Source organism: Sapajus apella, unplaced genomic scaffold (assembly GCF_009761245.1).
Source record: "Sapajus apella isolate SASKATOON/1434 unplaced genomic scaffold, GSC_monkey_1.0 scaffold100, whole genome shotgun sequence".
Lineage (NCBI taxonomy): Eukaryota > Metazoa > Chordata > Mammalia > Primates > Cebidae > Sapajus > Sapajus apella.
Genome location: NW_022437040.1, coordinates 2309496 through 2381584, shown reverse-complemented (window position 1 = coordinate 2381584; position 72089 = coordinate 2309496).

Genomic DNA, 72089 nt, shown 5'->3' with positions numbered 1-72089 from the left:
ATCCCAGCATTTATATTTTAAAATATAGTAATTTTGATAGAGGTATTTGTGAGCCAATAGAATTTAAAATCTGTCAAATTGAAATCAGGTATTTGGGGAAACTGAGTATATTACCTACAAAAATATGTACATCAAGTCATACTTAGTATTAACAAGGTAAGAAATCAGGATTGGGAGAAATAAGCTTTTAATTATATAAAACAAAGTACAGGTCAGGTATGGTGGCTCATGCCTATAGTCCCAGCTCCTTGGGAGGCTGAGGCAAGTGAATCACTTGAGGCCAGGAGTTTGAGACCAGCCTCTACAAAAAATACAAAAATTAGCTAGGCGTGGTGGTGCACACCTGTAATCCCAGCTACTTGGGAGGCTGAGGCAGGAGAAACCCTTGATCCTGGGAAGCAGAGGTCGCAGTGAGCCAAGACAATACCACTGCACTCCAGCCTGGGTGACAGAGTGAGACCATGTCTTCAAGCAGACAACAACAACCAAAGTACATAGAAAAAATGTGCTACTTATTTTGAATAATTTTGTCTGATCAATTTGTTTCTGTATCTTCTGTCAGAAGAGAGGAGTACACATGTTCTCATGCCTTTAAAAACATGTGTCCTTTTTTCTTTTTTTAATTCAGAAGGGATCCCAGAAAAGGCATAAGAACTTTAACAAAATCTCTTAGTGTCATTCTTTTGGGAATACAATTACTACAATATACGGCATGATATTTTGCACAGAAGTGCTTAGTAAATATTTATTGAATATACATTCTTTCCTTAAATTAGCATGATCTTTGCCTTAAGAATGTAAACTCGTTAATGATTCTTTAATAATCATAAGCACCTGGATTGTGTTCCTACTAATTTTTTCAATTCCTCAAAAGCCAGTGAATTTTAGAAATGGTACTATGTTTCAAAATTAGTTAATTAAAATAATCTGAGATACCATAGTATTTTAGGAGTTAGTTTATTAGGGGAGGAAGGATATTATATAGACAGGACCAGTCCTTCTTTTTTAAAGTTACCCCACCCTGAGCCTAAACATTCTAGTTTTTCCTTTACTTTATCTTCAAAAGAAGCATGATGACATTTAAGTATCATTATAAAGACAAAATTTCATAAAATTTTTCAATAATTTTACACTCTATAATTACTGCCTTCCTAATAAACTGTTTTCTTTTTTTTTTTTTTTCAATAGATAGACTGCAGGACAAATTTCATCCTGATGGCTCAAGCAAGTATGCTGAATAGGATGAATTAAACAGATAAACACAGTAAGGGTAACAGAAGTTAGGTTTCTTACTGTCAGTAGAGGGAGCTGCAAACATGGAGCAGAGAAAAATTACATTTTGTGAGGTTGGAAAGGAATTGGAATATCAATGTGATCTCGCATGTTTTACTCTATATAGATATGTAAATAAATATAGATTTAAACATATATAATACATATGTTTGCAGAATGTGGAGAAAAGATGTAGTAATAAATTAGCTATTAGTATGTTTGAGGGATAAATGTCTTTTTCACACTCAAAACTTTGAACCATCTTTGAAGGACAAGAGTGTTGGGCAAATGGTATCTATATGTCATCCCTGTTACTGATAAAGCTGTAGAAGAACATGGCTTATCTGTGTGGCAAAATTGGGCTTCCAGCTCTGGTAGCACAGCAAGAGATGACTGTCCCATTCAGCCATAAACCAAGCTAGAAGCCCTACAACTTCCCACCTCCCCACTGCTGAGTAACAGGGCCGCACCAACTGTGCGTTCTGAGAGTGGGCAGATTCCAAAGAGAAAAGGACAAAGGGGACAAGTTACAACTCACACATCAGGTAAGTCACTTCTTCACAGGAGAGGCCTCAGGAAGCCTGACTGTTCACCTGACAGATGACAAACCATGGTATAAACACAGGAAGAGGAAAGGCGGTGATGATATGTAAAGTATACTAGCTTCACTGGAAATGAAATGGCAAGGGGGTTCTCTTTGCTGGTGTTGGGGAGAAACTGAAGGTGGGTAAGTTGGTACTGACTCACTATTCAAGCAGCAGTGAGAGAAACGTAATCAATGACATGGGTTTCTGTTGCAGCTCACAATGTGTTTGGAATCTTGAATCCTGGACATATGAATTAGAGACACTTAAGAGATTCTTGATGTAATAAAGATTTAAACGTACGTAACATACATGAACCTGGGAGGCAGAGGTTGTGGTGAGCTGAGATTATGACATTGCACTCCAGTCTGGGAAACAAGAGTGAAACTCTGTCTCAAAAAAAGAAATCAGGATTGAGAGAAATAAGCTTTTAATCATATAAAACAAAGTACAGGCCAGGTGCAGTGGCTCATGTCTATAATCCCAGCACTTTGTCAGGGCTGAGGCAAGCAGATCACTTGAGGCCAGGGGTGAGACCAGCCTGGCCAACACAGAGAAACTGTGTCTCTACAAAAAATACAAAAATTACCGAGGCATGGTGTGTGCACCTGTAATCCCAGCTACTCAGGAGGCTGAGGCAAGGGGTTGCTCTTTGATTATATTGGTCACTTTGGAGCTATTTGTTACCTTACTGTTTGATGAGTGGGCTCCTGTTTTTTGTCAGGATGTAGAAGGATATGCTGCATCATTTCAAGAGAAACTATAGCAACTCTTGACCTTGGGTTGTGAACAATGGTTTACTGTCTTTACTTGGCCACTGCTGTCATTAGAAGCACATTCTATCTTTTGAGTAAAAAGACAGTTCTGTTCATCTTGATGTATATTTATTTGTCCAGAAGATGTTAACTTTTATTATAACACCAAAATTGAGAGGAGAGGATAAACCTGAGGAAATAGAAGCAGAATTTAAAATAAAATTTCTTAAATTCAAAAAAAAAAGAAAAAAAAAAAAGAATCCCTGGAACCCAGGAGGACATAAGCAGAGAAGAAATACAGCTAGGCTTAAAGAGAAGGACAACCCACTGTAGTTAGCATTTTCATCTTTTAATTTCCTTAGACTAAACATGTTGTATTGACTAAACTGTGTTATAAAAATCTTGCTTATTTAAAATTCACGCAATTAAAGTAGTCATTCTATAATTTTAAGGGGAGCATAGATTGACTGATATTTTGAGGACCATCTGGCCCATCATCTCCTAAAAATTCCTGAAGTGGCACCATGTCCCTAGCAGCAGTTATATGAATTTTAAGCAAACTGCCTAGTAATGATGAGAACATTCCAACAAAGCTTGCCTTTTGAACATAACATATGTTAATTGAAGTAAAAATGTAGCCACTGTGAATATATGGATTAGTCTACAATGAGTAAATAAGGAATTTAGATAACAAATGAAAAAAATCTAAATGAAAAACTTCCTATCAACTTAATATTTCATTTAATGTGCCTAATGGGACAAAAATTTTACTTGAAAATTTAAAAAAAAGTCTTTTTGGTTCATTTACCACCCTAATATTCTTTCTGGTGCTTTAGCAGAATTGACTGTATGTAACCAAGAGCATATTCTTGATTGAAAAGGTCTCTGGCTTTCTTTTGAGTCCAACTAAAAGAATTTGCATGTGAATCGTTCAGAGGCACAAATGCAATCCTGCAGAAGATTTTTTTGTAACTGTATCTTTCCTTGACTTCTATGGAACAAAGAAAGTTATAAAAATCATATTCCAAGGAAATCAGTAAATTTTTTTTCAAGCAAGTATTCACCACTGAAAAGATCTTCTTTTTAGTGGAAACTTAACAATCATTCTTTTGGATTCCCTTTCTTGCTTTTCCTATGAGTCTATGCATTTCAATTGTTGGGCATAACTGAGGTTAGGAGAGAAAAAAAGAAACTACTAGCAATAAATCTTGGTTACCTCAAATGCTTCCATTCTTCTTTCTTAAAATCTACAAAATGCCTTGTCAAAAAAAAAAAGGGAGTTTTGGATTTTCCCCTTACATTTATATAAATTGTTTAAACATAATTCTTTACTTAGAATAAACATTTCTTCCTATTCTGGGACATGAGTGCATCTATATGTTCATTGTATGCCATTTAATCTCAAATCAGTGTGTATATTTTATTTTACATGACATAGACTATATTAATACTCTCTCTTAAAAAAATATTGTTCTTGGGTGTCTAAATCTAAGTAAAACCACTTGTTTTAAAATGCTTATTGTTCCATGAGCAATACTGTAAAACTGAGTAGATTAGATAACTTCTGTGCCTTAATTTATTAAACAGTGGACTATTTTGTGTTCAGTCTCTCCTAAACAATACAGACATTCTCGCCAGGGCTTCCTTACTCTCAAATCTTTGCATATTACATTCTTCATTTAAATGCAGTGTCTGTCTTTTAATAAAAAATCGTGTGCTGGCTATTTGTACTCTCATATCCTTTTCACAATAAGAAGAAATAAACGAAACTGGCACCTAGCCTTCTCTTGCTCTGGACCCCATTCAAACCTGTCAATCTTAACAAATGGATGGGTCAGAACCCCATTCCATTTGTGAGATATCCTACCTCCAAAATATATAGAGATTCACAAAGTGCTGTGTAATTTTCTTAGTGGCAGGAGATGTGAATTGCTGTTATTGTCCTTTACCTTAGAGGTGATACCCTGGCATACACCAATCCACTGGCCTCTTATGAACCTCATTAATTGACAGGCCTCCTCCTGGTATGCACATGCTACACCAAAGCTTCTTGGGTCCTCACCACTCTCTATTCACCAAGTCCACTTGCAAGATGTCCTGGGCAGGGTGGGCCAGTGTAATACTCTCAGGAATGTTAAGCTGCCCCAAGTTTCTCATATTTCAGCATTACAGAGAGTCCAAGAGTTAAAATGGTCTACAAGGAAGAGAGTTAATGCATGCTTCTCTGTAAATTACAATGTTTGATCTTTTCTGCACATGGAAATAACTCATTCTTCAGATCAATAGTATATGAAGTGATATTGGCTGTATTGATCAGCAATAGTAGCCAGGTGCAATGAGGGAAACTATCTGGATTATTTCACAGTAGTACACCATCATTTACTACGTTCCAACTGTTGGTTTTTGAGGTTTACATGGGGGTATGTTGAATGAGGTTATAGTGAGGTTCACCACCCAAGCATTTATCCATACTTCCATGGTAGTTCTTATCTCTGGTTTACATCTGCATTAGTCTATTCTCATGCTGCTATAAAGAGCTAACTGAGGCCAGGCATGGTGGCTCACACCTGTAATTACAGCACTTTGGGAGGCCGAGGCAGGTGGATCACAAGGTCAAGAGATCGAGGTCATCCTGGCTAACATGGTGAAACCCCGTCTCTACTAAAAATATGAAAAATTATCTGGGCGTGGTGGCGTGTGCCTGTAGTCCCAGCTACTCAGGAGGCTGAGGCAGGAGAATCGCTCAAACCCAGGAGGCGGAGGTTGCAGTGAGCTGAGATCATGCCACTGCACTCCAGCCTGGCACCTGGCAACAGAGACAGACTCTGTCTCAAAAAAAAAAAAAAAAAAAAAAAAAAAGAGAGAAAAGAAAAAAAGAACTAACTTAGACTGGGTCATTTGTAAAGGAAAGAGGTTTAATGGACTCACAGTTCTACATGGCTGGGGAGGCTTCCAAAAACTTACAATCGTGGCAGGAGAGAGAAGTGCCGAGCCAAGGGGAAAAGCCCCTTATTAAACCATTAGATCTCATGAGAACTCACTCACTATCACTAAATGCACCCATGATTCAATTACCTCCCACTGGATCCCTCCACAACACAAGGATTATGGGAACTACCATTAAAGATGAGATTTGGGTGCAGAAACAGCCAAACTACATAAATATCCCTAGATTTTCTGAGGGGTATTGTTGCTTCTAATTTACAACTTTGACTGGAGTAGGAGAGGATTTTCTTCATGGACTTCCACTGAGCCCTATTAAAATAATGTATCTTACTGTTGCAGGTCACAGAACCAGAACATTTGGATCAGAAGAAAGCAGTCACAGGTGGGTCTATAGTCACAGGTGAGTCTATAGGTCCATTTTGAGACAGACTTTGGTTTAAACTCTCCTTATGACCTCTATAAACCTGCCTCACCCCTTCAAAAAAAAAATCTTGATTATATGTATCCAGCTCATATGCCATATTTAATATTCCTCAAGAGTCTGAGAAATATTCTCATTTCCCTTGGTTATTCTGTAAATAACTCAGACCCTATTAGTGAAAGATCAGAGAGATATTTAAAGAAGGTATTTGCAGTGACCTTCAATGTAGCAACTGACCTACTTTTTAATTAAAGGGCTTCAGGTCTGTGAGTGGAATTAGACACGGATACTGATAGAAAGATGGCAATATTCCATTGTGGCCAATGATATAAGCCTTCTACTCCCCAGATATTGATTTTTTAAATATACAAATTAAGTGACATCCTAGCTTATTGTCCATTTGTCTCATGCCTAAAAATGCAATGATGTATTAGCTAACACCACAGATCTTCCACAGGTAAGGACACCTTGGCTGCCAATCACATCTGACTGTTACCCTGGTATGCACAGCTACTTTGCCTCTGACAGTCCACTGTTGCCATCTGGTTTCTTGTCATGGTAGTAGCCTGTCATCCTCACTGATATAATAGAGCCCAGTTCCATGCAGCATTTTCCATCATGAACTCTAGCCACAGAGATTTATCACCTCTTAAAGATGGTTAAAGGAATGTGCCCTGGGTCTCCTGAAGAAACGCAGCTGCATAGTGTGTTCAAAGGGCTTAGTCGATCAACTGTCCTAACTAATCCACTTCTCAGAACCCTTCCTCAATGCTACGCTGAGGTAGTTGTGGCATTGAGGCCATCGCCATGTCCAACATTCAAGAAACCGTCATTGCACAGCCAGCTTTGAACTGTCTCAGCTGTCTTGTCAGAACCTCTAATCTCAACCCATGACTGAACAAATCATCATCAAAGAATTCCCGTATGATTCTGCAAGGTGTCCTAACAAAACAGAATCTGAGGTCACTTATGCCAAGACTTTATGAATTGTGCCACTCTAGAGAAGCAGGAGCGTGAGGAGGAGAATAGATGGTCATATGTTACTGAGCTAGCCACAGCTTTGTAATAAGCCAACTGCTTGAACTTGCAGGATGTCTTTAGAAATGCCATCTAAAACTACCCCTCTGAATCTTCTGTCTGGGGTGGAGGGAGGAAGGGAAGGTTTATCTCCAAGCTGTTACTTCCCATTGCTCAAAGTTTGCACTGTAAGATTTTAACTTCCCTGTATGTGTGGGTTAAACATGCATGGTCACCAGGTGGGTGTCAAAGTAAGTGGAGAGAGATGCATGGCATGGGTGAGGCAAATGCTGTTTAGTCTGCCTGTGAGTGACATGAAGAGCCCTTTGCAGCCTAAGTGAGATCATAGAGCCCAGTTCCATGGGCTAGTCACTGACCGGCGCCCATGACCATGAGGACCACATAAACTTTTAAAGATAATATTGACCAGAGACATAGCAAGTGTATAGATCTGGGGTGACACATAAAGTAAATCCCATAAGATATCTAAAGCTGCCTTGTTTTTGTTTTTGATATTAACGACCTCTGACTATGTTTTAGTTACGTATTTTTCTACTTTGCCTTTCCCAACACTCTAGAAAGAAGGCATGAATTTTATCAACTTTAGCAATTTTACCTCCTGTGGTGCCCCCAGCATCTAGAACAGGCAAGCCACTCATTAGGAATTGAGTAAAACTGTACTAAGTAAAGGAACAGCATTTTTTAAACTGCTGAAGAAAAGTTTTTCTCAACATAGATTTGAGAACAACCCAAGCTGTTATTCAAGAAAAGGGTCATGGTGAAACATTTTAAACAAAAAATAAAATAGAGTTTCTGATCAATGGGACTTCATGAAAGGAACTTCAAAAGAATATTCGGCAAGGCAGACAATAATCCCAGAACAAGAGTCTGATAGGTTAGTTGGAATGATGAAAAAAAGACAATAGTAAATAGTTAGTAAACCATGATAAATAGATTAAATGATGCATTAGTAATATTTTCTAAGTTAAAGTAAATAAATATGGTTGAATTGACACAAAGTAGAACCAAATTTTTTTTTAATAATATATAACTTAGAAGGAAGCCACTGGCTTTATAAAGATTTAATGTCCTGAAATTTTCTGAAAAATTGTAAAGATAATGAGTAATATTATATTTAATACAAATATAACTGTTACAACTTAAGGGAAATTCAAATATAAAAGATGCAGCATGCATAGCTTCAAAACATAGGAGAGAATAAATGAGCTAAAAAAGTCCAATCCATGACAAGGTAAAGAGAAGAAAAAAAACAGGAAGCTTGGGAAAACAGGAAAAAGAGAAAAAATGAAGATAGTAGGATAAATATATAAATAACTTTAATATCTAGGAACAGAATAAACTAGTTAATTACAAGTAATAAATATTTAAGTTGGATTTAAAAATTCAAATACAATAGGATATTATGTAGCAACTAAAAGGAATTAAATAATGACACCTGTTATGACAAAGATGAACGACCAAAACATTGTGTTAAGTGAAAGAAGCTGGCTACAAAAGCCTGTAGCATATTGTACAATTTCTTTATTATTATTGTTTTTAAGACAGCGTCTCAGTCTGTTGCCCAGGCTGGAGTGTAATGGCACAATCTCAGCTCACTGCAACCTTCACCTCCTGTGTTCAAGCATTTCTCTTGCCTTAGCTTCCCTAGTACCTGGGATTACAAGCACCTGCCACCATGCCCTGCTTATTTTTGTATGTTTAGTAGATACAGGGTTTCACCATGTTGGTCAGGCTGGTTTGAACTCCTGACCTCAGTTGACCCTCTCGCCTCAATCTCCTGAGGTGCTGGGATTACAGGTATGAGCCATTGCACCCAGCCTGTATGGTTTCATTTATACGAAGTGTCCAGAACAGGGAAATCTATAAAGAAAGAAAGGGGATTTGTTGTTGCCAGGAGCTTGAGAAGGGTGTGTCAATGAGGTATGGCCACTAGTAACTAGGCGTCATTGTGGGATGAAAAAAATGTTCAAAAAAATTAAGTTGGTTGGAAAACCCCTAATATATACAAAAAAATCATTAAACTGTACACTTTAAATAAGTAAACTCTATGTCGTGTACATTATATATCAATAAAATACATTAAAATTTTAACTAAATGCCATTTTTAAGATTCTGCCAAGCCAAAGAAACATACTAAGTAAAAGAATGCATTATTCAAAATAAACTTTTTATCAAAAAGAATTGTTAGGGCTATAAACTGTCACTAAATTTAAAATAATGATCCATTCTCCAGGACTAAAGACCCACTCTCAATATATGCACCTATTAGGAGACCCTTCAAATAACTATACATAAAATTGACAGAAATTCAAGAAAGAATTGACAAATTCACCAGCAAGTGGGAAATTTTAACAGAATATCTTACTAATTGAAAGATATAATGACAATAATTGATTATCATATGTGAGATTTTAAACAGAATTACGAAGCTTAAACGAAGAAAGGAAGCAATGAATATGTATATATATACATACATGCACATATACTATATATCATATATAGACATATATAATATATATGCAGATACACGTGTATATTAATCATACATATAATACACATAGGATATGTGTGTGTATTGTACATACCATAAGTGATAATAGGAAAAATCTAGGAGTACTCTAAGGTACTGTACTAAACACGAAGCAGTATAGTGGTATCTGAGTGGATTCAGATAAGCTGAAAACTAGTTACCTATACCCGTAACCATTTATAGCTACATCTATAGTTAATATATCTACTGATTAAAATACACACATACATTAACTTATTCAGTGATCTTACAGAGCCTAGAGGTAATGACAGCCTGTAGCAATATGCATATCTGTCCCCAAGGCATTGGTTCCTAATAATAATAAAAGTGGATTTTGGTGATATTGTTACAACACTATATATTTACTAAAAATCATTGCTTGTACACTTATCATGGCCAAAGTTTATGGCATGTACATTTTACTTAATAAAGCATTTTAAAAAAAAAAGAGGTATTCTGTTTAATAGTGCTCTAAACATTTATGGCCTGGCTAAGATTGGATTTTTAATTAAGCAGAGTGAACATCAGCATAAAACAATAACAAATTAATCAGAAAGCTTAGACTAAGGGAGTTAGGATTTAGTAAACACACAGTTTAAGGTCATCCTTAATGGAGAATTCAGAACCCAGAAGAAATGCAGAAATTCATAGTAAAAATTGGAGGAAAACATCACAGCTGAAAAAACTCGTGAGCACATTACATGTTTAAACATCTATAATCTATGTATAAGCAGATTCAATAAATGTAAACAGAAACATACTAAGTAAAATTGTTCAAAACAGGCTTTGAATCAGAAAGAATTGTTACGCAAATAACACAAACCAACTAACCACAAGTAACAGTGATGTTGCCTCGTGATGTCTTGCATGTGGGAATAGATGAAACTCAGGGTCTGGAGGCAGAAACACCACTCAGCTTGCCGGAAGGCTGACCCTCAGGGGACAAGACTACATGCACATCAATGCTCAGAGCAGACCTGCGCCCATGACAGTACACCAAAAACACATTCCTGACCAAAAGGTGGGATGCATGGATAATAGCCCAGAACCAGGTGGCAAGTCAGGGCTGCAATTTTCAAAGTAGAATCTCAGAAATCTTGATACACTGTGGAAGCCAAGGCAAATGTTAAGAACATAAGCATTTTGGGGAGAGGATATGTGTGTATGGTGGAGAGGAAGTAGAATATGAATTTCAGAATGTGTGACGATGCCCTTGAGTGTAAGTATCACAGATGAGTTATCTGAAACCTACACTAAGATGCTCTATTGTCCTATTGTTTCTTCAATAAAAGGACAGAATTTTCCCATTAAGAATAAAGCTTTATACAGAAGACATGTTTTCATTCCCATAATCATTGACGTCCTGTTTTACATGACACATGCAGACAATAGTCAGCTTAACCACTTTTTTTTCTATTAGGAAGAATACAATCTCTTCTTGAATATAATCAAGAGAACGAAAATAATATTGTCAGAGTGTTTGGATATACCTCGTTCACTTCATTCCAACAGAGGCATTTGACAAGTCAGAGAGAAATCCTATTAAGAAATAAAAAGACAGTCCACCTGTTATAGGATAGCAGCTATATGTGCTTATTAAGCAGCATTTTGCAAACGTAATAATCTGACAGTTCCCTAATATCACAAAATTTCCCATACATTTCCTCATTTCTCTGTATTTATCAGAAAACAGAGTAACTAAAAAACCCTTTCCTTCCCCCCTTCCCCTCTTCTTTCCCCCTCCCTTCCTCCCTCCCTTCCTTCCTTCCCTCCCTCCCTCCCTCCTTCTTTTCTTTCTTCTCCTTTGTTAGCAAGTGAGTTTGTGCTGGTGATTCGGCTCAGGAACCCATGGTATGAAAGCAAACAGTTACTTAGAAGATTTTATAAATCAAATCTCTTTGTACTTTGGAGAATATATGATTGCGGTCACTTAGAAAGCAAGCTATTAATAAAATACAAAGAAAAATAACACTGTCCTCTACAAGTACAGCTTGACTGAGCATCCTATTTTCTGCTGTGAACCACACAGATCTAGGAGCACCGACTTGGAAATAGCGAATCTTCACAAAGAGAAGCACCCAGCAGCAGCGACTCTTTTATTATGTTGGCCTGGGTTCCAAGCGCATGGTTTCAAAGAATGCACACAGAGTAGTTCTTCCCCTGGTACAGTGGAGAAGAGTAGCTAATATTCAATGAAAACAGTTTTCAGAGGATCTTAAAGACATGAATGTTTATGTTTACAGTGTTGTTCCAATATAATAAATAGGAAAGTCAGTGTTAAAGTGATATTGATGGTGTTGGACCACTGGTGGTACTTTAAAGGCCTGTGATGGGGTCCCCACCAAATAATCTCCCTTATGTAACTACAGTATGCTGCTTTCATATGTGAATAAATTAAGTCTTTTGTTCTTTTTCAGTGTGTTTTTCTGACTATACACTATTTGGAAGTGGTCACCTAGAATAACAATTCATTTAATCTATTTTAATTTTTCTGTTCTTCAACGTGGGAACTTTGTCTGATTCCTGAGTAATTATGCAGAATTTTTTCAAATAATATTGTCTTATCAAATTAAAGCAATGGGCCTCTGCCCTTAATACAATGTAACATAGGTAATAACTGCTCTGAGACACTGGATGGGCTGTGATCATGCACGTGCAGTGCAGATGGAAAACAGTAGTCACCTGCTGTTTATGAAGAAGATGGTGTTATAAATTAATTTTTGAGCCCAAATAATCTAGCCCTTTATTTATTATTTTCTATGGTGTCTTTTTATCTATAAAATAAGAAAACATCAATAAACCTTGAAAATAATTGGAAATTATTTTTGTCTTCTTTCTAATGAGCAAGAAATAATAAAATAATCAAACCTCAGAGTCTACTTTCTTTTTCCTATTATATTATTATTTTAAAACCCCAACTGCTTGTATTGTTTGCTGAATTACTCAATATGGATTTCTCTTTGTGACTGGTATTTCCTTGTTGTGAAAGCTTTGGACTAAATCAATGAAATAAATGATTTTACATGCTTGTTTAGTATTTCCGTAGAGATGGGGGTGGGATATAACTCTTAAGAACTAACACATATTAAATATAGGGAATTAGATTATTGTTTCTCTAAAGGAAGGAAAAGGTGAGTTTCAAAACCTAAATTTCAAAGTTAATGAGAAATACATCATTTACAAGCTCCCTAATAAGATTTTCATAGATTTTTGGCGTGGGCTTGTCTGAAACAATAACTCATCATTCAGCTTAGAGAAAATCTTGCAAACCGCTATTTCATGAATCTGGAAAACATCATTCTCAGCAAACTGACACAAGAACAGAAAATCAAACATTGCATGTTCTCACTCATAGGCAGGTCAGTTGGAAGGGGGGTTAGGGGAGGAACAGCAGGGGGTGGGGAGGGATAATGTGGGGAGAAATGCCAGATATAGATGATGGGGGGATGGAGACAGCAAACCACCTTGCCATGTATGTACCTATGCAACAACCCTGCATGATTTGTACATGTACCCCAGAACCTAAAGTACAATTTTAAAAAAAAGAATTTATGAAAGAGAAAATTTTTAAGTAAACTGTGGAAAAAGATGTCAGAATAAATACACATTTTAAATAATGAAGTCTATAATAAAGTATTGATCAATAACTGAAGCTTAAAGAGTATGTTGTTTTACTACTAAATGTTTTAAAGAACAGATGAAAGCAAAGGCAAATAGGGAAATACTTGCTTATGCATTCAACAGCCAAGCTTCTAAGAACACTGTTTATGAAGTCCTAGATTAGGCAGCTAGAGAACAAGAGGCTGAGGCTTCTCAAGGATTAGTGATGAGGTGCAACTGACTGAGGATAGTCCATGGCACCAGTCTCCTAGGAGTTGTTGCACGAAGCTCTCTACTCCCAAATCACTTTCCAGATGAGCTTAAATCTCAACATATTCCTCAAGGTCAGCTTGAGTCTCCTCTGCATGGTTGGTAAATCCGAACTTACCCAATTAGCTTGAACAGAATGTAGACCCTTTTATCTCTAAATTATAGTTCAGATTACCCTGGAAGTGGATCATGACATTGATTAACACCTTCATGAACGTTCTGTTCTCACTTGATCTGCCTCTGTCTCAGGATCAGGAAAGCTGTATCCCAACACAACAGGCTGGGCTGGTGTCTTCCTTACTGTTAGGTAATTTTTTTTTTTTTTTTTTTGAGACAGCATCTCACTCTGTCACCCAGGCTGAAGTGCAATGGCACAATCCTTGGCTCTCTACAACCTCCGACTCCTGGGTTCAAGCGATTCTCCTGCCTCAGCCTCCCAAGTAGCTGGAACTACAGATGTGTGCCACCACATCCGGCTAGTTTTTGTATTTTTTTTTTTTTTTTTTAGTAGAGATGTGGTTTCACCATACTGGTCAGGCTGGTCTTGAACTCCTGACCTTGTGATCTACCTGCCTCGGCCTCCCAAAGTGCTGGGATTGCAGGTATGAGCCACCTTGCTCAGTGGTACCAGGTAGTTCTACATCACTGATAAAGGTCTATTCCTGTTTCTTAACATTCTGTTATTTTCTGTAAGATCTCATTTCTTGGTCTTCTGTAAATTACTGTAACAGTTAAGACTTGTTTCTCACTTTCTAAACTTTAAACAGAGTTTTTGAATAATTTTAAGCATATAAAATTATTATAAAGATAATGAATGCCCATGTATCCTTTATTGAACTCAGAAATCACTAACAATTTGCCACATTCTAATTCTCTCTAGCCCCCCCATACATGCATACACATATTGTATATAATCATAAATATATACATGCACACACACACAAATATGGACATATACTTTTTCTGAAATATATTTAGAAGCATGCTGCAGACATTAAGCTGCCTCCCTCAGAGTACAGCTCTTCAGTGCTTAAGAATAATAACATTCTTCTCCACACCCACTACAGCATTAATCTGCTCAGGAAAATGAATAATAATTCAATACTGACTTAATAATACATTTGATACTCAATTTTTTTCCAACTATCAAAATGTCTTTGATATATTTTTTTAATCCAGATTCAATTAAGATTCATACATCACCTTTGGTTTTTAAGTTTCTTTAGTTCCTTTTAATCTAGAAAAGTCCCCTGGGCTACACTCTGAACTTTCTTGATGCATCTGAATGATTAAATTCAGACTAAATATATTATTGCAAAAACATTAAATAGGTGATATATACTTCTTGTAACATCACATCGGGAAGCAAATAATGACAGGTTGTCTCATGGTAGGTGATGTTAAATGTGATTTGGTTAATGCACTGTTCACAAAACTGTTTCAGCATAAAGGTGGATTTTTTCCCTAGTATTTGTGTACTTGGTACCTGGTACTTATTCCAGAGCATAAGTACTTTATGGAAAAATATTTGAGATAATGATGTTAACATATTCTCCATTTTCTTTTTTACCTAATTGTTGTAAAATCCATTGGTGTTTGAATTTGGGATAAAAGGAAATAATCCCCAAATGTTTATCTGAGGTGGCAAAAATCCGTTTGTGTTGGGATATGGCTATCCTGAGCCCAAGACAGAAGCAGATCAGTGAGAATGGAAGCATTCATGAAGGTGTTGATCAATGTCATGACCCACTTGCAGGGTCATCTGAACCAGAATTTAGAGATAAAAAGGCCCACGTTCTGTTTAAAGACATTTCAAACTAATTTGTTTAATTAAGATTTATCAGCCATGCAAAGAAGAAATAGAGTTAGATGATTGTCTAACTTCATTTTTTGATGTTTTTCAATGAAGAATAAAAACTCATTTGTACTCTTTCGCTGGCTTTCTCTCTCTTTCTCACTTCTATTTGATATCATCCAAGATTCAATCATTATTATCATTATACATACAAATGATGCTTTTGATTTCCAGCTTCAATAATTGAGGAGTCCAGGATTGAAACTGGCTTTAGTTACTTCATTAGATGGCCCTATGTGAAGTAACACGGGTAAGGCACAGTTAGAACAATGGAAACATTCCATATCAGCAGAATTTATTGTTTCTTTTTCCATGGAGCTACTCTCTCCTGTGTTGCCATGATTTCCATGCTTTCAAACAGATTTCAGTCATTCTAGCTTATCCCACCCTATCAGCAACCTGCTGAAGAAAGTTTCCCCTTTAACAAAATAACAATGCCAAGTCCTGGCATGGAGTCTCTTTGGCTCTGATTGGCCTGACTTGGTTATGTGACCATTCAACTAAAACTGACTTAAGCAAACTAAAAATAATGTTGGTACTGCAGATAATAATAATGTAAAAAAAAAAAAATAACTGTGTGTGTGCGTGTGTGTGTGTGTGTGTGTGTGCGCGCGCACGCGTGTGCGTGCGCAATTTATTACTTATTGGGTCACACATTTAAAAAATCAAGGGGAAAATCTGGTTTCAGAGAAGGCATCATGCACCCTGTCTCTCTGCACGTGATTTATTGGTGTCAACTGCAATTTTCCAGGAGTCTGTACCTGCACAAATATAAGGTCAACAGTGAGTTGATCTCTCTTGATTTTCGCATATTACAACATTTTCATAACCTAAACTGTTATCATATTTATGTTGTATATAACATTTTACCTTGAATTGTATGCCATGAGGTTTTCCTATTCTCAGTTCCTCTCTTTTTGTAACTTTTGTATGATATCTTTGTTACTTTGTTCACATTTAATATTCTAGCAAATACTTTATTATAGAAATATAATATAGCTGGACTTATGCAATATGAGAATATTTTTCTTAACATAGAAATTTGACCATTCACAAGTATTTTGAATACTTACATGTTTGCATTTGCTCTTGTCAATTTATTGTATTGCTTTCTATTTATCATGATTTATAGTCCTTCGTATACAGAACGGGATACTAACAGTAAATATTTTACTAAATGAGCAGAAGTGGGAACATGAAAAAAACATATAATTGTCAAGTTAAAAAAACAAGGTTTTTTTTTTTTTTTTTTTTTTTTTTTTTTTTTTTTTTTTTTACTTTTCTTCTAGTGGTTGGAGGTACTAAATCTTGTTTTTATTTTTAGAATGCTCACAGAACTTAACCATAGTTTAAGAGTTTCAAGATCTTAATAAAATAATGAGTATATGTAACTCTCTACGTTGAACAAGCCCGTAATATTTGAATATCATTCTACTGCAACTTTTATTAATCATGTTTTGGTTAAACATATGAGCTTCTGGCTACAGACAATTCATGTTTTGGATCAGAAAGCAATCCTATTTGGATAATTTCAGTAATCGTCACACCTATTTGTAGATACTTTTTAAGATTTAATAATTGGGTTGACTATTTATTGACTCTCCTGTCTCTTAAATCCCAGTTCTTCTGATTTTCTGTTTCATTTTTCTCCAGTGCATTTTTTATAATAAACTTTGTTGGTGACAACAATTTTGAGTCCTTTCATGCTTTATGATAAATGATACCTTTGCCCTCAACTTAAATGATAATTTTGATGGACAAAATGTCTCACTCCTAATATTTTTTTTCCACAGAATTAGAAAATAAGTCAATCTCTTTTGTTAGCAGCTGTATTTTTACCTGACAAATTTGGGCTTAACAGCTCTGATTTTCTTTTTGTACATCCTTTGATTTCAGAAGCTTAAGAAACAAGTGTCTTTACATTTTTTTAATTGCTGCTCAAAGGGCCACTTCAATCTCAAGATCTGTGCTATTTCTCAGTTCATAGAAATTATTTAACAAATTATTAATTTAGTCACAATGATCACTTCTTGTTTCATAATTTAATAACCACATTATATATACGTGTATATATGTTTGTATATACACATATATAATAATTATATATGATAATTTTTTTCCTTATTTTTACTAAGACCTTTGCTAATGATTACTGGGTCTGCTCAATGTGCTCTCCGGGGCTCCTAACTTTTTTCTCACTTGTTGGTTCCCCTTTTTTTCTATGTTCTGGGAGATTCCTTGGCTCTTTCTTGCACAATGCTGCTAAGTCTGTCTTCAATCATGCCCTTTGAAAGAGAACTGGCTGCTGACCGCAGCTCATGGTCTGAGGAGCTCAACAAGGAGGTTTCCCCTGACAATGTTTGGGTGAGGAGAGGGAAAGGAAGGTGGAGAGGTACGTAATTGCCAATAGAGGAGACATTTACATTTGTTGTAGAGAATTTTGGTGTGTTTCATTCATAATCAGGGTTGCCTTCCTTTTCCCCCTCTTCATACTATTTCAGAGTTTTAGAATGTTTTTATCTGTTGTCCTTCTTAATCTCCCACTCCCAGACCCCCGTTTCAAAATGCCTGCTTCTCCTACAGGAATCTTATTGTGCTTAAAGAGATATCTTCAGTGCCTTAGTCTGAGGCCAAACTCTACATCCCACCATTCTGTATGCACAGTAAGGAGGAGCATGGCTGACCCAGCTGCTTGGCCAAGAGTCCTCTGCATAATCATCCCTGTAGCTACCCTCTGGTCAACACACTTTCCTTGCACTTTTAACCATCCTTGTAGTTCCTCAAAGGCTTGTGAGTGCTTCATAAAGAATGTCCCCTATCTCTGCAATGGTTTTCTCTTGGTTGGTATTGGCCTATTGTTTTCATAGCTCGATTCTGCCTCAGCCAATCTCATCCACTCCTGGTCGTCAATCAGTCCTTCCAAACATGCTAGTAAACCTTTTCTTCTTCTTCTTATAGATCTGCTACTGATTCACACGTTTTCTTATACTTTTCCTGTTTTACTTTTTGTTTTCACCAAAATCTTTGAAGGGGAGGTAAACAGTTACACCCAGTCTGCCACATTGAAGACTGAGGTTAGCATCGCTTTCTGGATTAGCTGAATCAACTTTCAGTTACAACCTCATCTGCCATCTCTTTCTACTATTGACATTCTCAAGTCTAAAAAACTGCTATTTTTGTCTCCTTTGCAGTTAGAAGTGGCTATGGGACTCAGTTCTGGACAAGGACATATGAGCAGAAATCTTCACAGGAGGGTGTTTGATCATGAATTAAGAATGAATGCCTTTGGCCTTTTTTGTTCCCCTTCCTCCTTTGCATTTTTCCTTTCTCCTTTTACCTGGTAACCTTCAGAGAACAAGCACAGGACCTAAACCTTAGAACTCATTGACACATTTAAATACAAACAATGCTCAAATTCAAGCAACCCAGGACTTTTTAGTAAAATGTGAATATGAGCTTGGGGAAGAAGCCACTTTATTACTTCTTTTTATAAGCTGAGCTCTTTCTTGCCACATCATGTTGTCCACATGATATTTCTAGTTGCAAAAAAGTTACCATTGGAAGGTAACTTTCTGAATGGGAGCTCTTCATAAAAGTTAACATGTTAACATTGTAACACAACATGCAGGAAATAACAGTGTAAAGAACACTGCTTGCTGGGCATGGTGACTCATGCCTCTAATTCCAGCCCTTTGGGAGGGGATCACCTGAGATCAGGAGTTCGAGACCAGCCTGGCCAACATGGCAAAATCCTGTCTCCACTAAAAATACAAAAATTAGCTGGGTGCAATGGTGGGCACCTGTGATCCCAGCTACTTGGGAGGCCGAGGAAGGAGAATCACTTGAATCTGGGAGGAGGAGGTTGCGGTGAGGCAAGATTGCGTCACTGAACTCCAGCCTAGGTGACAAGAGCAAAACTCTACTAAAAAACAAACAAACAAAAAAACACTGATGAACATGAACCTTGATGTCAAGATCCACCTTGGGTGGTAATTGGAGTGTTGCTAGATGGCTTTCAGATTTTTCAAAATCTTAATAAAACAGGCACAGTAACAGAGTGCTACAGTAAGTATTCCAGGCAGAGTAAAAACTATGTGGAAAGTTTAATTTGAAATATGTTAAAATATAAGCTACTTTTAAGGTGTCTGCTATTTAGGCATGTTAAATATAAGAATCACTAAAAAAACATAGTCTGAATACAGGACACAAGCATTATGGTACATTTATCCAGAATGGTTATTAATTTTAGCAGAGCTTCTGGAAATGAGGATGCCGAGCTCCAATGGATGCACAGTTCTGGACATGTTGCACCTGCAGGGTATCTGAGAGGTCTCTCTTCTATTGAATTGGGAGGATGGGTGTCTAAACTTGACCTCAATTAGGCTAAATAGTTCTTGTTAGGGTCAAAAGGAATGGTTTCACATAGGTAGAGGATTGATATGGTTTGGATATTTTTATTCTCCAAATCCTATGTTGAAAAGTGATTCTGAAGGTTGAAAGTGAGGCCTGGAGGGAGGTATTTGGGTGATGGGGGAAAATTCCTCATGTACATCTTCGTGTCTTCTCCATAGTAATAAGCAAGTTCTCTTTTAGTTCATACTAGAGCTAGTCTTTAAAGGAGACTGGCTTCTTCTGCTCCCTCTCTCACCATGTGATGTGCCTTCTCCCCCTTCACCATCAGCCGTGATTAGAAATTTCCTGGGGCCTCCCCAAGGGGTACGGCAGATGTCACCACCATGCTTCCCATACAGCCTGCAGAACCATGAGTCTTTATATATTACCCAGTCTCAGGTATTCCTTTGCAGAGATGCAAATAGGCTAAGAAAAGGGCATACAGGAAAATTCAAGGTGGCAACTGAGGGTTAGAACGTACTATTACGATCATACAAGTAGTATTTGTTGATGGGTGGATGGATACCAAGATAAAGGTTTGTAGGTAGATATCACCTCTTAGTATAACAACCCTGAAATTTATTTTAGAAAACCAAATAGGTAAAAAAAAATGGTGTTACTATCATTCTAGGGCAGTGTGGTTTGGTGGGAACAGACTTGTCACTGGAGAGCTGTGGGTGTGCACCTGCTTCCAGCCTCGATCATGTTCATGCAGAAAGGTCATCATTTTGTTTCCCTGTTGTATTTGAAGGAATTGTTTCATTGCAAGCTATGAAACCCAATTGTTAGATTCCCAAGGGGAAAGCAGTAGTGCATGGCCCAGGCACCATGCTCCAAGAAGAATAAGGATAGTGCTTGTCCGAAGAATGACACTAGGATCCTGAAACGGGATTCTATGAGTGCCAGTACGCTGCCTTTCTTCAGTGATTTTCTCTGCAGAGTGGCTTTATTCTCTACTTCACTATGTAGGAGAACACATGACTATGAGACACTCTGGATTAATGCCCTTACAGCTTATGATCAAAGAAAAAAGGGTCGTCTTTTAATCACCTATATTTGAAAATCTCCAGACACCTTCTGAGTAGATCAGCTTGGGTCATGTGCCCATCCCACAAGCTCCTGCTCCTGCCGGTCATATGGGGCTGCGGGATCAGGCCAGTTTGGGTCTTAAGGTCATCCCTGGCCAGAAAGTAAGTGTTCTGTGATTATGGTGGGGACAGGAGAAGGGAAGACACTGAGGAAACAAAACAATGCATAGATTATATATATATTACTTTTTACTGTAGGTCTAATAATAATATGAAGTACATAGCACTGTTGAGAAAGCTGAGTAAGGGAGACTATGTGAAGGGCCTTTGAAATCTATAATTCATCACATTGCTGAGATGGTTATTCTAATGGTTATTACTTAAAATAGAGCTGTCATTTTTACTACCAGTAGATGGCAGTCAAGTATAATTAGCCTATCAAAATGCTGACTACGCAGTTCCGAAAAATATGTCTAGAATGAAAACCCTTGGCCTTGAATCAGCCAGAAGGTGAAATGCAAAGCAGTTTAAAGAAAAGTCTTCTCATATCTGGAAAACAATATGGTGTTTCTTGGCTTCAACTGTTTCCTCAAATGCGTTCATTGACTCATTCAAGAAACCTGTGTGCTAAATGGCCACTTTTCTCTTGTTTACTTTTTTAAAAACAGCATTATTGACATATAATTTACACATCCTGAAGTTCACCCATTTCAAATATACAATTCTATAGTTTTTCATATATAGACAGTTGTACAACCATCACCATAACTGAATTTTAGAACATTTTTCTCCCCCCTAAAATAATCCTTGATCTTGTGGACAGGCACCTCTCCATCCCAGCTCTAGGACACCAGCAGTCAATTTTCTTTCTCTAGAGATTTTTTTCAGTTCTAGGCAGGTGTCTCATTTTTAACCAGAGAATCTAGAGTTTGCATTTTCTGTTAGACAAATCAAGACACAGCTGGCATTTCTCACAGAGTAATGTGGTTAATGTATACATGTTCTCACCTGATCATTCACTTATTCACTCACTTGCTCATTTTGTGCACCTGTAATATGTACTATGGTGCTGATTCTTTGCCAAAGTAGTAAAGTCTGTGCCTTACTGGAAGCTCAGCATGGGTTCCTTGGAGTTGCATGGAGAAGGAATAAAAAGGCTGGTTTCCGGATACTCATTGGTTATATGTTCCAGACACATGGGATCTAGCAAAAATCTGTGCTTTGAAAACTGCACTAATAATGGTTAGCTTGTATGGAAACATACTGTGACATACTTGGCAATGTTCTAAGAGCTTATAGTATTGTGTTTAACCATATTTTTAAAGCATATTACATATTAATATCAATCTCAGAAAGCTGCTTGAATCAGATTAAAAAAAGGCATGAGTTTTGAAAGCTCTGATAAACCATGATGTATTAGACAATTACTCTAAATTAATTATACATGTTCCATCTCTGTAACTTTAGAGATGATGAAACTGAGGTGCAGGTTTACACAGCTAAGAAATTGAAGGTCTCTAATCCCTAAGCATAACAATAGAAACTCATGAAAACTCATGTAGTTTATGGAGTCTATGTTTTACACTTGTTTTCTCAGGTCTGTCATACTAACTAAAACGTGATAAGTACTAAATACCGATTTTTAGAATAATTGCACATTTTTGTTCTATAAACATTCCGCTTTGAAGAATATTGTTCTTTACCTAGTTTTTATCTTTTGTTTCTTACAGCACGTTTTAAAGGAATCTTTGGCTGCTAGGTAAAGAAAGTGTGCTCCAAGTGACAATGAATCCTTGTGCCTCAGCATCCCAAGTAACAGGGTCTAAAGGTGTGCACCACCACACCTGGCTAATTTTTGTAATTTTAGTAAAGATAGGATTTCACCATGTTGGCCAGGCTGGTCTCAAACTCTTGGCCCACCCACCAATCACAAGGGTGATTCGCCTACGTCAGCCTCCCAAAGTGCTGGGATTACTGGCATCAGCCACTGTGCCCGGTCTTTAAATGAAAAATTTCGGAAAAGCTATCTCATGTTAAAATTTTTTCAGAAATCAAAACTAGACTCTTTAATATGAAAAATTAGTAATTTGAAAAAATGGACTGTTTAACAAGTGGCTGTCAACAATATAGTAACTTCTGAAATGTTTGAGATGTACATGAAAGCACAGAGTCTACAGAGAGAAGCAGGCCAGTAAACAGACAGCTAAGACACAGCAGGACAACTCAAGTTGTTTGTGAAGTATAGAGAGGGAAGATCTATGTGGGGTTGAATGTGAATTAGAAATATGAATTGGAAAAGTGTTCCTGGAAAACATGGCCACTGATCAAAGTTTTGATGGGCAAATAGAAGTTAGTTAAAGGACTGAGGGAGATTTGAAACTCATTCAGTTAGAAATAGAATGTTCATGAAGGTTCAAGTGTGGGGAGGCATCAGGCCTGCTGGGGAGTGAGGTGTAGAGATGGAAGTAAGGTTGGAAGGCAAGAGAATTCAGGTCCTGGAGCGCTTCTTACACTGTGCTTTTAAAAACAAAGAGAAACCACTAAAAAATTTCAAACAGCAGTGAGATAGAATCATATGTATTTTTCAGAAAGGCAAAGTTATGGACTGAATATGCCTCCTCATCCCATTTCATATGTTGAAATCAAACCCCCAATGTGATGATATTAGGAGGTGGGATATTTGGGAGGTGATTAGGTCATAAAGATGGAGTCCACATGAATGGGACTACTGCTCTCATAAAAAGAGGCCAGAGCCAGATCACAAGGTCAAGAGATCAAGACCATCCTGGCCAACATGGTGAAACCCCATCTCTACTAAAAATACAAAAATTAGCTGGGCATGATGGCACATGCCTGTAGTCCCAGCTACTTGGGAGGCTGAGGCAGAAGAATTGCTTGAACCTGGGAGGCAGAAGTTGCAGTGAGCTGAGATCATGCCACTGCACTCCAGCCTGGGTGACACAGTGAGATTCCATCTCAAAAAAAAAAAAAAAGAAGAAAAAGAAGAAGAGACCAGAGCTAGCTCACTCTCTTTCCACCACACAAAGACCGCAAGGACACAGGAGATCTGGCAGTCTGCAACCTGGAGCAACGCTCACACCAGAACCCAACCATTCCAGCACACTACTCTCTGACTTACAGCCTCCCGAACTGTGAGAAATAAATTGTTGCTGTTGATAATCCACTCCGTTTATGACATTTTATTACAGTCACCCAAGATGATGAAGACAGCTCTAGTGAACACTAGAACAAAATTGAAGAGGCCCAGTTAAGGTAGGGTAGCCAATTAAGATACTCTTATGACATTTTTAGTGAGAAAGTGTGCTTACTCAAATCAAAACAGACTTATGGAATAAAAATTGCATGACTTAGAACAGATAACACAAGTCAGATTGGCTAAACTTTGTGACTCCTTGAACATGGGGCATGAGAGAAAAGAGGGATTCCAAGCTAATAGCCAAGAGTTTTGCTTGTTCTACTGGGCAGAAGTTTACACCGTTAATCAATACAGGAAATTTATGAGAACAAAACAGGTTGTAGAAGGGCTAGGTAGAGATGACACTAGGTGGGATAAATTTACATTTCCACTAGAATATCCAAATGGAAATACGCTGCTAAAAATTTGATATGAAAACATTAAGGTAGGAGATAAATTCTGGCTGAAGATAAACTTTTCAGAGATATGCGCATATCAACAATACTTGAAGTAATAACAGTAGATAAAGCCTATTTGAATACCTTTCCCTATTCATCTTCCTGGCAAACTCCTTGTCATACGACTTGGTTCTGCTGCACCTCTTCTGTAAAGTCTTTCCTGCCTCATTAACTAGGCATAGCTCTGTGAGTGTGCATGGTGCCCATGCATTTGATATGGTCCAGCAGAGCAGTCATCACCTTGAATTGAAACTGTTTGCTCACATGTCTGTGAGTCTACTGAACTGTGAGCAAAGGAAACATAGCTTTTTATATTTTTTATTCCCAAGTTTCTTCAAGCCTAGCAGAGTTTCTGGCACATAATAGGCATTCTGAAATATATTTAGAATAAATGTTACTCACTAACCTCACACCTGTTAGAACAGCTATTATCAAAAAGACAAAAGTAACAAATGTGGGCGAGGATATAGAGAAAAGAAAACCATTGTACACTCTTGGTGGGAATGTAAATTAGCACAGCTATTATGGAAAACAGTATGGAGGTTCCTCAAACATTAAAAATAGAACTACCATATGATCCAGCAATTCCACTTCTGGGTTCATTTCCAAAGAAAATGAAGTCAGTATGTCAAAGAGAGTTCTGCATGCTCATGTTTCCTGCAGCCTTATTCACAGTAGGCAAGATATAGAAATATGGAATCAACCTAAGTACACATCATCTATCAATGGATGAATGGATAAACTGTGATACATATTATATAATATATATATAATATATATCACATCTATATCATATGTCAGCAGACCCCAGCTTTTTTGGAATCTGGGACTGGTTTCATGGAAGATAATTATTCCATGAATCACGGGGTTGGGTGGGACATGGTTTTAGGATGATTCAGGTGCATTACATTGATTGTGCACTGTATTTCTATCATTATTACATTGTAACATATAATGAAATAACTATACAATTCACCATAATGTAGAATCAGTGGGAGCCCTGAGCTTGTTTTCCTGCAACTAGATGGTACCATGTGGGGGTAATGGGAGACAGTGACAGATCATCAGGCATGAGATTCTCATAAGAAGCACACAGCCTAGATCCCCGGCCTGTGCAATTTACAACAGGGTTTGCACTCCTATGAGAATCTAATGCTGCTGCTGATCTGACGGGAAGTGGACCTCAGGCAGGAATGTGAGCCATGGAGAGAGGCTGTAAATGCAGATGAAGCCTCACTTGCTCATTCGCTGCTTACCTCCTGCTGTGAGGCCCAGTTCCTAACAGGGCATAGACTGGTACCAGTCCATGGCCCAGGGTGTTGGGAACCCCTGTCATATATGATACATGTGTGACATACATATATCATATATGTAGTGTTTTGTGTATGTGAATGCACATAAAATGGAGCACTAGCCATCCTCAAAATAGAAGGAATTCCTCACTTCGGGAGGCCAAGGTGGGAAGATCACAAGGTCAGGTGTTTGAGATCAGCCTGGCCAACATAGTGAAACCCCATCTTTACTAAAAATACAAAACATTAGCTGGGCGTGGTGGTGGACCCTGTAATCCCAGCTACTCAGGAAGCTGAGGCAGGAGAATTTCTTGAACCTGGGAGGCGGTGGTTGCAGTGAGCCAAAATCGTGTCACTGCACTCCAGCCCAGGTGACAAGGTAAGACTCAGTCTCAAAAAAAAAAAAAAAATAGAGAAGAAACTCTTACCATTTATGAAAACATGTATGAACCTAGACTAGAAGGCATTATGCTAGTGAAATAAGCCATGCACAGAAAAATACTGCGTGACCTCACTTCTATGTGAAATTTTTCTCATAGAAACAGAGAGGAAAATGGTGGTTGTCAGTGGAGGAGGGGTGAGAAATTGGGGAGATGTTGGTAAAAGGGAGCAAAGTTTCAGGTATGAAGGAGAAATACTTTCTGGAGATCTATTGTATAGCCTAGTTACAACAGTTAATAATAACATATGTTTGAAAATTTCTGAGAGTAGATCTTAAGTGTATTCACACACAAAAAAGTAACTACGTGAGGTGATGGATGTGTTCAATAATTTGATCGGGGTAATCATTGAATGAGGTATATGTATACCAAATATCATGTCATACACTTTAAATATATTCAATATTGTTTGTCTGTTATTGCTCAGCTTTATATTTGAATAAAGCTGAAAAAGGAGAAATGTGCCTAAACTAAACTTTCTGAACCCAAATCTAACCATTGTTAGAATATAAAATGTGACACTGTGAAAGACAGTCTATATTCTAGGCTTTGACACATGTATTTTATGACACCATATATTTTGGTGTAAAAGATCTTGTTTTAAAGTCAGTAGGTGCTTAAAATCCTCAGACTTCTAAATCATCAAAGGAAATTAGATGCTTTAAATGGTTAATGAAGATGTTTATGTACAACTGTTGTGATTTGCTCCCTCGACCTTTTACATTTGTTTTATTGTGGATCATTAAAAGGATCTCAAGCAATGCTTTCAGAAACTCTAAGCACTGTTAGCATAATGACTCAGATCATTACTTATGATTTTTATCTTTCCATTGAGAAATCTTTGTAATAAACCAAGTTCTTAAAATATTGCTAGTTTGTCTAGAAATACAGCGCTTAGGATGCCTCGTGATACATTAACTGCTTTTCCTTAGTTCCGTTGCTGGCAAGAGTGCAGGATGAACTAGATGCAATTTTAATAAGGAACTGAGAAACTTGATCATTTTTATTCATGGTATTAAGAAAGACTAATGATTATAAATTAAACTGACAACTATGATATTTAACATAACAGATATAAGAAGAATGATTTTAAAATGCCCTCAAAACACAAGGCAGCCTCTGTAGTTACATAAGGAGCCTGCTTTGAAGACCTAGATTTTTTGGATGGTCTTGTCATTTGTGTGGAAAAAGTGCTTTGAAATTTTTGGATGAGAATTTTCAAGTTATAAAGTTAGACTACTTTGCATCTGAGGAGCCATATGATGTGTTTATTTTAGCAATGATCCTTCAAACTCTCAGAAAGTTATTTGTGTTTTACTTATGTTTTTCCCCTTTCCCCCTTGGAATAGATGGTTCATAGCAGCATCAAATAAGCCTAACTTATCACCTGCTACCTTTTTCCGTGTCACTAACACAGCAGATGTGCATGGTGATGGAGTTTCTGCGTATTATTTCAATTTGCAGTCTGGATTTTGCTTTCATGGCATTCCAACTCATCTGTTCTTAATACTTCCCCATGTGGTAATAGGGGTAACGCCTGGTGTTCAGGGAAATGTACAAAGTTTATCTGCATCTGTGAGTGTCGGTCTCAGACCAGGCAGGAAACAGTGGACTGCTCAAATATGATAGCTGAAGAGATCACATGGAAAAATATATCTGGAAAAGCATGGGCAGAGTTTATGGAAATTAATTTTCAGAAACTGCTGCATCTCCCAGGTATTATTGCTATCAGGAAGCCATTTAGACCCCAAGACATGGAGATACAAAGTGAAGGGAAGAGCTCCTTCAATGGCCTCATTCGAAGAACTATGGCCTTAGGTGAAAGAAATGCCAAGCTGTCTCGGCAGCAAAGGTGCTGAGGGAGTTATCACCCCCAACTTCATTCCCTTGTATTCTCTGGTATGCCGCCAAGATCAATTGTTGACTGTATCCATCTAAACACAACAGGAGAAAGGAATTCACTGATGCGGTCCACAAAGTCGTAACAAGAATGGCAGAGACTGAATCTGGAGGGTACATGGGGGAATAACCAGCACCTATGTGTACTGGCATGTGTGAATGATAAGATCCATTTCACTTTGACATTTAACGACAATTATGTCAGTCAGAGTCCCACCAGAGAAAAAGATCCAGTAAAATGGATGCATGGATGGATGGATAGATGGGCAGATAGATGGACAGACACTTGGGGAGTAGGTGAGGCTGTTATCCACTCATGGAATTCCTTCTTTCTCCGGGAAGCATCAGTTCTGCAAATAAGGCTTCCTTTGAGGAGGACCAAGACAACTAGACACAGTCACCAGCCTCAAAAAAGTTTATCTTCCAAGGGGGATACAGCAAAGGACCCAATAATTATAACAGAATGTGGTGAGTGTCATGGCAGAGATCAGCCTGGCATGCCATGGAAACACTGAGAATGTATAACTAAATTTGACTGCACTTCTTGGAGGAATCCATACACAGTTTCTGCCCCCCCCACCCCCGCCCTTCTGTTAGTTCACTCTGAGTTGCTAAAAAGCATCACTGGCACTGGGTGATTTATAAAGAGGCTTATTTTGACTCATGGTTCTATAGAATATATAAGAAGCCTGGTGCCAGCAAATGCTCAGCTTCTGGTGAAGCCTTCAGGAAGCTTACAGTCACGCTGGAAGGCAGAAGGGCACATCATCTACTGAGAGAGGGAGCAAGAGAGAGAGGGGAGGAGGTGCCAGGCTTTTTTAATACAACCAGCTCTTGTATGAATTTCCTCATTACCATGAGGACAGCATCAAGCCATTCATGAAGGATCCACCCCCATGACCCAAACACCTCCCACCAGGCCCCACCTCCAACCTTGGGGATCCCATTTCAACATGAGATATGGAGGAGGCATGTATTCAGACTGTATCACCCCTTCTCTAGGATTACATTTTCCATAGTTTCAGTTACCCATGGTACAATCAATACAATCTTTTGAGAGAGAAACGGGTCATATTCACATAACTTTTACTACAGTATATTGTTGCAATTGTTTTATTAGTATTTATTATTAATACCTTACTGTGCCTAATTTATAAATTAAACATTATCCTAGGTACATATGTATAGGAAAAAAAGTAGTGTATATAGGTTTTGTCCCATTTGTGGTTTCAGGTATTCAGGTATTCACTGGGGGTTCCTGGAATGTGTGCCTTGCAGGAAAGAGGAGACCATTGTAAAATTATTTTTAAAGTAGAGGGAGAAAGAAAGCTAGACCAAGAAAGTCATGGTTTGTGAAGGAAACAGCATGCTTTTTCTTCCTCTTCTTTTTTTTTTTTTTTTTTTTTTTTTTTGAGACAGAGTCTCACTTTTTCTCCCAGGCTGGAGTGCAGTGGTGGGATCTCGGCTCACTGCAACCTCCACCTCCCAGGTTCAAGCAATTCTCCTGCCTCACCCTCCCAAGCAGCTGGGATTACAGGTGCATACCATCATGCCTGGCTAATTTTGTATTTTTAGAAGAGACAGGTTTCACAGTGTTGGCCAAGCTGGTCTCAAACTTCTGGCCTCAAGTGATCTGCCCACCTTGGCCTCCCAAAGTGCTGGGATTACAGGCGTGAACCACTGCGCCTGGCCAGAAACGGCATATTCCTAAAGAACTGCAAGCAGCTTAATATGGTTGGATCCAAGTCTTGGGATGAAGGGAGCAGGACGCAGCTGCATGCCACAGAAACCACAGCACAAAATATTTGCTTTTGCTAAACTTAGCGCTCAGCCTCTTTCTATGTTAAAATTTACATCTAATTTCTGCTTTATTCTTTCTGCAGATAAGATTTTATATTTTCTTGCTTTTTCTGTTTAGAATTCTGAGTTTTCTTTCTTCTGCTACCACTTAAGAAAATGTTAATTTGTGAAAATATTCATTGAAAACTGAAACTGTCCTCCAGTTAAGAAAAGTATATGGGAAAGATAAAATAGGAAGAAAGCTGGTGTGTGCATGTATTACACAATTTAAACATTTATAACCCTTGGATTTTTAGAAATAAAATGTCTACTGCTGGGAAGAAAATAAAGTGTCTCCACATATTTCAGGGGTCTCTGCTTGAGCTTGTGTCATATTTATTTTTGTTTTTGGGTAAGGGCACATTCACCAGACAAGTGGCTGGGTTTAGCAGAAGTCTCACTCTGCGAATAATGAAGGCTTCCCCTCGGGAAGAATTCATTGAGGAAAGGGAGAATTGAGTAGGATTTAGTGTTTCCAGTAAATCAGGCCAGTGTGAGAAACTGAGGATATGAGAATACAGAATATTATCTGTCACTTAAATTATCTCCACTCAGCCAGTGTGTGCATGTTATATCTTAGGGTAGAAGAGTTGCAAAATAACTGAATGAAAGTTGGAAAAGCTGAGCCCAGTAAAGAAGGTTGTGGTTTTCGTTTAAACATCTGGGAGAATAAATGAAAGTTATTACCAAGGATACTTCTTCACCCTGGTCTGGTGCAATCATTCCTCATCTGTTATGGGTCCTGCTGCCATGAGGCCTTAGGAGGACTGCTCCTGGCTCATGGGAACTGCTCTCCACCCAGCATGTTGGGAGGCTGAGGCGGGCGGATCATGAGGTCAGGAGATCAAGGCCATCCTGGCCAACCTGGTGAAACCTCATCTCTACTTAAGATATAAAAATTAGCTGGGTATGGTGGCATGCACCTGTAGTCCCAGCTACTCAGGAGGCTGAGGCAGGAGAATCGCTTGAACCTTGGAGGCGGAGGTTGTGGTGAGCTGAGATCACACAAAAGTCCTCAGTGATTAACTGGTGTGTGTGTGTGTGTGTGTGTGTGTGTTGGGAGGAGCTTACAAAAAGCCCCTCTTTCACTTCAAGAAGGAATAGGCGCTGCACTGATGTTTAAATCCTAGAGCACTACTAAGAATGTGGCTGGACACGGTGGCTCACACTTGTCATCCCAGCACTTTGGAAGGCCTAGGCAGGCGGATCACGAGATCAGGAGATAGAGACCATCCTGGCCAACATGGTGAAACCCCGTCTCTACTAAAGATACCAAAATCAGCCAGGTGTGGTGGTGGGTGCTTGTAATTCCAGCTACTGGGGAGGTTGAGGCAGGAGAATCACTTGAACCTGGGGGGCGGAGGTTGTGGTGAGCTGAGATCACACCACCGCACTGTAGCCTGGGCAACAAGAGCATCTCCAAAAAAAAAAAAAAAAATGCTGCTGAGGCTACACATCACCAGGAAACCCACCCTACTTGGCTTCTCCCCCTTTCCTACCCCACTTCCTTCATCCCTTGCAGGTTCTTTGAAAGCACTCCCTCCACCAATCACTTGCCAAAAATAAACCTGCCCAGGCACTGCTTCTAGAAAATCCAATCTAAGACCTATGCCAAGATAAATGTTAAATAAATTTTTTAAAAAAGCTTTTTTTTAAAGAAAGAAAAGTCCATTGATATGAATATTTATATTACTTCAAGGAGAACAGAAATTAAAGTTAGGAAAACACCACATGTGCAGATTTTATGTTTTTAAAACGTTAAGGATGGCCAGGTGTGATGGCTCACACCTGTCACCCCAGCACTTTCGGAAGCTGAGGGGGGCAGATCACAAGGTCAGGAGATGAGACCATCCTGGCCAACATGGTGAAGCCCCGTCTGTACTAAAAATAGAAAAATTAGCTGGGTGTGGTGGCGCGTGCCTGTAATCCCAGGTACTCAGGAGGCTGAGGCCGGAGAACGGCTTCCACCCAAGATATGGAGATTGCAGCAAGCTGAGATGGTGCCACTATACTCCAGCCTGGCGACAGAGTGAAACCCCATCCAAAAAATAGAAAAAGTTAAAGACAACATTTAAAATTCAAACTGGAGGATAACTGTAACATATTTGAGAGTCAATACGTTAATATCTTGCAAATAAATTTTTAAACAAACAGCCCAGAGAAAAATATTCAAAAAATATTATTCATAAAGGGAAAAGGCCAGTGAAGTAATACAAAACTCATACTAAAGCAAGGTATGTCATGTTTCTGGAATGAGATTCTTTTTCTTTTGAAAATGATAATGTTCAATGCTGGCAAAATGTGGAGTAAAAGGCATGTTTTTACAAGGATGATAGGAATTGTAAATTGGAATCTATTTCCTAACAAGCATTTTTGCAGCATGTTACTTAAAGTTTTGCCTAGTCTTTCACGTGGAAATCCTATTTTCAGGAATTAAATCATATGTTTGCTGTACTCTTGCACAAAGAAGTTGAAAAGGTCTAAATGTTAAAAAAAGATGTATTGAAAAGTATGAAATAGTGAAAATAATAGCTTTTTTTTTCTATCTATGTTTTTGGTGTTGGAAGTATACAGGACCCAAAGACTGAAGTCCTGCCTGTTTAACAGATGTGGAGTTGAAGATCAAAGCTTATGTTTGCTGTTCATCAGAAAGCTCAGGCAGTTAGTTAGATTGGATCCCTTCAGTTCCTGGGGAAGATATGCTTTGCTCTCTGTGTGCAGATCTCAAAGAAAGGTTATTCTGCCAGAGAAACTGCACTGTAGGCCAAACTTCCCTCCTTCCATGTGTCTTGGAGAGGACACATACTTCCTGCTTACACATAGACAAGCTTGAGAGTCCAGAGAAACCCTTCTCTATGCCCCGCCCTTTAACCAAGAAAACCAGCCTGCATCCTACCTTCCTTCTCACAGCTGAAAGAACCAGTACTGCTTAAGAAATTCTGGGGCCAGTTGCGGTGACTCACACCTGTAACCTGTAATCCCAATGCTTTGGGAAGCTGACGCAGGTGGACCACTTCAGGCCAGGAGTTCTAGACTTGCTTGGGCAATGTGGCGAAACCTCGTCTCTACTAAAAATATGAAAATTAGCAGAGCATGGTGGCGCACGCCTGCATTCCCAGCTACTGTACTTGGGAGGCTGAGGCACGAGAATCACTTGAACCAGGGAGGTGGAAGTTGCAGTGAGCCAAGATTGTGCCACTGCACTCTAGCCTGGGCAACAGAGTGAGACGTCTCAAAAACAAAACAAGACAAAGAAGAAATTCTGCTGTGTGACATAAATAGAACAGAATAATTAAGAGTAATAATAACAATACTGTTAATTAATAAATAATGTAAGGAAACTCAACAGCATAAGAAAGGCTCTAAAAAATAACCAGAATCACCAGCTGATATTGAAGATCCAAGGCAGAATGTGCAAATTCTTCAAAAGAAGCCATTAAAATGATTTGCTGGCTTTACAGAGTAAAGAACACAAAACACTAATGTAATTATTTCAATAGATTCAAAAATAATTCAATAATTTACAACTTTTTCTGTTGAAAATTGTTAGACATGGGATAGTGGATACTTTCTTAATGATATATATATATTAGAAAACAGCAGCAAAAATAATGACAGATAGGTTTCCAATACAGTCAGAAATAAAAAATAGTAGGGCAGGAAGAGACAATATGGTCTCTATATTTAGACTTTAAAAAGCATGACGATCAATAAAAAAAATAATGAAAAATTATAGATGAGTTTGAGTGTGACTGGATGCCAGGATAACATACAGAAATTAATGATTCTCAATGTATTAGTGCTCACACTTTCCTAAAAATAAAAGAAATAAGATTCCTTTCACAAAATATCTAGGATTAAACCTAGGAAGAAAAGAATAAAATTTAAAGAATGAAAGCTATAACATTTTACTGATTAAAAAACCAATTTAAGAGAGAGAAACACTGTTTCTGAATGCAAGTTTTAAGATTGTAAACAGTACTGAAACTTTTCATTAGGGACACAACAGGGTGACTATAGTCAATAATAGCTCAATTGTATATTTTAATATAAAGAGCATAATTGGATTGCTTGTAACTCAAAGGATAAATGCTTGATGGATATCCCATTCTCATGAAGTGCTTATTTCATATTTTATACCTGTATCAAAATACTTAATGAATCTCATATATATATATATATATATATCTACTACATACCCACAAAAATTAAAAAAGAGACATATCAACTTCTAATAAACACGGGAAACTTTTCCATATTGCAAAGATCAGATTTCCTTTGAAATTAACCCATATGTTCAATCTAACCAAAATCAAAATCTCTATAGGATATCTGAAATGAAATTTTACAGGTTGATTCTACAGTTCAATCTGGAATGATAATATGTAGAATAAATATCAGATGAATTAAACTTAAAAAACTATTTATTAGACCGAAAATATTAGAATACACAATATAGCTTTGCCATATTGCATTAGAAAATTCCTCCCTAAATAAGACACTAAATTCAGAAGCCATAAAGACAGATTGAACCACATGTAAATGTGAGACATCTCCATAAAGATTTATTGAGGGCCAAAGACATGTAGGAAGATTAGTTGGCTATTTAATATGTAACAAGGTGGCTTCCTACTGAGAACCACTCACTTTGGTAGTACAGGTGGCACCAGGCACGACTGCAGACTCCTGTGATTCCACTTCTTTCTGGTTTCCTGAAGGCTAGTTCTTGGCATCAGGGATCTCTATTGCCCAGTCATTCTACCTGTTTTGCAAACATCTACTTCTCCATCAGATTATTTCCTTTTTAAAATACCAGGATAATTTCTACGGTTCTGACTGATTCTGATTAATATGTATTTCCTCTGAAGAGGGACAGGGGCTCACGCTTATCCTATTCTCCCTCTCAGGAACTTTATAGGACATGAGTGTTGTGCTGATAAATGGCAGTTGAGAGGCTGCACCCTCCACTCTGCTTTTCTTCTTTTTCTGCTAAGCGGGATGACTAATTCCACCCACGCATACATTTCCATCTTTATCTCCAGCCCCTTCTCATGACATCACCTTCTCACACTTAGAATAACACTCAAAGTCGGTTTGGGTCCCCTCCAGAGCCTTTCCATGCTACTGTTACTTACCTGGCTCTCCCAAAATATTTATATTAAAATCACCACTTAGCTGAATTCTCACAGTTTTCTGTGATGTGTACGCTTGGCTTTTGTAACCACTAAGTAATAAGCACATGATTCAAATTACATTTTTTTTCCTGCTATTTCTTTACTTTTCTGACCTTAGGTTTACAGTTTTATTCTTTTCCATTAATAGGAATTAAGAGAGAAAAAGAGACAGGAGAGAGAGGGAGAAAGAAAGAGAGAGAAGAAAGAAGAGAGAATTATTTCCCTTAATTTTTAGGTGCCATTTTTGATGGCATGTCACAATTATTAAAAGAAACCTTTTGCTAGACAGAATTCAGAAAACACTTATGGACCTCATTTCATTATCTCTCATCGATAAAGCTTATGTTTCTATTTCACCTCACCAAGAAATCTTAGTTAATTGTAAGCTCATTTCTCATCTTTCATCTTTTGTCTCCTTCTCCTGTTGGGAATGCCTTCTAAGTCACTTGAAGATAATAAGTAATAAAAATCGGCCGGGCGCAGTGGCTCAAGCCTGTAATCCCAGCACTTTGGGAGGCCGAGGCGGGTGGATCACCAGGTCAAGAGATCGAGACCATCCTGGTCAACATGGTGAAACCCCGTCTCTACTAAAAATACAAAAAATTAGCTGGGCAAGGTGGTGAGTGCCTGTAATCCCAGCTACTCAGCAGGCTGAGGCAGGAGAATTGCCTGAACCCAGGAGGCGGAGGTTGCGGTGAGCCGAGATCGCGCCATTGCACTCCAGCCTGGGTAACATGAGCGAAACTCCGTCTCTCAAAAAAAAAAAAAAAAAAGAAAAAAAGAAAAAGAAAAGAAAAGAAAAATCTAGTTATTTGATGAAGACAAGTCCAGTGGAATGCTATGCATATTCACGCCAATAATTACTCAGAAGTAAACAAATGGACTTACTTTCAAACACAGGAAAGGCAAAAGAAAATTTTCTGCAAATTATAAAGAGAGAATATATTATTCTTATTATCCTTCCAAAACATAATGCTGAAAAAGAAGTATCTCTTAAATTGCCATCTTTGGCAATGCAGAAATCTAAAAACAATAGCCTGCATTTTAAAATTGTTCTGTATTTGTTATTGATACCTTCCCATCATCTAAAGTACATACGTGAATTATGATATGGAAAGCAAGCCTTTTGTCTAACATTAGTTTTTTTCCTCCGAGGATAAAGCCTACAGCATTCAGGTCTATCTCATGGCACCCAGCAGAGGGCAGTAGAGAACTTCTCCAGTGCCTGCTGCTCAACTCTTGTTTCTGCCGTTTTAACTTTGTGCACAGAACAATCATTGAGCTGTCAGGCAAAATTAGCAAAGAAATTCATGGAATCTGTTCAATCCAAACCACCTCCTTTTCCCAAAAATTGTTCCACAGTTTACTGTAGCACATTGAGTTATGAAAGGGATATTTGCATGTTCTAAATTAATTTGATAGAAAATATGAAAAGGCAAAGAAAAGCAATGTGGCCTTTGAAATTGCTTACATTATTCATATGGGAAATTCTTTAGTATAGATGGTTCAGAGCTATGATGGAGTGGCGCTAACCCAGGGTTTCTTGTTAAGTGATGTGGCATTTAATATTATGTATTGTATGTATTTTGGACTAAGCCTCTTCCAATAAAATCAAGTAGAAAATGAAAAGCATCGTAACTGACTTCTAGTTAACACAGTTTTGCATTGACTGCATGATATATTTCAGGTTGGTGTTCTAGGTAAGGAGAGGAAAAAAAAAAACATGAAAAAGTCCGTTTTAAAAATCCTCAAGTCATTCAGAGACCATGCTACCCTGTTCGGATACACATTATTTGCACTGAATCTCCTATAACATTCTGGTAAGAAATTACTGAAGAAATTTTAAACCCATTTTATTCATTAAATAAAAATAATATCTTATGCTTTCATAATTCTATTCAATTCCCATCAAATCAATGAAATTATTGTGCTGCTGTTCTGGTTAGGTCACAAACTTTTGAGAGTTCTATGCTTTTTTTTTTTTTTTCTTTTTTGAGATGGAGTTTCCTTCTTTTTTTTTGCGCAGGCTGAAGAGCAATGGCATGATCTTGGTTCACTACAACCTCAACCTCTCAGGGTTCAAGCGATTACCCTGCCTCAGCCATCCCAAGTAGCTGGGATTACAGGCACATACCACCATGCCCAGCTAATTTTGTATTTTTAGTAGAGATGGGGTTTCACCATGTTGGCCAGGCTGGTCTTGAACTCCTGACCTCGAGTAATCCACCCACCTCATCCTCCCAAAGTGCTGGGATTACAGGCAAGAGCCACTGCACCCAGCCAAAGCTCTATAATTCCTACGTGCATTACTGAGGGGTAGAGAACATTGGCTACAACATTTGAAAATTGCTTGTGGCTTTGATCTGGATACTTAGTGTTGTGTGCTGCTGAAAGTTTTATTGCATCTTGAGATATTCTAATGTAAGCAACAGAAAACCACTTTAGCCAATTTAGACAGTTAATATTTCATTAAAAGAATGGCTCATGCCTGTAATCCCAATACTTTTGGAGGCCGAGGCAAGTGGATCACCTGAGGTCAGGAGTTTGAGACCAGCCTGGCCAACATGGCGAAATTCTATCTCTACTAAAAATTCAAAAATAAGCCGGGTGTGGTGGCACGTGCCTGTAATCCCAGCTACTAGGGGGGCTGAGGCAGGAGGATCGCTTGAACCTGGGAGGCAGGGGTTGCAGTGAGCCAAGATCTTGCCATTGCACTCCAGCCTGGGCGACAGAGCAAGACGCCATCTCAAAAAAAAAAAAAAAAGAATGCTTCATAGCTCATAAAATCTGAGAAGCCTGGAGACCTAACTGGTCTGGGAGCACAAGGAGTCAGGATCTGCACGTGCAGGCATACTCTAAACTGGTTTCAGGAACACAGGTTAGGAATAACATCACAGGCACCAACCATGCCAGGCGTTGAGTGCTCCGGGAGAGCTTCTTTCCCTGCTGTCTACAGAAACCAGCACTACCTTCTTCTACTGCTACCATTCTTGACAGAATGAACTTGGTACATTTATGCTTCACTGCATCTCTAGCTTCTGTTTCTAAGACTGAAGTCGATCTATTGATGACTACAGCGTAGAATATATTCCCATACCTTCCCTACAGGGGAAGGGGGATAGGAAACATTTTGACTGCGATGCTGCCCTTGTCGTTAGTAGGCTTTGCTACCTCAGGTGCTATTTCCTTACCAGTGAAAAGGGTATCGCATCAGGTGACAGGAGCAATGGCATATACCTACAGCATATACTCCTCAGTGGCTGAAATTCATTTAGCACAGATCCATAAATTTCACACTGCATTCCAGTAATTAATATAGTTACTGAGGATGAACAACCATGGACAGTACAGATCAAGACTCTTGACATGGTGGAGTTTACATCCAGGCAGGGTAAGAAATACTAAAACTAAGATCTTGTAAATTATTATAGAGTTTTGTTAGATAGTCAAAAATAAATTATAATGATTAAAGTACATTTAGAGAGAGATTTTAGGGGAGAGAGAGAAGGGACAGTAGGTGGAAAGACGCTTTCACCTAACCAAGCCTATTCCTAATGCAAATAATTCATTCACCTCACCTCATTGCCTGTATTAGTAAAGTGCACTTTGGTTTTGCTTGCACATTATTTTGTATTTTTTCAGCTATTGCATCATGTAGGAGTAGGTGGATTTCACCAAATTTGAAGGTTATATTTGAAATAGTCCCATTGAAACTATTGGCAACATAGGGTATATGAAATTCACCTTGAGAGTGACTACTAGCAGAGTCAACTGAAGCTGGAGTTTAATAAAAAGGCCTGTAGAGATGCCACTTGAGAGAAACATGAGAGCTTGGTTAAAAGGCCCTGGATAGAGAAAAAAATGGTTTTAAATATGAAACCAAATCAATTGTGAAATTTACGCATCATTCCAAGATCCATTTCCACTACTACTGCCTCATTATAATCTATGCTGATCTCCTAAACCAGAAGCTGTATTTCTTTTTTTTGAAACTCTGCAGCACTTTATACCATTTTTGTCATATATCTTCTTTTTTATTAAGTGTCTTATGCTCCGATTAAACTGTGATTTATTTGAAGGCGGTAACTCTGCCATTTTTATTACTGGATCACTGACAATGTCTATAATGGCATCTAGAACAAGGCAAATGCCCAATAACTGGTATATTGCTTTCTCCCTATACCTCCATCGTTGTTTCTTGTTAAATATTACAGACAATGAAGAAACTGCAAAAAATGAATACAGATTTACGAATATTTTAAAACTGCATACAGGCATGTAGCCAGCACTCAAATAAAGATACAAAGCATTAACAGCAGCCAAGTCGTTCCACTGGTACCTTACATGGTCTCACCACCTGCTCGCCTCAAAGGTAATCATTATCTTGACTTTTAATGGCATAGATTAATTTTGCCTGCTTTTGAACTTTATATGAATAGAATAATACCAACTTTGCTCTTTCTTGCCCGGCTGTTCTTTCACCCAACATTAGATTTCTGACATGTAATGTACTTCCATCTCATATTGCAGTTCATTCACTCACATTACTATGGAGATGGGCTACACAAAGCATGGTCTCTGGACCTGCAGCAGCATCACATCAGGATCTGGTTAGAAATGCAGATGCACAGGTCCCACCCCAGACCTGCCGAATGAGAATCTCTTGAGGTGGGGCCCAGTAATCTGTGTTTTATCAAGCTGTCCAGGGGATTATTATACTTGGTTAGAATTTGAGAACTGTGACTATATCGTATTCCACTGTGTGAACATACCATGATAAAGTCATCTAGTTAACTGTTGATGGTACCAGCATCATTTTTATGTCCTGTCCGTAAAATCCAGATAATTCTGATTATTATAACTATTTGAATGTTTCCTTCAAATATCCCATGATTTCTTGCCTCTATAATTTTGCACATTGCTGTGGACTGAAGGTTTTTGCCCCCATGAAATTCAGATAGAGAAGCCTTAATCCTCAAGCTGATAGTGTTTGGAGTGGGGGTGGTCTTTGGGGGTAATTAAGTTTGGATGAGTCGGGAGGGTGGAGTCTCCATGATGAGGTCAGTGCCCTTAAAAGGATGACAAGAGCAGAGCCTATTCTCTCCACCAAGACATCCAACTGCCAAACAGGAAGAGGCTCTCACCAGGCACCAAATTGGCTGGAGCCTTGATCTTGGACTTCGCCTAGCCTGCTAGCCTCAAGAGCTATAAGAAATAAATTTCAGCTGTTTAATCTACCCAGTCTATGACGGTTACAGCAGCTTGAACTGACTACGGTGCACATGCTGTCTCATTCGGCTGCTGTGCACTTAATTACTCACAGTCTTTTTGGGTCTGAAGTGAATTTCTTTTCTTTTTGACCTAATTTGCCCTGTACCTACCTCACATCTCAGCCATATATTAATATATATTCACTCATCTGTTCCATCCACTAGGTAGTGAGTACTTTCAAAAAAGAAAATATCTTTTAAAAAATTTTTGCATCCCCAACACTGAACACAGGGGCTGCCACAAAGTACATACTCAACAATAGATTGTAGATTTAAACAATAAAGAGAATGAAAATGCAATGTTACCCATAGGAAAAAAATCATAAATCCTAATGAACTAGAATAATCACCATTTTGTATTGACACTATAAAACAACAAAAATATCTTCAAATTCTTTGAAAAATATTTCAGCATCCTGAAAGCTTCTATAGGTTTATATCTCAAGACCAACTTGAGAAATTTTCAGCCACTACTTCTTCATATGTATTTTCAGTTCCATATTTTTTTTCTCTCCTTTAGAAAGGTAAGTCCTTTATCAGGATTAAGGGAATTTGCTGTTTGTATAAAACAATGATACACAGCAATCTGCATATTTTATTATGATTTTCACATGATCCAATTATGCACTAGACATATTTGCTCTTACTACATTCTGTGCTTTTGTTTTTCCTTGACAGCTTTATTGAGATATAATTTATGTACCATAAACGTCACCCACTTAAAGAGTACAACTTAATGGTTTTCAGTATATTCACAGATACAGGCAGCCATCACCAGAGTCAGCTGTATAGCACTTTCATAACCTTGGAAAGAAACTCTGTACCCTGTAGCACATATTTCCTACCACCTAATTTTCCCACCCTCAGCCCTAAGCAACTACTAATCTACTTTTTTGTTCTATGGGTTCCCTGTTCTGGACATTTCATATGAATGCAATCATATAATTCTTTTGCGATTGGCTCCTTTGACTTAAGACATTACTTGAAACACAAATGTCAGCTACCATCAGTGTACTACTACGTAAAGTGAGAGGAATAAAAGGGAGAGAGAGAGAGGAAAAACAACAAAAGAAAAACAGCTAAAACTTAGCCTCTGCATTTCCTAACTCTGTAACTGTTTCAGAGACTACCCAATATAGACAGGACCATTTCAAGTTAGATCTTTTAGACCGAAAATTTAGATCATATTGATAGCTAAAGATCCCCAAGTATTCAATATTCTAACAGAAGACAAAAGTGTTACAGAATATTACATCCTGGTAAAATTTCTACATAAAAATAAAAATATAAAATGAGATCAGAGGAAAAAGCTGACCTGTGATGTAATTGTTACTTCAATCTCAACTATCCTTTTTGGAGCTCTGAAGAGAAGGTTAGTAAGTAGCTCATTTGTTAGTCAAGCAAGGAAAGCGGTTAACCTGTAGTAATTCAATTAAACCATGTATGATTCAAGCAGATGAAAGAATGTGTCCACATTTTGAAACAAACAAAGCCTACAGATACTCCTTGACTTGCAATGGGGTTATTTCCCAATAAACTTACTGCAAATTGATAGTATCTTATGATGAGTTTATCAGGACATAACCCCATAGTAAGTCCATGAACATACTAAATGCATACCATTTTTACACCACCATAAAGTCAAAAAAAATTGTAAGTTGAACCATCCTAAGCCTGGGACCATCTGTACCAGCCTTATTAGATTTTAAGTGTTTTTATCACAAAAAATATTAAGTTTGTGAGGGAACGTGTATGTTAATTAATTAGCTATGTTTAGCCATTCCATAATGTATACATATATCAAACCATCATGTTGTACACCATAAATATATACAACACTTATCTGCCAATTTAAAAAGCTAGTAGTTTTTCTGTAAGAATAGTTGCTCCAAAGTTGAAACATTGGGAGTGACATTAATCATCAATTAAAAAACAAGGCACACAATTGTGAGTGGTTGTCCTTGGTTCTCAGTAAATGGACAGATATTATTAATACTGTTCAGTTGTCATTGTGTATTAAAGGAGTCAATGCTGAGTTTGAATTGACTGAAGAATTTGCCTCTATGAGCAGTATGCATGGAACAACTACAGGCAAGAATGTTTTCAAAGTCATTGATAAAACACCCATTCAATACAACCTGAAGTGAAATCATCTAAGAGCCATCACAACTGATGGTCGTAAATGTGCATGGCAAAGAAAAAGCATAGTTGGAAAATGTACAAAGCTTGTGAAAATGTAAGGATTGTAAGGCTTGTTATTATTCTTGACAGCATTTATTAGCAGATATTTGCAGAAAGTATTTATCTGTCATCATATTATTGAAAAGTAGTGTCAATAATGAAATTTAGTCATATTCATGGACTTAGCCATTGTGAGTTCTATAAACTTTGTCAGAAAAATTTGAATACATTAACGTGTTTTACCATCTATACAGGCAATTTGATGACTTAAGCAGAGACAAAGTTTTATTGTGGACTCTTTTTAGCTTGAGGCCAAAACTGAAACTTATCCAAATAAGAAATGTCCTTCATCAAGATTACTGAACACTGAATATTTTGGGAAATGAGCTTTTGCTGTATACTTGATTATGTTTCTTGATAAACTCAACCCCAAATTACAAGGGAAAACTGAACTTATATGTGAAATTTATACTACAGTAAAATCATTTCAAAAACAAACACTGTTTGAATAGTCAGGTCAACTTGCTTCATACATTTCTTGTGCTATCAAAAGTTAAAACAAGAAGTGAGAGTTTTGTTTCTACACAAATTTGCATAGAATATATTTTCTGAGCTCAAAGTAGAGTTTCAGCAGCATATTTTGACCTCAATGCAAGTCCAAACGGAAATTCCATACTTTACAATCTACTTAGGTGTGAAATTGAGAAACTTTCACCTAACATTCAATTGGAACAGGCTAATATGCAATGTAAAGCCATGCCAAAACACCAATATCAAGCAGGAATCTAATAGAACTCTATCAATGCCCTGAAATTGATGCATATGTTCAGTTAAGATAGTATGCTCATCAAATGATATCAGTATTTGGCTATAAATATCTGCATGAAGACATTTTCAAAGAAAAAATACATAAAATATCATTACAGATCACTATTAACTGATGAACACTTCCAATAGATTTTGATTACAGAGAACACTAACTCTGAACTCCAGTTAAAATGTTATCTCCTTCAAAAATAATTCAGTTCTTCACATTAGATCCGTATTACTAAAAAAGTGTACTCAAATAGTAATACTATATTTGGGATATTGTCAATAAAATTTTGTGAAAATTTACTTCTTCCTTCTCAGGTATGTACGTAAGAAGGGAGAAATATACATATATAAGAAGGAAGAAATAAATTTCCACAAAAATTTTATTTTGTCTCTTCGGCAAATTAACAACAAATTTTGTCAATCAACAAATTGATTTCACTTCTGAGGTTTCATCCTTTAAACAATGGCCAATACATAAATGGACACTTTGAGCAAGCTTTGGAATGTCCAGGATAAGTGGATGCCAGTTAGGTGGATTATACTGTTGACTTTATTACTGTCAGTCTTTATTACTGACAGTCTTCACAAAACAGATGTCCTGTGCTTCTGTTTCTAGCGGTTTATCTATAAACTCCTCCTATAGGCCACCTTGTTAATCTGTTTCATTTTTTTTAGCCTTTTTGCTAGATTTGCAACATTAATATACTATGCTATATTGCATACTAATATGAATTGAAACTAATCTATACTGATGCATGAGTAGGTTGCCACTACTCATGCTTCAGTATAAATACATTCAAGCCATCTTTCATTTTACATGAAGTAGAACCATATACTGACCTAATATAAGCATATGGGAGGATTTTTCTTCACTGCTGCTTCTAGGCCCCCTCTTAATTAACACAGTCTTTTGGCTGGTACCTGTAAACAGTCCAGATCTAAATGCAACTCAGAGCTACAGATCCCATAACGAGTCATAAAAAAGTCGCCACAAGGTAAGAGATGTGTTGACAGCCAGAAAGGTGGCATGGGCAGGTACCAAGACCGTCAGAGCCATCTGTGCTCTATTTTGATCTCTGGTAAATGTATTTCCATTCTGCAATTAAATTCTCCTATAAACATTCAATTTTATGGTTCCGCGGACTAGGTAACATACAAGTAATGATGGTTGCTTCAAGTCATATAATCAGTGGGATTGCATGGCCAGCAGCTATGAACTTCCCAAGAGGTTTGGTTAGCATGATACCATCCATATAAGGGACCAGCATGATGTCCTGCGGGACAACAAGACAGTCAATACCTCCTCAGAGTAAACTGTGACACAGGGTAAGAGATTTCACTAAGTGTTGAGGTAAGACAATAAAATAAATATTGTTCCATTCTCTAGAAAGTTAACTGCTTCTGATAACCTTTGTTAACAGTGACGGGAGACAAGGCAACCAAGTGACTGTACATCTCTTGCCATAGCCTATGTTGAATTCTTAAGACTACAAATAGAATTACAGCTGCAATAGGAAACATCACTGAGGTTTCCAGAATTCCTGCTCTTCCCTAGCATGCCAATGACTGCTTCCCTTCATTATTTCTTGCCAGATTCACCTCATTTTCAGCAGTACTTATGCATAATTTGGAATTTCTAGTGATATCTCTTTCCTTGTTTCACTGATTATGTTTTTTTTTTCTTACTTTTTCCTGACAACTTATTTACCTGCTAAAAGATCAGATTTATGGCTAAATACCTATATTTACCACTGTCCTTTCACAGATATAAGCTCTCGATCTTGCTTTTGCAAATCTACCCTCATTTAGGTACAGTGGTGATGATTATGTGACTCACTCTGTGGATAACAGAAAAGAATAAAAAGAGAACAGAAGTAGCTAATACAGCTATATAAGTTATGTTCACATAAAAACATTTGATCTCGAAGTTACCCATTGGGTCAAAGCATAAATTTTATCCTTCCATTTGTTATGTTATCTCATACAATTTTCACAATTGACCCTCCCCTTCATTAATCCTCTAGGATGGAAAAAAAGAACATGAGAATAAAGCATAATGATCCAACTACAGGGAGGCTGACACCATCATCTTTGATTCAATCAAGTGACTTTTAGGAGAAACTCATCTCTTGGAACGATATGGATATACCCAGTTTCTTAAACTGAAGAAAATTTTTGCTGACTGTGTCAGAAAATGGAAAAGACAATTTAATGTGCACATATATAAAACCATACATTGGCAAGAAACAAGTCAAACTCAATGAAACATCTATACCTACAGTTACAAAGGCAAGGCAATTATCAACTTAAAGAAAGAAGTCTTTCACAACACCACGTATTGTTAGAATTTTTTTTTTTTTAAGTTAAAGAGATTCCTGGGAGGTCTCAATGCAGTTTGATAAATAAAGAATCAAAAGGAGTAATTTCATTACTGATTAGCTTCTATTTAGAATGCAGTTTGCAGAGTTACTTAAGGTTTTGGAAGTAGAGAATGTTATTTTCATGACAGGCTGAAGAACAAGATAGTCTTAAGGGTTTGAGCTTTGTAGGAAAGGAAATTGATTTTTAAGAATCGAGGTGATCAAAGGATCTGACAATTTGGAATGCAATACATTTTTCATGAAGAAGCAACATAATTTAAAATGAGAAATTTAGAAGAATATGAGGATGGGTATTCAGGAATTCGGGAAAAATTAAAAAGGAAGTCTCTAAATACAATATTTAGCATTTAAGAGAGAGTTAATTGTGTGATAGATTAATAAATTTAAAAATGGAAAATAACACATGGGAGACAAGTAAAGGAAATAAACCTGATAACACGTTTTGTTATATTAAGTGACTGTGTTCTGCCATTCCTTATGTTGTTAGCATATACCTCAGGAGAATGTCAAGCTGAATATCTTTGTGTTAAGCAGAAAAAAATTTCTGTTTCCTAATGCAAGTATGTTAATGAATAACTTTCTACCACGTATAGATATATTTTATAGGAAATCACCAGAAGATCTCAGTGCTTGTTTGGGCTACAAAGCATTTCTTCTGATTCCACATAAAATCTTCAGAGTATAATATATCTGTGCCAATATTTTCCTTAAAAATCAGTGACATGGCTTGTTGATTTTTATCACATTTTATACTGTACTCCATGAATGAATTCCATAATGTAAGTCCTCTGTTAATATCAGAGAAAGATAAAAAGACTTTATTGTTCCAATTCTGCATCTCAGATATGTCTTCAAAAATAGATCTCAGGGTCAAAATACCACGAACTAAACAGTTCCCTTTCACACAAACAAACAACCAAATAGCATCATATTCTAGAGAAATAAATGCCTTAGGGTTATCTCAGGAAACTGAGCTAGAAGCGAGGAATAATATACATCACATTTAAAATTCATTAACCTCTTTAAATGAAACAACTCAGCTCTGGAAAAGACATGTATTTTTCAACTCAGCAAGGAACTTGTTGCGATACAAAAGGAGATTGCTTGCATTTTTAAGTCAAATTTATGAACTGTATTACCAATATATTTGATTGTTACAATTGGATTCAAATGCATGTCTGTCACAGCTATAAGGAAAAACAAGAGAAAGGAAAACCTTTCATTTTTAATTTTTGCTTGACTAGAAATAGCGAATCTGTTGACTTAAGGGCTAAAAATGGTTTGTTAAACTATATCCATGCATCACTTCATCATGGGCATGCATTCTTAGAAATGCGTTCTTAGGTGATTGTATCACTGTGTGACCATCACAGAGTGCACTTTGATGCAAACCTAGATGGTAGAGCCTACTACACAACTCGGCTAGATGGTATAGCCTTTTGCTCACATGCTACAAACCTATACAGCACATTCCTGTACTAAACACTGCAGTCCATTGTAACACAGGGGTGAGTATTTGTCTATCAAAACATATTTAAACGTAGAAAAGGTGAAGTACAAATTACAGTACTATTATATAATTTTACAAGAACGCCATCGCCTATGTGGTCCATTGTTGATGAAACATCCTTACGTGGCGCATTGCCATTTAAGTACATTTGTGCCAGACTCGATTCCCGAATGAATGTAGCTTACATTTGAGATCTGCTTGTTAAGCATTATCTCTAACTAAATTCCATATGCACTCTATTATTTGCCCAACCTATACAACTTATCCAGTTTAGAGCACATTCTGTATTCTGTAGCCTCCGTGAATTGCTCATCTTGTTCCTGCTGCCTGGACCGCTAATCTCTCCTTCATTGTTTTGCCCATTAGCACCCAAGACTAAGAAGACTTTATGGTCTGTCTGGTTGAAGCCTCACTTCCTCCTTGAAGTCTTCCTGGATAATCTCCAGAAGCAAATATCTTCTATTTGGGGCTCCCATTTCATTTGTATTTGTCAGAACAGGTGATTAATTTTTGCTTGTTTTATAGGATTTTGTGGGCATCTCTTATTTCTTATGCTAGTTGGTATGATATTTCATGGAAACAGTTTAACCTTAGTCATCTTTATTTCTCCCACAGGCATATAGAGAAAAGACTGCATGTAGTGGACACTCAGTAGATAATTTTTGAATTGGTGCAGGTCACTACTTTGTCAAGAATAGAATCAATACAAATATCTGAATTTTCAAACTCTTACACCAGAACGGCTCCATAGGTTTTTAAATTTTTGGTTTATTAAAACTTATGTGTATATATATATATGCACATGTATATACCCACACACAAATATATATGCACAATATATATTTACATATGTATATGCATATATGTTTAAATATGTGTATATATTTATATTTTATATTTATAAAATATATGTACATATTTAAATATAAATATATATACATATATTTAAACTATATATAACTATCTATATAAACATATATACAAACTACATGAATATTTAGTGGGCACAATACATTTTGCTGCCATGAGGAAAAAAATAAAAAAAAACACTTAGGCTTCTTTACCCAGAATGATGAAGTCTATAGTCCCTCTTTCTAAATGTTGATAAGAAATCACATAGAATATAGCATTTTTGTAGCCTCCAACTTGAAAGAGATTGTATCAATTTGAGGAAATAATAATTACCAAGACTTTGCATTTTAAAGCATTTACTTTGTTAGTGTATCATTTCCCAACAATAAATTAACAAGCAGAGAGGAAGTCAGAACCCTCTAGAAATAAAATATGAATCAGAACAGCAGAAAAAAAGAGAGAAAATGGGAGTGGAGAATAAATGAAGTCATCAACAATGCAATATACAAATTTTGAAACATCTTGATTGAATACTACAATATCAGTAATAAAATAATCTGGACTAATAGCCACTCTAGGGATCTTCACCTTTCAAACTTTTGAGATGTTTTCTCATAGCAAAATGGTTCCCTTAATTGCCAAGATATAGAATTACAAATATTCAAGAATTTTATTATTAGCAATGAATGTTCACATATGTTGAATGCAAGGCTGACAGAAAAGTCTCAGGGACTTTGCTCTCTTGTCTTGATAAAATTAGATTGTTCTGAATCATGTGATGCACCTGATGCCTGACACATCAACTGAGTCCTGATACAATGGAAAGAGTCCTTATTCACCTGTTTAAATGCAGACCAATAGTAAAATATGAAATTCGAAGGCGCAAGGAAAGTCTGGAAGAAAAGCACTTCTTTGTCTTTACTTTGAAAAGGTGGTGCACTTAGAAAATAAAAAATAAAAATTGGTGCTTTGTAGGAAAAGGCATGCTGCAGAAACTACATTATCGGTATTCATAGAACTTCTTTAGTGGATTCGCTTCAAGCAGTTGTGAAATTGAGCTCATGCTTCAAGGGAGCTAGCAATATGTGCTAAACCATAGATTTCCATCTAACAGCAGTTGGATTCTCATGGAGGCAACTTATCTCACCTCCTCCCTTTTTCTAAGTTTTTTATTCTAAATGTCTGGAGCTTCTACACAGAAGGGGTTGGAGGGAACCACCCCTGCTGCAGGCTCTGAAATGACCCTTGGTCATTGGTTGTGAACTCTTCCTAGGACAAACAGCATGAGACACTCATGGTCCAGGTGTCCAGATGCAACACAAGAGATGTATTGTCTTATTTTTCTGCATCACATTTATATAATTGTAGTGAAAATATTTTTACAATTAAAATTACTGAGGAGAACCATTAATCAATAGAGTATGGAAGCCAGCTATTCACCTTGACATTTTATTGTGTTTTCAATGCATTTTTGTTTTCAGTGCATTTTTGCCCATCTTTGTTGTTTGTTAATCATAAAACCCTGATAGACAAGTATTGATATTCATCTTTGGCAGGTTAGAAAAGTGAGCTTTAGACAGGACTAGACTGTACAAATGGAAATAGATTATCAATACCTAATGTAGATGAAGGGGGGAATGGATGCAGCAAACCACCATGGCACATGTATACCTATGTAACAAATTTGCACGTTCTGCATGTGTACCCCAGAACTTAAAATATAATTAAAAAAAGAAAAAAAAAAGAACAATCTATATATTATATATGACATATTATGTATACAATATACATTACATATTGCATAATATATCACATATTATATATATAAAATGTATAAAGTTTTTTCCTTATTTTCCAAATTTTTCATTTATACCATATACACATAATGTATGTATATACATATATACAATGTATACATAGTATAGATAACATTGTATTATGTTGTACTATGTGCATAGTATATATACATAATACATAATATATGCATATATTATAGATAATATATTGTATTATGTACATAGTATATGTACTATAAGCAATATACATTATATACTTATGTAAATATCTAATATATGTAATATATGTATGTGCATATATATAATACATATTATAGAAAATATATTGTATTATATATAATACAGTGTATAATAAAATAGTATGTTATATATAACTATAATTTTTCTATATTTATATAAAATATAGGAATATTTATGCCAGAGGTTACAATTTGTTGAATTTTTGCATGAATGAAAAATCAGACCTTGGCAATGACTTGAGAAATAGGATATACATAATTCTGACAAGCTTAGCATTCCAAAAATGAAACACTATGCATAAGGGCATTAACCCATTTATGTGGGGTAGTCTTATTGTGTTGTTTCTTATTACAGGGAAACTACTTTTTATGTACAACCATGATTGTACAATATGTATATATCATGTTATATATATTATTTTATAATATAATGTATATTTTATATATATGTATATATATATATATATATATTATTCTTACAATTCTATGTGATTAATTTTATTCCATAACAATGAGAAGTTGACTCTAACACTTATTTTACAGGTAAGACAATGGAACCGAAATAAATTAATCTGTCCAGATCATATAATTAGTAACTGAGGTGGGTAATTTGGTTCCCAAGTTTATTTGTTTATTTCAGAATATCATGCTTACATCTTCTCACCCCTGTGTTTCTCCAGGTAACTCCTATGCAATTTTCCCCTCGTTTATGACCCTCCAGAGAATGCCCTTTGGCTGTTAGAGCTCCAGTGTGGAATGCAATTGCATGATACTCTAAAGAGCTTTGCTTGCAGGAGATCACCTTTCTCTATTCTACGTTTTCTGTCCTTACATTTTCCTTCAAATACAGTATCTGACACAGTTATTAAGACAGAACTCCTTAAGCGGAATCATACTAGGTATGGATGATGTGTTATTATTCTTATTCCAGGGAAAAGAATAACCATTCAGGACATAGGCATAGGCAAGGACTTCATGAGTAAAACACCAAAAGCATTGGCAACAAAAGCCAAAATAGACAAATGGGACCTAATTAAACTCCACAGCTTCTGCACAGCAAAAGAAACAGTCATTAGGGTGAATTGGCAACCAACAGAATGGGAAAACATTTTTGCAATCTACCCATCTGACAAAGGGCTAATATCCAGAATCTACAAAGAACTAAAACAGATTTACAAGACAAAAAAAAAAAAACCCATTCAAAAGTGGCTAAAGGATATGAACAGATACTTTTCAAAAGATGACATATATGAGGCCAACAAACATATGAAAAAATGCTCATCATCACTGGTCATTAGAGAAATGCAAATCAAAACCACATTGAGATACCATTTCATGCCAGTTAGAATGGCAATAATTAAAAAATCTGGAGACAACAGATATTGTAGAGGATGTGGAGAAATAGGAACACTTTTACACTATTGGTGGGAGTGTAAATTAGTTCAACCATTGTGGAAGACAGTGTGGCGATTCCTAAAGGACCTAGAAATAAAAATTCCATTCGACCCAGCAATCTCATTACTGGGTATATATCCAAAGGATTATAAATCGTTCTACTATAAGGACACGTGCACACGAATGTTCATTGCAGCACTCTTTACAATAGCAAAAACTTGGAACCAACTCAAATGCCCATTGATGATAGACTGGACTGGGAAAATGTGGCACATATACACCATGGAATATTATGCAGCCATCAAAAACCATGAGTTCGTGTCCTTTGTAGGGACATGGATGAACCTGGAAACCATCATTCTCAGCAAACTGACACAAGAACAGAAAAACAAACACTGCATGTTCTCACTCATAGGTGGTGTTAAACAATGAGAACGCATGGACACGGAGGGGAGCATCACACACTGGGGTCTATAGGGGGGAAATAGGGGAGTGACAGCGGGGGTTGGGGAGTTGGGGAGGGATAACATGGGGAGAAATGCCAGATATAGGTGATGGGGAGGAAGGCAGCAAACTACATTGCCATGTCTGTACCTATGCAACAGTCCTGCATGGTCTTCACATGTACCCCAAAACCTAAAACACAATATTAAAAAAAATAATAAAAAGAAAAATATAAAAGAAAAATAAAAAGAAAATCCATCTGCCATGGAGACCATCTTCACTTCTCCATTAAAGTGATAAAGTCATATTGGACTGATGCTAAGGTTTTTATCTGATAGGAGTAAAATTTTGTATTTTCTTTTATATTTTCAGGAGATACGAATAGCCCAGAGAAAAGAGTCACTGTCATCCAACTACATGAGCAGTGCGTTCTCAGGTAAAATCAATGTAAGTATCTAAACAAAAGGTATTGACCAAGAGAAGTGATAAGTTTCTTTATGTCTAGAAAGCAATTATGACTTTCATTTGAATGCCATGCTTTCATAAATCATTCTTTGTTTTGTCCAGGATGTCCAAAGAGCCATATATTAATTTTGGTCTTAGCCCAGGGCAACTGCATATGTAAGTGCTGAAAACATGCCAATAGTTTAATACAAAAGTCAGTGTGTGCTTTTCACGGAAAATATAAGACACATTAGCCAAATCTTTTGCAGAAGTATATATTATTTTGCCGATTCTTCATGACTTATTAAATCTCCTGTGTTAGCCAGAAAGAAAAGGGAGTAGAAGTTTGGAGAACTTGGACTGCAGAGTTTTACCGCAGGGGCATTCATGAAATTGGGAAGCAACAGAACTTTAACAAAAATAAAATAATTCTATTGTCTAAGATGGAACCCAGTGTTTCTTAGAAATTTTAAGGGGAAAGAGACAAATGTAGGAGGAGAGGATGCAGGGATTTATTGAATGAGGGGGAAAGGGAGACATTAAGTAAGGACAATGCAAAAAGTAAGAAAAAGACAAAGGAAAAGGCACACAAATATGTAGAAATATATTAGACTTAATATTTAATCTGCTCCACCATTTTCCTCCATTTATTCATTTTCCCTTATTATTTGATCAGATTATCATTTTCTTCCAACCCATTGGAGTCACCACCTAGTTGTGGCTCATTTGGAATGAATCGTAAACAGATCTTAATTCTGCTATTGTGTAAAGACCCGAATCTCTTCAATCTAACCCTCTTACAAAGTCATTATATATATCCATTTGCCTAGACTGGAGTAAAGTCAGCCTACCTTCTCACACACGGAACTCAAGTAAAGAAAGAATTCCATGGCAAAAGAAGTAATCAACACATCCCAAAAGTCAAGTAAGACAAGAAGAAAAATAGCCACTGCAGCATCTAGAGGGCTAAGAATAGAAAACTTTTACCAAATTATTTCAACAGATTTCATGAGCTTAGAAATCTTTTATTGAAGGTTTATTAAAAATTTGTATATCTAAAACCAAACAAATATTAAACAATTTTAAAACTATATTGTCAGGTCTGGTGTGGTGGCTCATACTTTTAATCCCAGCACTTTTGGAAGCCAAGGCAGGTGGATCACTTGAGGTCAGGAGTTCAAGACCAGCCTGGCCGATATGATGAAATATCATCTCTACCAAAAATTTAACAATTAGCTGGGTGTGGTAGAGCACACCTCTAGTCCCAACTACTCTGGAGGCTGAGGTATGAGAATCACTTGAACCCAAGAGGCACAGGCTGCTGTGAGGCCAAAATTGCCCCACTGCACTCCAGCCTGGGTGACAGAGTGAGAGTCCATCTCAAAAAGAAAAAAAAATATTGTCATAAAATACGTAAGCAAATAACAAATTGTAATCAGTATCTGTTAGCAGCAGAACATATGACTCACGTGGCACCAAAGTATGTTAGTGGTGGTGAATCTGTACAGGTCTGCAACAACCTCAGTTCTTGCCTCCTCTGAAGAAAGAATTTGACTGAAGGGCATACCGCAGAAAGAGAGACTAGGCAGGTTTTAGAGCTTTTTTACTAAAAAGCTTTAGAGCAGGAATGAAAGTAATTAAAGTACACTTGGAAGAGGACCAAGAGGGCGACTTGAGAGAGCAAGTGCCGGTTTGACTGACCTTTTGACTTGGGGCTTTACAGGCATACTTCTGGGGTCTTGCATCCCTTTTCTCCTCATTCCTTCCTTGGGGTGGGCTCTCCGCATGCGCAGTGGGCTGCTAGCGCTCGGGGGTGAACATGCCCAGTGCGCTTACCCGGGCTGTACGCATGCTCACTTAAGGCGTTCTTCCCCTACCAGCCAAATGCACCCAGCAGCTCATAAGCCAATTACACTCCGCCATTTTGTCTCCTAATACCCAACTTGAGCCCACCTGTTCAACTCTTCAATCTTCTCAGGAACCTGCTTATCACCAGTTTCAGGTGTTTTCTGTTTATTGGGAGCCTGCCTTTCCCTGGCGTTGGCTGTGACCAATCATTATTTTAGAGAGATAGTTAACAGCTGCCTGACCCGCCTGATGGTCTCTTAACATTCCTGGTGTGGAAGGGGGGAGCCCTCCCCAGCCGTGCTCGTGCCCGAATAGCTACCTACTGTAATATATCCATATAGCTTCCATGATTCCATGAGATAGAAGAGAAAGTAATTTAAAATTTTTTTAAGAATTAGGAAAAACGAGAAAATTTACAGGTTTATTTTTGCAGGGCTGACAGACAGTTATGGAAATCAAAATGTTGAAATCCTAACCCCTAATGCAATATTATTAGACATGATTAATATATTGTATCTATTATTAGATATCATTAATATATTGCCTTTATTCAGAAAAATAGGCCTACAGATGGAACACTATATAAACATATAAAAAGATTGAAGATATCAATTTCATTAATATTTTATAATATTTTAAATTGTATTAATATTAATATAACATAAAGTTTTCTGATTTGCTCAAATGTAACAATTTGTTGAAGGCCTGTTGGTTTTAGATACTGTTATGTTAAATCATTCTTGTGATAACATCATACAATTTTGTTTTCAGAGAAAAATGTGGATCATTTTATCTACATGGGAATAACCCTATTTTATTGGTTGGTTTGCCCCTTAAACATGCTTTCTTTATGGGCTATCAACTTTTATTCAATCTAGATCGATTTAATTTTCAGTATATATAGGTGGCCTTAGCTCTAATATTCCGATTTTTCTTCAAAAGGAAACAAGAGCAAATACTGCATTCTCAATATGCCTTGCACTTTGATCAAAATCTTTCAACCTGAGAGATTGAATATACAGAAAATAAGTATGACAATACAACTCTCACCTGGGTAAGAAGCTCAGGAGGCCAAACCCAAGCTCTGCTTCAGTCACCCCTAAGCAGTCAAGATTTCACTGAGAACGACCTCCTTCCACTTAAGACAAACTAGAGAAAGCCAAATATACTCTCCAGCCAATCACATAAGATGACCCGTTTCCCCCTAAGCCAACCCCAGCTTCTCCATACTAACAACCTCCAGCCAGAGCATACCTGAAGCCTTCTCTTTCCCCAAAACCCACTACGTATAAAACTTTCCCACTGTGTGCTTGTAAGCACTGGGCAAACAAAAGTGATGGTAGCCAACTCCCTTGTCATAGCAAGCCCTGAATAAAGATTGTATTCTCAACTGGATGGGCCTCACTTATTTCCACAAATGTATCCTTAAGGCTACCTTAAAAAAAAGAAACAAAATTAAGAGTTTCTTCCTCCTACTCTCTGGTTTCTGTAAGTATGAACTTTTCTCTTCCACTTTGCCCTTTTCTCTCTCAACCTGTGGAAAAGGAACATGTTACATGATTGATGACAATCGAGATTAGTGCCAGTTTCCTATTTAAGTGGACTTCAGCTATCAAAAGTCATAAGCATGGGGCTTTGAGAATGTCTCTTCTTCTTACAGACTAAATCAGAAGGGTAATGACCCTGGTTAGTATGCATGTGTCTTAATCAGCTCAGACTACTATAATGTGTCACAAACTGGGTGACTTACTAAACAACGTAAATTTCTCTCTCACTCTTCTGGATGCTGGAAGTCCAAGATCAGTGTGCCAGGCTGGTTATGGTCAGGTTCTAGTAAGGGCTGTCACCAGGTTGTAGGTGGACATGTTCTTGTTATATCCCCACAGGCAGGAAAGAGGACCAGATAGTTCTCTGAGGTCCCTTTCGTAAAGATACCAATCCCATTCATGAAGGCTCCACCCTCATGACCTGATCACCTCCCAAACACCCCACCTCCTAGTATCATTACATTAGGGATTAGGATTTCAACATATTAATTTGGGAGGAGGACACAAACATTCAGTCCATCATAGTCTACAAACTTCAGATTTCCTTGGTGCAAGCATTCAGTGAGTGCTAACTGGAGGGAAAGGCTATCTTTAAACCTAGACTTCACAAGCAAGTATAGAAGGAAATTTGGCTTCTATCTGCCTAATCATTTGGATGTAGGGAAGGTTTTATTTTGAGAAACTTATAAGCACTAACAACAGTTTTCCTTATTTCGCTTTGTTCTATTTTCTGACATTAAAAAAAGAGAGAGAGATGACTCATCCTTCTCTGCTTCACAGAACAGAATTCTGACCATTATAAATCCTGTTTGGTTCATAAAAAGTTTCAGTTTTGTTGAATAAGTTCTGTTATTCATTTTTTTCCTGCCAAATGCTTAGATTTTTAAAATGTGATCTCATCTTTTTTCCTTTGTAATTTTACAAATTTGTAAGTTTTGCACATTCAGTGTGTGGGTGTGTGCAAATGAGCTTAATGTGCTTCTGTTAATTTTCACACTGTTTGATGCTGTGTTCCTGCTAGGCTGCTAAAATCAGCTTGGGAAAATATCATTGCTGTTACCTGCTATTAAGGAAATTATTATTTTTGTCATTCTTTTGTAAGAAAAATAGTCATGTTTTAACAACACAATAACATGTGTTATGTTATATTATTTTACTTTAGGCCACTGGGTTAGCATGGATGTGCTCAGAGGAACACTGAGTCGATGATTCCAGAGATGTTCCAGGGATCAGGCAGTGGGGTCTGGGTATGTGGATGAAAATGTCAAGCCCATGACGACATCTTCAAATGAGAACAGATTTATTTACTTTGTCTAAGTCTTGAAGACATTTTTGTTCTTTCTCATATTTAACCCCTTTAATATTTATACAAGATTGATTGATGCAGTTTCTGGAAATTTATCTCACGATGTATGGAAGGATGAAGCCAAAAACAAAGGGAAGCTGTTTGATTTCCATGTGAGGCTAATTTGAGAGTTTGCTCTTAAGTGAGGGGAGTACTTACAAATGATGCCAAAGGTGTAAGTTGCCGGTGAATTTTCTGTAGGATTATGGGAGCATGTTCTTAATGTTCTCACAGTATATTTTCTCCCCTAGTAATGAAACAAAAAGTGGAAAGAATGAGGGAAGCAAGAGTATATTTTTAGTGAAACACTAGTTGGAGAAAATCTATAAATTTCAAGCAGTATATGACTACTGTCAAGACCTCTGAGGCCAGAGAACCCCAGGTGGGAAGCAATGACAGTCCTGCCAGGAAGGACTGGGAGTCATGAGGGGGCAAAGAGGGTGCAGATTTGTTTTTTCAATGGAACAAATGCTTCAATAGTGCTTACTATGTATCTGGAATTTTTCTATGTGAGTTAAAAATATGACTTTATTTAAACCTCTTAACAACCCTGTCAGGTACCATCATATCTACATATTAAAGGTGAACAAAAAGTAAAATGCAGAGAGTCAGTGGTGATCACAGAAACTAACAATGAAGATTCTCTCTAAAGAGAGGGCACATGGACAAAACCAATGGTTAGGGAGAGAGAAAAGGCATAGAAAGTGCCCAGAGCAAATAATATACTAAGGATACGCAGGTTACCTACATAAGGAGTTACTGTGCCTGGGTAGCAAGGGCCACAGAAGTCACATGGCTGCAAAGTTCTCCTGAGTCTGGTAGGCTATGGGAGTCAGAAGGGATGAGGAAGTTACACACAAAGCAGGTGCAATTATGAGTGGAGAGCCCCTTGCTGTAGCAACAAATTTCTGATCCCTGTCTCCTCCAAAGGATGTGTCTGCTAATAGTTTTCTAAAAATCCAGCTCATTCAGAATTAAGCAGCAAAACAAGAAAAGAATAAGCATAGTACAATAAAATTGTAGGTGAAAAGTGAAATTGAACTCAAGAACTCAAAATCTACTATCAGTAGACACACAATAGATGAATACTGTAACCATAATTTCAGTATGAAATAAAGAAAAAAGCTTTAATGGAGCAATCAAACATAAACATAAAACAACAAATTTAAAGGCCAGATAACAAGAGAAAGGAGAAAACAAAGGAAATCTGTAGCTCAGGAAAGAAATTAAAAAAAAAAAAAGTTTACAAATAAAGATGAAATAACAAGAAGCATTCAGTGAAATAGACATCACAGTTTTACTTACTATGTAAGTAAACCTATGTAAGTAAACCTATGATGTCTATTTCACTCAATGCTTCTTTACATAGTTTACATAGTAAGTAAAGGAACAAATGAAGAAAACAATGAAAAAAAAAAAAAAACGAGTAAAAATGTCTATTGATAACAAGCACCCAAAGGAGGAATTCTCTCCCAAAGATGGAATAGAGCGACTATTTAAACTACAATTCAAGAAAGCTTTCCTGAAATAAAAGAAGATTAAGTCTATATACTGAAAAAACACAGTGTACACTGGGGAAAATTGATCTGAAACAGTCAATCCAAAAATATATTCTAATAAATATTGGGACTTTAAAGGTAAATGTATTTCAAGAAGCCAAGCAAATACATGAACCTCTTACAAAAAGAAGTTGGTGAGCAAAACCAAACCATCTGTAAAATTTTAAACCAAATCAAATGGAAAACATTGGAGCAATACCTATAAGAAACTCAAATTTCATTATACTCTCTAACAGATTTGAACTTTAACAACTCAGTGACTATTCTTCCAATGAGCTTATTGTGAGAAAATGCCATAGGAGAAACTCCTACCAACGAAGACCCAACAGAGAAAACTACAGCAAAGACCCAGTGGTGGGAGCTGAGCCTATTTAACTGTAAGTCTAGTACAAAAATGAAACCAGAGCAAAATCATTAGCATGAAAATAAGTGTTGTAAATGACAAAAATGTAGAAATGATAGAAGTAACAAAATCATGATAATGGGAGGGAAGATAAAAAGTAAAATAAGTCCAGTGTTACCTTAATGCTAGTAGCTACAATTAAAATATTTAATTTCTTAATGGCATACTCTCTACTTTTCTCTCAATTACAGAAATAGGAGTATTAAAATCTCTTTTCATAAGGGTAGATTGACTATCTCTTATTTTAGTTCCATCTTATTTTCATTTATATATTTTAAAGGTATGCTATTAGGTACACACAAATTCAGTATTGTTTTGAGTTTTTGATAAATAGACTCTTTCATCATTGTTAAATATCCCTCTTTATCTATCATGTTAATTCTGATCTCTTAGTTTACTGTTTCAGGTAATAACTGAGCCACTCCAGCTTTCTTATGGCTTACATGGTATCTGCCTTTTCATTCTTTTACTTGCATTAAATAACATTTCTACAGTTTATATTATACATAAAGCACATCTCTTACAAGCAGGAGACTTGAGTCTCACTAATTTAGTCAATGTCACACACTCTTCCTTCTAATTCAAGAGTGTAGTCTACTTATATTTAATGTAATTATTGATGTTGTGTGTAATTTCAACCTAACTATTCTTTTTCTACATTTCCAATTTTTGTTTCTGTCTTTTTTCCTCCTTTCTCGAGTTACATGGATTAATTCGGTATTTTATATTTCATTTTATTTCCTCTGGCTTTCTGGCTTGGTATCTTTATATTTCAGTGTTTTCTTAAGACATTATTATATGTATTCTTATCACAGTCCATTTTCAAATAATATCATATCAACACAAGTATAATTGAAGAAGTTTAAACATGATATTTCCATTTGCCACCTCATTGTTGTCATACATTTTAGTTTCATATATGTGCAAACTTTATCATTTATTCTTACTTGCTTTAAAGAGTCAATTATCATTTAAAGATAATAAACTAACAAAATGACTTTTACATTTAAAATTGCCAGTGTTCTTTATTTTTTAATTTTATTTATTTATTTATTTGATTTTGAGACAGAGTCTTACTCTGTCACCCAGGCTGGAGTGCAGTGGCACAATCTCGGCTCACTGCAACCTCCACCTCCTGGGTTAAAGTGATTCTCCTGCCTCAGTCTCCCAAGTAGCTGAGAGTACAGGTGTGTGCCACCACACCCAGCTAAATTTTTGTATTTTTAGCAGAGGTGGTGTTTCTCCATGTTGGCCAGGCTCGTCTCAAACTCCTGACCTCAGATGATCCACCCGCCTCAGCCTCCCAAAGTGCTGGGATCACAGGTGTGAGCCACCACACCTAGTTGCCAGTGTTCTGTAGACCTTCATGTAGATCCACATGTCAGCCTGGGGTGGTCTGAGAGATGTTTTCCATGGTATTTCTGTTAGGGAAGATCCACTGAAGATTACTTCTCTTGGTGTTTATTGAACTTAAATTGTTTCTGTTTTGCCTTCATTTTTGAAATCGAATTCTAGGTTGAGAGAGTTACATTTTGTTTTGACATTTTAAAGATGCCAATCTATACTGTCTTTTGCTTGAAGAGGGAAGTAATTTGTATTGTTGTTGTATTATATATAATGTGCCTTTAAAAAATGCCATTTGAATACATTTAAATATTTAAATTTAAATATTTACTAATATTTCATTGCGAAATTGGTTTCAGTAGTTTGCCAGTGAGGTGCCTACATACTGTTTTGTTTGCATTACTTGCTCTAAGAATTTCTGTTTGTGAACCCTAAGAAGATATTGTGTTTCATTTAGGACTATTCCAAATGATTTTATATCAATAAATAACTATTTACTGAGTGCTTTTCAGGTTCTTGGCACTGTTTCTAGGATTACAACTCATATAAAATGACTATTAAACATTATCCCTATCTTTAAGGATCTCAGAGTTTTACTGGGAAATAAGACACTGAAAGCGGTACGTTGCAAATATTTCTGCATAAATTATCAGATATTACTGCACTTGGAATGCTTAGCATTTATTTATGAATCCCAGGAGATAGAAAAACATTCTTCCCCGTCAGTGAAGGTTAGGAAAAGGAAACAGTAACTGATGTTATTGTTACTGTTCTTTTTTCTGGATTCATGTAACCATTACCACCAGCAATAGATGTAGAAGAGTAAAATCCACTGTATATTCTTATTTTGTGCTAAAAATCATCATTAGTACCATCAGCATTAAAAGAATAAGAAAATAAAATGAAATAAGATTTAAATAAATTAACTAAAATAAAATACAGTGGTTTCCTTTGTTAGCTGTTCCCAAGTGGAGCCCACGAGTCCCTATAGCCTCCCACTGTGAAGTGTTGAATCAGTCCTGACCAGGGAATAACAGGAAGCTGCTTCACCTTCTCCAGGTAATTGATCTTGCAGTCAGTTTTGTGAGTGTGCATTAAGATCCAGACTGCAGTGTACTGAATGCCGCTGCTAGTTTGCAGCTGTTCAACTCCTTTTGTGCTTTAGCTGAATCCATTTCACTGAGCATCTGCTTTGTCTCATCTGCCTGGAACTCAAGTCTCTCCCCAGACCTTGAGCCGCCTCTGAATCCAAACTTGCTCTATGCCACTCTTTCTACTCTTTTTTGGGGGAAGGGGGCTTTTTCTAAGGGAAGGGGATTATGAAAGATGCAATTTGACTGTATCTAAAAATTTAACACATTCTGAAAATTTTTGTCATGGTGATGATAGGGTAGAATCAGGATCATTTGAAATCAAGGTTATCTTAACAAGGCTAGTATGTACATTTTTAATTGTGGTTTCCCCAACAATATCTGAACAACCGGACAAATCACTCTGAAGATGGATGCTCACTTTAAAGTTTTTGTATCCATATTTATAATTTTTTAGAGTTCTAATAGGAAACAAAATCTACCAGTTAGAGAAAACTCTTTTAGGTACTCAAAGAGCATCATAGTGGCTCTGAGTTCCCAATTTCACACACTCAATTCCCCACAGGGTAACATGAGGGTCAGATGTCCATGTACCACAGGAGAAGAACCATAAAATTATGAGACCCAGAAGCCATGAAGAACACCTGGCCCATCTGTCTCTTCTCCAATGGCAGAGAGAGAGAGAGAGAAACATATATATATATATATATATGGAGAGAGAGAGAGAGATGAGAGAGGGAGAGAGAGAGAGAGAGATTTTTGCTTTGTAATGCAGAGACCCTAGAAGAGATAAGCCTTTATGTTCTTTTGAGGCAATCTATTAAATCTAACATCCAAGGCATATTTATCATTCAGTCATCCTTTTACCAAGATTTTGTTTTGTTTTCAATGAAGACAAGATGGAAAATATTCAAGAAACATTGTCTCCCTTCAACACCACCAAGATCAAATTGATTTGCATGCACAGAAGGTCCCTGACTTACGACAGTTTGGCAATTTGACTAAATCAATTACATCAAAAATCTAAGTCAATTAGGTTTTTTGACTTGATGATTGTGTGAAATTCATTCAATAGAAACACACATTCAGTAGAAAACCTATTTGTCAGGTGATGCTGGGCAGTGGCAGTGAGCCACAGCTCCCAGTCAGCCACTCCTTTTTGACTTAGGATATTTTCAATTTATGATGGATTTATCAGGACATAACCTCTTTGTGCACCAAGGAGCATCTGTACTCCCCTAATTTCCAGCATTACATCCCTCCTACTGTCTTGGGCATCCTTCCTTATCTACCAACTTATATGTCATCTGTCAATCATTACTACTGTCTTTGCATAATTTGCATTATGCAAATGCACGTGGTTTCTAAGCTTTCTTCATTTCTCCCATGTTTTAACTGTCTAGTCTGAGTTCCCTCTCTCCTTATGGAGTATCCAGCACTGGCCTTGTCGGGATAGATTTCTCAAAGTCCAGGGTGTCTCATCCTCAAAGCTACCAGGGTTAAAACATTAAAGCCTTCAGACAGGCCCTCAAAACCACCTATCTAATGTGGAATGCCAAATAAATATAAAGGGGACTGGAAGCAAAAACAAAAGAAAGCTTTCATAAGGCTGTAATCTAAACTATATTTAAATGGGTGCAATGGCCAGGCACGGTGGCTCATGCCTGTAATCCTAGCACTTTGGGATGCTGAGGTCGATGGATCACTTGAAGTTAGGAGTTTGAGACCAGCCTGGGTAACATGGTAAAACCTTGTCTCCACTAAAAATACAAAAATTAGTTAGGTGCAGTGGTGCAAGCCTGTAATCCCAGCTTCCCAGCTACCCAGGAGGCTAAGGCAGGAACATCACTGGAACCCAGGAGGTGGAAGCTGCAGTGAGTGGAGATCGTGCCACTGCACTCCAGCCTGGATGACAAAGCGAGACCCTGTCTCAAAAATAAATAAATAAATAAATAAATAAATAAAAACATTGGATGCAATGGACCAAATGTTTGTGTGTGCCCTCAAAATTTATATGTTGAAATCCAAATCTCCAATGCAATGATATTGGACATGGAGTCTTTTGTGATATGATCAGATCATGTGGGTAGAGTGCTTGTGAGTGAAATTAGTGCCTTTTATAAAAGAAATCCTAGAAGCTCTCCTATCCTCTTTCCACTATGTTAGAATAAAACAAGAGGACTGCAGCCTGCAACTGAAAGAGGGCCCTCACCAGAATCTGACCACTCTGGAGCCCTGATCTTGGATTACCAGCCTCCAGAACTATGAGATATACATTTCCACTATTTATAAACCACCCAGTTTATGGTACTTTGCTATGGCAACTCAAACAAACTAAGAAAATGGGTAAACTCAAAAGTAAATCAAGGTATGATATTTGGTTAATTGTGGACAAAGTATATTGTGTGGCTAGTTGGAAAACTATAATAGCATTTGTAATATTTTTATGTGGACAAGTGTTGAGTTTTGGCCTCCAAACAACATTAAATATACTGTGGAATGCAATGTTATTGTATATTTGAGACTTGTAATTTATATAAGCTTAGAAACCACAACAATTAATTTTCTAAGATGAAGAAGTAGTAAGAGGAAAATGCCACATCATATTAGTGTCTGGAAAAGTCTTCTTGATATTAAATACATATATACCAGTATGCATAAGTATAATTCATTTATGAAACTAGAAAATGCAAACATAGCAGAAAGCTAACAAAACAAAAACAAGAGAGTGCAAGCTACTGTCTCTCACTTCAATCTCACATACAGCATCTGTCTCTTGCCTTCATTCTTTTTCTATATCTAAGCGTGTGTGTGTGAATTATTTTGCATAATATTTGGTACTTTAAAAAATTTACAAGTGTGTGTGTGTGTCTGTGTGTTTCAAAGTACTTTTATGTCAACTGTACCTTGTTATGTATTTTTTTAAATGAATACAGTGGTAATATTAATGCAATATAATTTCATTATAGTTTATACAATTTATATAACGAAAGAACTATTGATGAATATATTAATTATTTTCTTATTTTTTTACAGTATACTTACAATCAATATCTTTATTCTCTGATAGAGGCATTAGTTTAAATTCTTAGCAATAAGATTTTCAGGTAAAGTGGCAATTGCATTTTATAATTTTCACATTTTTTTTTTCAGATTTTCCTCCATAGTGTGCAGTAATAGTTACATATTTCCCTAACCACTCACAACAAACCATGCAGAAGTTAGACAATAGGACTTGATGAGGGACAAACGGCCTTGGATATGGGTGATCCTGAGGGCTTTCAGGAAGATATGAACATGATACAATAATTAAATACTGATGCATATGTACGTCTACTCAGAGTCACATACAAATATTAAACTTTAAATATTTTAAAAAGTAAATTTTAACACATGGGAGGAGATTGCAAAGAATTCACGTTTTACATTGTTTTGGTGCTTAATTTTTTAGGTGTGCATGCTGTAATTTTACTCTATGAAAATAATTATAGTGATGCAAAAATACACACTAAGAAAGGGCAAGAAAATGTAATAATATGAAAGACAATTTGGAGCAGCTGCATCATGAATAGAAGGGCATATCAGAAAATAAAACTACTCTTTATGGAGAAAAATTGTCTTAATTGGGTAGAATAAATAATGAAACAAAATTTAATTTTAAAAAGTAGCTACACAGATTCAAAGGGCTTCCTATGTCCAGAAAATTCCAGTCAGGAGAAACACACTCAAATTGTTTTGAATTACAAAGATAAAGAATAAATCCTACTAGCATCCACGAGATATAAAACAAACAAATAAAAATAATGAAAATCTAAATTAATAAAGATCCTATGAAGGAATGCAAAGTATTCTACTTCATATTTCTCCTTCACACTTTTCTGTAGATTATACCAACTTTTGCATAATTCTTTAGGAATAACAGTATTTTTCTTAAGCAACTGAAATTCTTAGTTAAACAAGGACAGTACAAACATAAAGCAAGGTTAGTTTCTTTTCTGTAAGTATATGTTTATGATTCAAAGTTAATGAGAAGAAATACAATTATAAGTTGAAGAATGGGATATAGTGGTTATGAAGCAAATGGTAATAAGCACTGAGTTCACCTAAGAAAAATGTTAAGTGTAAATAATTATTTAAGAATCTATTTTAGCTAATCTATGAATACTGGGCTTACTACCTGGGTGACAGGACAATCTGGGCAGGAAACCACCACAGCACATGTTTACCTATGTAAGAAACCTGCGCATCCTGCACATGTATCCATGAAATTAAAGTAAAAGTCTTAAATAAAAATATATTCTAAAACAAAATATAAACAATAAAAGTTGCTGCTAAAATTTAAAAAGGATATTGTAAAAACGACCATTTGTAATAATTTTATCTTGAATTTTCGAATTGTATTGGCAAGGGCAGTGATGCAAGATGCATGAAAAGAAAGAAACAAAATACAGTACATTTCTCCTCCTCAAAATGAAAAACTTAAGCCGAGCATGGTGAGTCACATCTATAATCCCAGCACTTTGGGAGGTTGATGAAGGCGGTTCACTTGAGCTGAGGATTTCAAGACCAGCCTGGGCAACATAGTTGTTCCCTGTCTCTACCAAAAAAAAAAAAAAAAAAAGCCAGTTGTGGCAGCACACACCTGCATTCCCAGTTTTGGGGGCTGAGTTTGAGATTGGGAGTTGGCCACTACAGTGAGCTGTGATCATGCCACTGCATGCCAGCCTCCAACAGAGTGAGACCTTGTCTCACAAACAAAAACCAAAACAACGACAAAATATAACAAAAATAAAGGAAAACTTAAAAAACACAAAATTTCACTATTGAACTTTATGAACAGAAAAGATAGAATCAATACATTTTAAGCTTAAATAGTATAAACACAATGTTACATTGTTATAGGTATATAACTTGAAAATCCAAATATGTGGCCAAAAATACCGGATACAAATGAAGGAACAAAATTCTACATTCAAAAGATGACAAGAACACAAAGAATTGTTAAAACAATAAAATTAATGCTAGAAAGCAAAATAAACAGAATGGCAAAAAGAATAAATGTACTGGTTAATCATGATTATGAATTAATTGAACCCTTTGTGAAATACTATTACTTGTATTAAAAATCAGTACCTAATTAAATGTCAATTTTAGGAGACTTATTCACCAATGTAATGCCAAATAATTATTGGAAGGTAAAGCTTTAAGCTAAATAGATCTATTTTATATTATCTTTACTTCTTTATGACATCCTATTAAAACGCTAGTAAAATAATTTAAAAGTTATAAATATACAACAGCAAAATGAAGAGGATTTTAACATATTTATGGGAGAAGGGAAGTGGAGAACTGGCAATTAAAGAAGAAAGTGGAAGCTGGATTCCAGATAGAGTGACTCAGCAAGATTCTAGATACATAGTGCCTCAGCAAGATCTAGATACAGAGTGCCTAAGCAGGAAACAGATAAGGAGCCATGTCACAGAGGTCCTTGCTGTGTTAGGATTGCTTAGTAGAAGGGAAGTGGCCTAGCCTCTCAGCCTACATTTTTCTCCTGTGCTGGATGCTTCCTGCCCTCAAACATCGGACTCCAAGTTCTTCAGTTTTGAGACTTGGACTGGTCCTCCTTGCTCCTCAAGCTTGCCAACAGGCTATTGTGGGACCTTGTGATAAAGAAATATATATGTGAACAAACGTATATATATGTATATATATATATATATACATATAGTATTAGTTCTGTCCCTCTGGGGAACCTTGACTAATACAGTTTGTCTAGTGATTTATCAATTTCATTGATTTTCAAAAACAAAACAATTACACTAAGTGTGCCTCGATTAGGTTTTGATTTGAACAAATGTATTTCAAAAAGTAACTTTGAGTATTTTGTGATATTAAGGTGATATGTCAATGACTATGAAAATAGCATTTCAGTTATTTAGAAAATATCTTTTTTGTGGTCTTCATATTGAAATATTTAAAGGTGAAATGACATGATACCTATGATTTCTCATAAAAAATACCACTCAAAGTTGAAAGATTAAAAAAAAGAAAGACAAAAGTAAGGCCTTGGAAGCTGATCCGTGTATTGAGGAGATTTTTTCCCCTCAAATTTTGGATATTCGGAAATGTTTGTACTAGAAAAATGTGATAAATGAATTAGATAAAACAGAGCCAAAATGGTTTAAAATATTTTTATAATTGACTAGTGAAGGAAATAAAACGGGGTTATGTCTGCTGCAAAAAGTAGAGAGTGAAGTGAAGAGGGTGTGGCCAGTCAGAATGCCCACTCCTCTGCCCATGCCATTTGCTCCAAAGGTCATAAAGTAATTTGACCTACATCAACTTAAATATCCCTTTCCAAGGAAAACTTCTCTCTTCAATCAGGGCTGTTAACCTAAGAGGATAGATATCTCTACCACTATTCATCTTTCCTACAACCTCTGAAGAACAAAAAAATACACGAGTCATCAGAACTGAGGCTGAAAGATAAAATGAGGCCTGCCATTTTCCTCTGAATCTCTGAATTCCAACACACTTAAAATTACTGTCCCCATATATTTTCTACTTACATGTAAATTTTGTATAAGATAGCTTAAATTGACTTATACTATTCTGTCAATGGCAACTGTGGAAAACTCAACAATAACTTGACAAAAAAATTAGCAAAGTGAGTGAAGTGCTAAGAAATAGAATGAAATATAACTAATGCAAGGTGATTGTAGGTATCAATGTAGAGATTGATAAATAGAGACAGTAGGTAAAGTTCTAGTTCTAGATTATATAAAATATTAGATTAGGGAACTCTGTGCTTTTTAGATTATGGATTTAAAATATTCTTGATGATAGAATATTTTATTTGTCTGGTATTGAATTTTTTTTTAAATTTTAACTTAATTTTTATTTTAGAAACATAGATGTTTAATATTGAAACATTTTAAATTATAGGCATTCACTGTTTTATTGTATTTTGCTCGATTATACTTTGCATATACTGCATAGCTTACAATCTGAAAGTCTGTGGCAACCCCGAATGGCGCAAGTCTATTGACATCATTTTTCCAAAGCATGCACTAACTTGGGTCTCTGTGTCACATTTTGGTAACTCTTGAATATTTCAAACTTTTCCATTATTATTATATCAGTTATATTTTATATTATTATATCATATTATTATATCTTTTTCTTATTATATCTGCTATGTTTCTATGTGAACTGTGGTATTTAATGTTACTATTGTAATTGTTTTGGGGCACCATGAACCACACCCATATAAGACTGCAACCTTATAAATGTGTGTGTTTTGACTGCTCCACCACCTAGAAATTCTCCTACCTCTCTCCCTCTCTTTGGGCCTCGCTATTCCCTCAGCCACAACAATATTAAAAAACCCAATAATGGCCTCTAAGTGTTCAGGTGAAAGGAAGATTTGCACATCTCTCATTTTCAGTCAAAAGCTAGAAATGATTAAGCTTCATGAAAAAGGCATATCAAAAGCTGAGACAAGCTAAAAGCTAGACCTCTCATGCCAGTTAGCCAAGTTATGAATGTAAATGAAAAGTTCTTGAAGGTAATTAAGTGCTACCCCATTGAACACACAAATGATAAGAAAGGAAAAACAGCCTTATGGCTGATATGAAGAAAGTTTTACTGGTCTGAGTAAATGATCAAGCCAATGGCAACATTCCTTTCAGTCCAAGTCTGGTCCATAGCAAAGCCCTAACTCTCTTTCATTCTATAAAGGCTGAGAGAGGTGAGAAAGCTGCAGAAGAGAAGTTTGAAGCTAGCAGAGGCTGTTTCATGAGGTTTAAGGAAAGAAGCTGTCCCCATAACATAAAAGTGCAAGGTGAAGAAGGAAGTGCTGATGGAGAAGCTGCAACAAGCTATCCAGAAGATCAAGTGAAGATCTTTGATGAAGGTGACTACTCTAAACAAAAGATTTTCAGTATAGTGAAAGGGCCTTCAATTAGAAGAAGATGCCATCTAGGACTTCTATAGCTAGAGAGAAGTCAATGCCTGGCTTCAAAGCTTCAAAGGATAGGCTGACTCTCCTGTTACAGACTAATGCAGCTGGTGACTTTCAGCTGAAGCCCATGCCCATTTATCATCCTGAAATTCCTAGGGTTCATAAGAATTATGCTAAATCTACCCTGCTCATGCTCTGTAAATGGAATGATAAAGTCTGAATTACAGCACAGCTGTTTATAATGTGGGTTACTGAATATTTAAAGCCCACTGTTGAGACCTACTATTCATTATATATATATATATATATATATATATATATATATATATTCCTTTCAAAATATTATTGCTCATTGACAATGCATCTGGTCACCCAAGAGCTCTGATGGAAATCTGCAAATAAATCATTACTGTTTTCATGCCTGATAACACATTTATCTGTAGCCCATGGATCAGGAGTCATTTCAACTTTCAAGTTATATTATTTAATAAATACATTATATACAGCTATAGCTGCCATAGATAGTGATTCCTCTGATGGATTTGTGCAGCATAAATTGAACACTTTTTGGAAAGAATTCACAATCCTGGATGCCATGAAGAAAATTTGTGATTAATAGGAGGAGGTCAAAATATCAATGTAAACAGGAGTTTGGAAGAAGTTGATTCCAACTATCTCAGATGATGTTGAGGGCTTCAAGGTGCCATTGGAGAAAGTAACTGCAAATATGGTGTTAATAACAGAACTAGAATTAGAAGTAGAGCCTGAAGATGTGACTGAACTGCTTCAATCTCATGATAAAATTTGAATAGGAGTTGCTTGTTATGAATGAGAAAAAAAGAGTCGTTTTCTGATATGGAATCTACTGCTGGTGAAGATGCCGTGAACACTGTTTAAGTAACAAAAAACAATTTGGAATATTATTTTATATGTTATTAATAAAGTAGAGGTAGGTTTTGAGAGGACTGACTCCAATTTTGAAAGACATTCTATTGTGGGTAAAGTGCTATTGAACAGCATCTAATAGTACAAAGAAATCTTTTTTTGTGAAAGGAGGAGTCAGTCAATGCATCAAACTTCATTGTTATCTTGTTTTAAGAAATTGCCATAGCCACCCTGAACCCCAGCAAACACCACCCTGATCAGTCAGCAGCTTTCAACACTGAGGCAAGACTGCCCCCCCGCCCGACAACCAGCAAAAAGGTTATGACTAGCTGACGGCTCATATGACAAGTAATATTTTCTAGCAACAAATTATTTTAAAATTAAGGTATATATGTCATGATTTTTAGGCATAATGCTATTGCACATTTAATAGTCTTCAGTAGAGTGTAAACATGATTTATTTTTCTCTGTCACCCAGGCTAGAGTGCAATGGGGCAATCTCAGCTCACTGCAACCTCTGCCTCCTGGGTTCAAGTGATTCTCCTGCCCCAGCCTCTCAAGTAGCTGGGATTACAGGTGGATTTTTACATGCACTGGGCAACCAAATATTTGTGTTACTCACTTTATTGCAGTATTCACTTTATTGAAGTGGTCTCGAAGCAAACTTGCAATATATTTTGAAGTATGCTTGTATGTAGACTCTTAATATTTAGAAAATATATAAATGTGTGTACATATTTACGTATATATTTTATACATATTTAGAAAATATATAAAGTGGACATTCTAGAGCTTACTCGTGTCTTTAAATATATTATATGAGTTAAACAAATTCCATTTTCTTTTTCTTTTCCTTTTTCTTTTTTGTTTTTGAGACGGAGTTTCACTCTTGTTGCCCAGGCTGGAGTGCAATGGTGAGATCTTGACTCTCTGCAACCTCCACTTCCCGGGTTCAAGTGATTCTGCTGCGTCAGACTTCTCAGTAGGTTGGATTACAGGTGTGTGCCACCACGCCCGGCTAATTTTTGTATTTTTAGAAGAGACGTGATTTCACCATGTTGGCCAGGCTGGTCTCAAACTCCTGATCTCAGGTGTTCTGCCCGCCCTCAGCCTCCCAAAGTGCTGGGATTCCAGACGCGAGCCACCACGCCTGGCCCCACTTTCTTTATTGAAACTTTTCTTCTGAACTCCAAACTTACAGTGGGCTGTGTGCTCCACATGTTAGCATGGCTGTCTTATGTACGCTTAATCTGTCCAAAGCTCCTGATATTCCCTCCCCTCTAAAACTGCTCCACTTGTCTTTCTTACTTCAGCTTTCCATCCTTAGTTATTCAGAAAAAGCCTCAGTGTCCTCTTTCAGTTCTCTTTTCTTCACTAATCCCATTTCCTTCCTTCAGGTAGTCCTTTGGCGAGACCTCAAACATGCATCAGAAATCTGGAGACAGCTTTTCATCTCATCTTCTACCACCCTCTCCAAGTCAAGCTACTTCAATCTTTTACCTGGATCATCACAAACATCTCCTCGTTTTAATCCTTTTCCCCACAGTCTCTTGTCAAACATCAGCAGGAGCAATCCTTTTAAAATGTAAGTCATAGCACGTCACTTCTCAATTTGAAATGGTGTGCAAGAAGAAAAACCAAAGTCATCACAGTGACCTCCAAGGCTCTAGAAGATTTGACCCTTCCACATTCTCTCCCTTTCCTCACTCTTCCAACCAAACTTGCCTCCAATATTCACATGTCCTTTTGCTTCGGGGACTTTGCACTGACCGTTTCCTTTACCTGGT